The 69,752-nt window shown below is 33.7% G+C and overlaps 5 protein-coding genes across 6 annotated transcripts in view; 1 reads left to right on the forward strand and 4 right to left on the reverse strand.

Annotated features, from left to right (window-relative positions):
- The window catches only part of LOC21402413 (probable 2-oxoglutarate-dependent dioxygenase AOP1), a 2,006-nt gene extending 1,662 nt beyond the window's left edge, over positions 1 to 344 (reverse strand). Inside the window, exon 1 of the mRNA XM_010112017.1 lies at positions 1 to 344. This exon is cut by the window's left edge and continues 33 nt beyond it. Within this exon, the coding sequence (XP_010110319.1) occupies positions 1 to 344 (344 nt within the window).
- Positions 345 to 13,744: 13,400 nt separating this feature from the next.
- On the reverse strand, positions 13,745 to 15,364 carry LOC21402415 (probable 2-oxoglutarate-dependent dioxygenase AOP1). Its single transcript, XM_010112019.1, has 3 exons — positions 14,991 to 15,364; positions 14,532 to 14,853; positions 13,745 to 13,990 (listed from the first exon to the last, which is right to left on the reverse strand). Exons 1-3 carry the CDS (start codon positions 15,362 to 15,364, stop codon positions 13,745 to 13,747), a joined length of 942 nt encoding a protein of 313 aa, XP_010110321.1.
- A 2,144-nt stretch (positions 15,365 to 17,508) lies between these two features.
- On the reverse strand, positions 17,509 to 18,726 carry LOC21402416 (probable 2-oxoglutarate-dependent dioxygenase AOP1). The gene is made up of 3 exons (XM_024174710.1): positions 18,350 to 18,726; positions 17,929 to 18,250; positions 17,509 to 17,763 (listed from the first exon to the last, which is right to left on the reverse strand). Exons 1-3 carry the CDS (start codon positions 18,724 to 18,726, stop codon positions 17,509 to 17,511), a joined length of 954 nt encoding a protein of 317 aa, XP_024030478.1.
- A 14,924-nt stretch (positions 18,727 to 33,650) lies between these two features.
- On the reverse strand, positions 33,651 to 41,466 carry LOC21402417 (pleiotropic drug resistance protein 1). 2 transcript variants are annotated; one of them, XM_024174721.1, is made up of 24 exons: positions 41,135 to 41,466; positions 40,852 to 40,972; positions 40,635 to 40,723; positions 40,380 to 40,464; positions 40,112 to 40,271; positions 39,791 to 39,867; positions 39,587 to 39,640; positions 39,360 to 39,450; positions 38,957 to 39,246; positions 38,573 to 38,854; positions 38,179 to 38,495; positions 37,914 to 38,074; positions 37,704 to 37,807; positions 37,453 to 37,609; positions 37,302 to 37,364; positions 37,084 to 37,211; positions 36,643 to 36,975; positions 36,108 to 36,398; positions 35,943 to 36,026; positions 35,711 to 35,844; positions 35,396 to 35,623; positions 35,136 to 35,307; positions 34,503 to 34,757; positions 33,651 to 34,022 (listed from the first exon to the last, which is right to left on the reverse strand). In XM_024174721.1, exons 1-24 carry the CDS (start codon positions 41,464 to 41,466, stop codon positions 33,765 to 33,767), a joined length of 4,266 nt encoding a protein of 1,421 aa, XP_024030489.1. In that variant the 3' UTR covers positions 33,651 to 33,764. The 2 variants fall into 2 exon arrangements, with proteins under 2 accessions (XP_024030489.1, XP_024030490.1); XM_024174722.1 differs by having other exon boundaries at positions 37,084 to 37,202; positions 37,326 to 37,364; positions 38,957 to 39,258.
- Positions 41,467 to 48,128: 6,662 nt separating this feature from the next.
- Positions 48,129 to 57,095, forward strand: LOC21402419 (pleiotropic drug resistance protein 1). The gene is made up of 22 exons (XM_010112023.2): positions 48,129 to 48,532; positions 48,697 to 48,817; positions 48,949 to 49,037; positions 49,191 to 49,275; positions 49,399 to 49,558; positions 49,645 to 49,721; positions 49,866 to 49,919; positions 50,024 to 50,114; positions 50,199 to 50,782; positions 50,884 to 51,200; positions 51,338 to 51,498; positions 51,608 to 51,711; positions 51,807 to 51,963; positions 52,065 to 52,264; positions 53,389 to 53,721; positions 53,837 to 54,127; positions 54,230 to 54,313; positions 54,423 to 54,556; positions 54,678 to 54,905; positions 55,040 to 55,211; positions 56,027 to 56,281; positions 56,631 to 57,095. The coding sequence occupies exons 1-22, from the start codon at positions 48,183 to 48,185 to the stop codon at positions 56,892 to 56,894; spliced, it is 4,311 nt and encodes a 1,436-aa protein (XP_010110325.1). The 5' UTR covers positions 48,129 to 48,182; the 3' UTR covers positions 56,895 to 57,095.
- The last annotated feature ends 12,657 nt before the right edge of the window (positions 57,096 to 69,752 follow it).

A 69,752-nucleotide genomic window follows, 5' to 3' on the forward strand; every position in this document is an offset into this window, starting at 1 on the left:
TTAGTAAAATATTCAACTTCTTCTAGAGTTGTTGCACTATCAAGTGCGATAGACTCATAGAGAGGAAGTTCAGGAAGTCCTGCAATATAGCCAATTTTGCCAGGTCTAGTACTTGTTTTCTGCATTTTGGTTTCTTTTGGAAGATTAAAAACATCTTCAGCTGCATCAAATATTGAGTTATGAAGTTCAAAAGGAAATTGGTCACAAACAATTTCCAAACAGCCATACTCTTCGAATCCGTATCGGACTTGTTTGAGCGCCGAAATCCATGAATCAGATCCAGGCTTCAAATGTTCTTCCTTAAAATTTATAACAGGAATTTTTTGCTCTGCTAGAGATCCCATAATGATCTCAATATTAACTGCTGTTGTTATTTTCGGGTATACTTCGTAAGAATAGCTGAATCGTACTTAGATATATAGTTAATTTTATAGTTTATATTTTGCTCTAATTAGGAAAAAAAAAAAATGTTCCATGGCCGGCAAAATATATCTTGACAAAGACTGTAAACTTTATTTTGGTTTCGAGTCTGTGACAGTCACAATTACTTATACTTATATGTTTATAAAGACTAAATCAAAAGGCTCACGCTACCTGAAAGGAAAAGATCGAGAAAACGATAATTAGTAAATCCATATTATATATATTTTGTATTCAACCATTTGCACTTTTCATGTTTCCTTTTAAGTCAGGCGTTGACGACTAATTGATCACGTTTCATATGCGACAAAGGAAACTGAAAATTACAACATAAAGTTGCCCTTCATTTCCCTTGGTTAACAAATTTATGATTGAGCTAGCATAAGCTCAGGTATATATATTTGCATCCAAAAGTCTCTGTTGATTTCGTCATTATATCTCTTACTTTTATGTGTTTTGTCAATTATCGCTTGGACGATTATAATCACATTAATCACTTGAAAAAGACGTATAATCTCAATTCTCAAGTTAAATTTAAGCGGAGTTGATTTATGTATGATATTGCTCTGTATCTCCTGTCCCGCCTAAGTCATGAATGGCTTTATATATTTTAATTTATTTATTTTCCCCTGCAGTATCTAAGGAGTAAGGACAATACATTACAATCAAATGCTTTATTCAAAAATACAAAATACCAACTTCCTAAAAAATAAAAATAAAAATAAAAAACAAAACAAAACAAAAACAAAATACTAGATCAGAATGAGGTAGGAGCTTACGTTTAATCATTTATTTTTAAATTAACAACGTCAAAACGGGTTCAAACCAAATTACTTCTTTAAACTTATTGCCTTTTATGCACTGAAAGTTTGTGTATAATTCTAATTATTGCATAAGCCCGTTTGATCTTGTTGCACAGGGGTTCAGCTGGGGTGTGGCAATTTGGGAGGAATTTCTGGATTTTATCCCATCCGGCTGTCTGTATCAAAAATTTGAAATTGCAAATTATTGTGGAGTAATTGTGACCGGCACACGGTATATGACAAAATATATAAAAAGAAAAAGAGACAAATATCTCTTAAATGTATGGGTTTTAAATTTTTACTTCTTACTCTTGATTAATATCCACTACTACAATTTGGCCAATTTGCGATGACGTTTCTCATCACAAATATTTACTTATTTGCGACGAAATACATTTCGTATAATAGGAAAATATTGTCGTCGCTAAAAATTCACACGTCATCGCAAATATGTATTAGCAACGATATTTCAAAACTCTGTCGTCGCAAATATATTATTTGCATCTAGTTTTTTACGACGACTAATTTACGACGATACGTCGTTGCAAATATAATATTTCTGACTACAATATAGTTATTTGCGACGTCACGTAATCGTCTCAAATAAGCTTTCTGTTATAGTGATGTTTTAGTCAAAGAACTATATTAGTAAAAGAGTATTAATCAAAAATAAAAGATAAAAATTTCAAAATAATGCATTCAAATAGTGTGTCTATCTACCAAATTTTTCTATATAAAATTGAGAGATAATGAGGCAATTATCTAGAATAGGCCTTTTCAAAATGCACTTGGAATTAGGGCTGTTCATCAGTCATTGACCGACGATTTTTGTCGGTTCGGTCACCGATCAACATATTGGTTTCTCAAAAAAACGAAAACCGAGACCGAGCCAAATGAAAGGAGGAACCGAAACTTCGGTGGTCAGAAATCTTCAGTTCAGTCGGTCACCGATGTTGCTTTGACAAAGAAGAAGAAGAGGAGAAAAAGGAAGCCTATGGCAGTCGAGGATAGAGAACGACGATAGTGGTGGCAAAGGAGAAGACAGAAGTGGCAGCCGTCTGGTTTATTGAAGGAGAGAGAGAATAAGAAGAGAACGCCAAAAGGAGAGAAAAGCAACACAAAAAAAAAAAAGTTAGGCTAAGGCTACTATGTACGTGACTATGTGCTTTTTCAGCCTAGGTAAACTAATTGGGTTGGCCTTGTATGTATGAGGGTTGGGTTTAATTAAAGCTAGGGCTTAAAAAGGAAAGGTTAATAAGACATATGACCAAATTACACTTCTGTAATTGAAATATAGCCTACGTTTGAGAATATTTTTATACATGACCTAATTGTATATATAATGATATTTAAATAATGCATTATGCAATTACTTTTCTCACCTTTAAATGATATTAATTTCCCACTTAAATGTGATATTGCTCATTAATGAAAGTTTAAATTATTTTATTTAACAATACACTATATCCTATCAAAGAGATGATCTGTTACAGTAAATTCAAATAAAATGCTTAAGGAAAAATAATATGTACAGATAGAGGGAGAGAAATAAAAGAGAGAACAAGCGAGAGAAAAGCAATGAGAGGGAAGTTCTTGGAGCTGGTAGGACGGTGCATCGCCTGTTTGCTGGCCTCCTATCTTTGTCTGGAGGCTGTTGCTGGCCGATCTACGTTGTGCTAGGATTTGTGCCGCCAAGGGAGTGGAGCTTGGCTGGAATCAAAGAATGGATGCACAACTAGGAGAGGGATTTTCTATGCTGTCGGTCTGCTCTCGGATCGGGCTGGGTTGGATTGTGGTAGGAAAGAGCGGTCGGATGGTGCTCGGATATGCTTGGATCTGCCGCGGTTTGGGCAGTTTTGGCTGTCGTCCGTCTCGCTGTGGGGATGGCCAAGTTGGAGCCATTGATGAGTTTCGATGGGCAGGTGAACGTAGTTGGGTGGTTGAGGCTTCATGGTGGCTGGCGTTGAGGGGTCTCAGACACGTGCTTAGATGTGGTGGCCGTGCTCTGGAGTTGTATTTAGTGTTGATTTTATGTTATGTGTTTGTTTTTAGTTTTGGTGTGTTGATAATAAAAGAAGTGGTGGTTTTAACACCTCCCAGTGTCGATTATGACCCCTACCCGGTCGAGTAGATCATTGTGAGTTTGGGTTGTTTAGTCTGGTTAGGAATTTCCTTACGCTGTGTAGATGTCCCCTATACGAGGGGTTTGGTCTCACTCGAATGGGTTAATCCATCGACTGTTTTGTCTTTTTCAACGAGCATCAACCATGCTCGAATTTATCTGTCGATCGTGCATTTCTCCTTTAGGTATCAGCATTAGTATTCACCCTTGTGTTATCATTGTTTTTACTGGTGGGTCCAGTTGTTCGGGTCGAATTCCATTGTATTCGGGGTCATTTGCGATTTTATGTCGAGTTTGTATTTCATTCCTTTTAGTAATGAAATTTCCCTTTATCAAAAAAAAAAAAAAAAACACTATATCCTATCACTAAAATACATGCTCATTAAATTAATGATATTATTTTATTTAACAATACACTATATCCTATCATTAAAATACACGTTCATTAATTTAATAATACACTATATCCTATCATTAAAATACATACTCATTAAATTAATGACATAATTTTGTTTAACAATGCACCATATCATGGCATTAAAATACATCTTATTAAATTAATGACGTTATCAGGTGTTTTTTAACTGTCATTATCTATATTTGACTTTTCATTAAAAAGATTTAAAATTGTTTTTATCAGATGTTTAGCTTTTTTTAATTGAAATCCCCATAATTGTTGAGTACTAATATATTCATATATATATATATATATATATATATATACACACACACACACACATACATACACACGATATATTGGTTCCATAATCTTTGCAAAAACAGTAATAGTACTTTTTTTTATCGCAAACGCTCATTTAATACAGATACAATTTTAAATAAATCTAAATTTCAGATTCTCCTAAAGCTACTCCACCAGATCTGCATCAACAAATCACATAAAGGGTGTTTGGGAGATATATTTAAACCTCTCATTCTGATTTTATTATAATATTTTTCATCTCATAAAAAATTTAAACTCAAAAATTTATTCTCTCATAAAATTCTCACTAATAAATTAGAATCATGACTTGAACACATAAATCAAACGGGCTTATAATTATTAGTTTAACTGCTTTTAGATTTTGTATATTCAAAATTCAATATTCCTTGTAGATAATGTATGTATATAACGCTTGGTTGTCTCTAAGAATCAAAAAATAGTCAGTCAATGAATTAGTTGGATCAGTTTTTTAGCAAATTAATTAAGAAAAAAATAGGGAAGTTGGTTACAGATAAACATGCGGAGCAAAAATTTCTCCAAAAAAGAAATGTCAAACAAAATCAATTAAATGGGCGTTTCTGGGTTGCCAATAAATGTATTTCAAAAAATAAGCTATACATGTAATATTTGTAAACGTCAGCTATATTTTAATTCAACATTAAAAAAAGATTCAAATTGTGTAATTTTTACAAAAAGGAAAAGAAAAGAAACTTAAAGGTATAATGGGGCTGCAGCTGGAAAAGAAAAGGAAGGCAAGAGGATTGGCCCCGCCGGGAAAAATGCATAACTAAGGGTGGGTGTCAGTTTTCGGACATCGATTGACTTAAAAAAATGCATAATTGAGGGCCGAACCGAGATTGCATTCTCGATTCGGTTATCCGGCCAAAATTTGTTAGTGCTTACATTGTACTGAATTTTTCCGCCGGTTTCGGTCGGTGCCGTCGGTTACTGGCGGTTCTCAGTGTTTTTGTACAGCCCAACTTGGAATATTTAAATGTTTGTTGGAAAATTTTAAATTAGAAAAAAAAAATGAGTTCACAGATGTCATATAAATAAGAGTTATTATTAAACAATTTAGAACACAATTACTATTTTACTCACACAACCTAATTTTTCTAGTATAATTTAAATATAATATAATAAAGCAATAAAATAAATTTTCTTCACTCCCAGTGATACAATAAATTTCCCACCTCATAGACATAATTCTTTTTTCTAAGAAATTGGTTTTTATTTTTCATTTGCTATTTTTAAGTTACATTCAATTAAGGAGGGATGTTTTGTAATTAAAAGTCTAAATTTAAATTAATTTTTAATTTATATTAAATTTCAAATTATAGAATTGCGAACACTTGTAAAATAATTAATTAAATATCAATTTCTATTAAAAATTTAACGCATGGGGTTTTTTTATTAATATTTCACTATCTAAGGAGAACGAATGTTATTGTTTAAAGATTAGGAGATAAAATATTATAGCAAGTATAATTCAAGGGAATTTTTATAATTAATCCAAATATAAACATGACGTTTTTGGGAAAAATAAATAAATAATCATGTGGTTGATATTTCAACATCGCCGTCGTTCATGACGGATGCTATTACTAATTTATATCTTTCATATAAGTTTGAGACTTTTAGAAGCCACTGTTGTTTACACTTTAAAGATAGCTGGATTGTCGTTTGTGATAAACATTTTTATGTCATCTAGGCTCACCAAATTTATTTTCAATTAGTTGAAATATAAATAATTATAGTAAAACCCTATAAAATAATATTGTTGTATGACGACCCAAGGTAGGGTCACATGCGGTCACTAATGCTTTTTAAACTCCTGACTACATAAAGTACTGGAATTAACTATATTGAATTAGAGGAATTTTTTTAAAACCAAAAAAATGTTAAACTTAGGCCTCGTTCATTTTATCGATTTGAGTTTTCAGTTTTAAATTTTTACAGTAAAAAGTTCTTAGAAAATACCACATCTAACTTTTTCTGCTACAGTGAAAAGCTCTCAAAAAATGTCACATCACAGCTCGAATTGAAAACTCGAATCTGTGAAGTAAATGAGGTGTTAATATTTTATTATATATATATATATATAATTTTTCTCAAAAAATACAATTCAGTTCAAGTCTCATTAGCCATACTGCATTCATATAATTTTAAATTCATAACTTAACAAAACATAGTGCAAAATAAAATGAAAGTGATATCTATTTCCTAAATCTCCACACTATTCGCCTACTGCTATACACAACTTACTATTCATTTTAGATAGACTGCTTACCTACAGTATAAATACATACAAGGGATGAGTTTATAAATTATGTCTCACTAATTAAAATAGAGTACTTAGAGTATAATAGTAATGCATGTACTAATTATGCTCATTTAAGAATTTGAATTATTAATCTTATAGGTCTAAGTGTTCGTATCAATGGCACACAATTAGCGGGTAGGGAGAGTTTGCAAGGTCCCCAACTACACCGTGACTCTAATTTATTTCATCAATTTTTTTTTCTAAACATAAGCCCCCCAATCTAGGAAGGTTGGTACGACACTCAGCTTAAAACTATTATCATTTGTTTCATTAGTGAGCATGCGATATGACATGACATGACATACTATAATATAGAGCATAAACATGTATATAAGACATGTATTACATTTTACTTTAAAACTTATTCATACTGTATGCGAGATTCTTACTTACCTGCTATTTCCAAAGGTCGGGACTAGTAATACTCGCCGAGTTTACCTCTACTGTTGTATTCTGTAAAGAAAATTCACTGAGGTGTGAGTTTGACTTATTATAAGCTAATCTATTTAGCTTAGTCTATTTAGAAATTTATTCTTATACTTAGAAAATATTTTCCTTTTTAAATAAGGAACATATTATTCCTACATATTACAAGGATTATTTTGGGTAAATCTTTATAATTTAATTTTCCTTAATTGCCTTTGCTTAATCGGCCCTAGGTTGATAACTTAGCATTTTAATTAGTTATCTAAACCATAGTTTACGTCTAAGTTACCAATTCAAATTATTTCTTAGATTAGGCGCAAAATAGTATTATGGCACATTAGTCTACAACATGTTTACAACGTTCCTATATTCCTATGTATCAGACTTAGGCTCAGAATGTTGCGGGCCTAGTACGCGTGTTGAGCCCATAACTAGTGTCGTATTGCCCTTTAAAAATTTCTATCCCAACATTATTTTGGAAATTGTTAAGGAAAATTATATTTATCTTAGACTTTGCATTTTACAACTAGTCACATAAGTGGCGACCTTTAAATTAGTACCAAGGGGTAGCGGTTATTTTAAAAATTTATTGTAAAATTGTAGCTTTAGAGATAAACATATTTAAAATTCATTTACAGACCTCATTTTGTAAAATCGTGCCTAATACTTTCATTTTCTGTAAACTTAAATTCGAACGTCTTGGAAAAATTGTTTTTCGTTAAACTTAACTGTTCTTTCTTAATATGTGAACAAATATGTTTTAGAGATGGGTTCTAAAAACCTGGATTTCATGAAACCTCTTCATCTCATTGAAACATAAAAATTTCATGTTTTGAGAAAATCGAGGTTCGGCCTCGGAGTGGCCCAAATTCTTAAAAACAGTGGTTGCACAATTGTTATTTTGTGCAGTTTTTTAAAACGGCCTGAAAACACGTCCTAGAGTTAAAATTATAATTTTTTCCAATTACAGAGATTTGTCTGAAACGTCAAAAACTTTAAGTCACGTGCATTGGAAATCCTGAATTTGACCTCTAAGGGGTCCGAAAACAATGAAAACCAAAGCTGTCCAGAATTGACAATTTTAAACAATTTTTACAAAATTCTGGACAATTTTAAAAAAAAAGTCTAAAGCACATTTTAAAGGCAGAATTTATCATGTATATAATAAATGTAATATACATCTACATAGAAGCCCAATATTTAATGTAAATACATTATATATAGAATGATAATAAATATATTCATAGCATAAAATTGAAGTACATATTTTTCAAATTTAATACCTAGAAGAAATAAAAAATCCTTAATATGATGAATTCTATATGTTATTAGTTATTTATTATATTTTTTGTATTTTGATTAATTATTAATTTATATCTTTATTCGGCGCTAAAGAAAATAAAAAAAATTATTATCTTATACATTTACATAGATTATTAATTTAATACATTAACTTAAGTCGGGACTAAAAGATTTTATTATTAATCGAGGTCATTAATTTATCAAACATTTATTTATTGAGGTTTTACTATACTACAGATGATACAAATCAAATACATGATGCAAGGTAGTTTACTAGTCTGCACGGTGCTTTGATTAGAGATACTTGGTCCCTTCTTTTTAAGGTTGATTGTACTGTTAGAACTTTGGGCTGGTAGGCCGGCCCGAGGCCCGAATTTTTCAGGCTCAGCGGGCAGGCCCAAATGCCGGCCTGTCCAACTAAAATTTTTGGGCTCGGACTAGAGCAGCCGGCCCGAGGCCCGAATTTTTCAGGCTCGGCGGGCAGGCCCAAATGTCGGCCTATCCAACTAAAATTTTGGGCTCGGGCTCAAGCAGCCCAAAAATGGACACCTCGCCGAAGCCCGCCGCCGTGTTATCGCCGTCAACCGCCATCCGTCGGATTGTTTTTGAATTTTTTCGGTCAGGCCCGACCTGCCCGAAGGCCGAGCCCGACCAACGGATAAAATTTTTACCGTTGGAGCCCGACCCAACCCAAAGCCCAAAATGCCCGACCCTAACGGCTTTTTTTTAGACTGTTGCCTGATTTTCTGCCCGAACCCGACACGCAAGAAAAAAAACTAGCTGTTGGATCCGAATTTGAGGGAAAAATCAATTTGTGAACCCAAAAATTTCCCTATAAATACCCCTATCCCCCACACATTTTTCTCACTCAAACTCTCTCAATCTTTCTCAATTTCTCTCAACCTATCTCAATCTTTCAAATCTCTCTCACAATTTTTGCAAAAACTATTGCAATATCCTAAAGCTCTCTCTCTCTCAAATCGCTCTTTTTTTTATAATGGATTCATTTGGTTATAATGGTATTCCCGTTGATGCCTAACACAACATGGAAGAAGGGCAATTTCCCACTACTGAATTTGTTACGCAGGAATGTGCTAATTCGAGCCTTGGTGGACGTACTAGAGGTCGTGGTCGCAATAGTGGTGGGAGTGGAGAAGCGGCGAGTGCAAGTGCGACTGCGTCTGCAAGTGTTGCAACCTCTAGGAGAAAATAAAAGCACACCTTGATAGTTTGGGATCACTTCGACACGATTGAGGAGGTTGACAATGCAAGTAACACTAAACATATAGCTCAATGTAAATATTGTTTATCTAAATTACAATGTGACACTATTCACGACACCAAACACTTGAGAAGACACTCCAAAAAGTGTCTTCAAAAGCTTAGCCAGTCCGGCAGACCCGAACTTCGCTCAACACAATTATCTTTTGATCGCGCAACTGGTGGTTTAACCACTTAGAAATACGATCCGCAAGTAGATCGTATGGAAGTTGCGTGAATGATAGCTGCATTACATCAACCACTTAGTTTTGTAGAGCATCCAAATTAGCAATGATATATTAAAGTTGTACATAATCTTAATGCATGGTTCACTTCAAAAACTACTCTTAGGAAAGATTTATTAAAATTGTTTAAAAAAGAAAAAGAAGCGTTAATAAACCTTTTACACTCGACTAGCGGGTGAGTTACGTTAACGGTAGATATTATGTCTGCTGTTGCCAATAAAGATTATTTAGCTGTAACCGGACATTACTTTAGAAGATTAGATTTAGATAAGAAAATATTAGGTTTTAAATGTGTTTTATGATCACATAGCGCGGATTTAATATATAATACAATTTTAAATGTAATTGATGAATTTAGATTAAGAGATAAAGTAATGGCTATAACATTAGATAATGCTAGTGCAAATACTAAAGCAATTGAGTATTTTGAAAATGATTTAAGTTTATTCGGTAATGGTACTATTTTCCAACAACGTTGTGCATGCCACGTAATTAATTTAATAGTTAAATTCGGTTTAAAAGAAATGGGTACTCACATTAAAAGAATTAGAGATAGTATTGCATGGATTCAAGGTAGTAACCAAAGGCAACAAGATTGGTTTAGGTTCTTACAAGCATTAAATATACCTCCTAGAGCATTAGCCTTAGATATACCTGTAAGATGAAACTCAACTTATATTATGCTTCAATAATGCATCCCCTATGAGGATGCTATAACAAACTATATGTATGTAAAATTAAGAACAAGACATATAGACGCATATGATTGGTAAATTGTTGAAGTTTTGTATCAATTTTTAGGTAAGTTTCATGAAGTTACTTTAAAACTTAGTGAAACATATTACCCAACATCACTTTTAGCTTTAGGTGAACTTTTAAGAATTAGTATTTTATTTAGTGAATATAGGGCAGACCCAATCTTAGGAGTTCCTATTCATTCTATGGAAAAAAAATTTAAAAAAATATTGGTCTAAATTGCCTTTGTTGTATGGTTTGGGTACTATTTTTTATCCTAGATTAAAATTAGACAGTTTAGAAAGTGGTTTAGAAAACTTAGGTGAATTTATAGGCATCAATTGTTCGGATCAATTTCCAACAATAAAGGAAAAAAATATTTTCAATCTATAGTAAATATCATAATAGGTTTAGAAGCACAAACTCTGAAGTACATGAACCGCAACAACAAGATAAAAAACCCACATTCATTCTTGACATCAACAGGTGGGAGTGGATCTTCATCAATAGGTGGCAGTGGCGGCGGCGGCTTCAACGAGCTTATAGCGTATCTCAGTGAGAGCTTAGTAGTCGATGGTACTAGAGAATCTCTTGACTTAGTTCAATAGTGGAGGGCACGATCATTAACTTGGTCAATCCTAACTCAATTGGCAATGTATATATTTTTTATCTCAGTTCCCACTGTTTCATCCGAACAAGCCTTCAGTACGACAAGACGAATACATGAGGAACGCTGAAACACATTGCAAATGGACATTGTTGAAGCCTTGCTCTGTATTAAGGATTGGGATCATGCCGATCAACGTCTAGAAGATACAATTTTGCCAGCAAGTCAAGAATGCATCGATGAATTTAATAGATTAACATTTAATTTTGAAGACGATCCTTCAGCTTCAAATTAAATTGTAAATTTGTAACTTGTAAATATGTATTTACTTTTGACATTGTAATTGTATATTTAGACTTTGTAAGTTTGTAAAATTTGTAATTCGTCACAAAATGATTGCACTCTTTTTTCTTTACCAAGTTTTTATCCTAATTGGGTTTTTCTTAGTAAAGTTTTTAATGAGCCAATCATGAATTACGAATTTAAAAATTAATATATAAAATTAATTTATTAAATTGTGTTAATAATGTGTGTTAAATGTTGATTTTAGTTTTTATATAATTTTAACGTAAAATAACTTAATAATTATAAAAATTAAAAAATATATAAAAAAAATTCGGGCATTCCGGGCTGGCTCGGGCAGCCAAAGCCAGGCCCGCGGCGCGTCCACGGGCCTTCTTGGGCTTGGGCGGGCAGCCCGAAAATTTTGGGCGAGTTAGGTCAAGCATCGAGCAAAAAATTAATATTTGCAGGCAGTCACTGGTGCCCTGTCTAAAGTTTCAGCACTAACTGATTGTACTTATGTCTTTAGTCCCTCTTCTACAAATAGTTTTGCTCATAGCCTTGCTAATTTTGGCCTGAGGTCGGGATCCTTTGTTTCTTGGTTGGATTCCTTCGCCGGTCGGGATGTAATTTATTTGTATTTTCGTGATTAATGCTATCTCTGAGTTTCATTCGAAAAAAATAATAAATAAAATACATGATGCCATTATTTTTAAACTTTCTGTTTGTACTACTGGTTACTGAAGGAGATTAATTTATTATGTCATGCGCTTGCTTCAGTGGCCCTAAGTCTTAACTTCACTATGACCAGTATTTAGCCGAACAATTATTGTACTGAGTCTATTAACATTTCTAGAATAACATCAGCAAACTTATTCTAATTAATACGCATACGATCGATAATATTATATGTGATAAATTAGCGTGCCATCAATCAAATTAACTCTTTAAATATTTTAATTTTGACCTCACTCAAGCATATTATAATATCCCTAGCTAAAACTTATTTTATTTAACTGAATGATTGTTATTAATGTAACTAATAAAGACTTGCAAGGATCCCTTTTTTTCTTTTCAACATCAAAGTCTCAGGTTATTTGTCTGCTCGTCGTCTTAACGAAAAACGTAAAGGGATGTAGAAACACCATTTCAATTCAGTAGTGATGGTAATGATTTCTCTTTGTTAGATAAAAAAGAAAAAAGACCATTTCTTTCTTATGCGTGCCAATTGGCTTTACCTGTTTTCAATCATCCAATGTCAGTTGTTTCATTAAGTGCAACTGATTACAAAACTTTTTGTTTGCATCACTATAAGAAGTTTGAATTTTTACAACCCAAACTTTTTGGCTAGCAAAAAACTATTTAAGAGACTAAATTTTAGTAGCAGAATGTTGATCAATTTCTACTCTCAAATTTGATAACAAAATTGATGATTTTGCTACTAAAATTTTTTTAACTGCGAAGAACGTGGTGCCAGATGAAAATGGATTGATGTCAAAGCTATTTGGCTAACCACAAAAATTTGGTAGCAAATAGGTATGTTTTTGCTACCAAAATTTTAGTATCAAACACACATTTTCTGTTATTAAAACAATTTTGTAGCTAAAACTTTCGGATTTTAGTTACAACAAAAGTTTGGTCCACAAAATTTTGGTAGCAAAAACCTTTTGCTACAAGGGTTTTTGCTACCAATTCTTTAGTAGCGAAAAACTGAAATTCTTGTAATGCTGCGTTATGTGTTGTTCAATACAATTATGATATTGATAAGGACACAACCAACCCTAGTTGATAATTTTACGTACTATTTTTCTGAAAGATATGTATCTATAAGGCCAACAATACAAGCCTTCGTTTCAAGAAAAAAAAATAAACAATACAATACGATACATACAATATAATACAAGTCTTCACTTTCTTGCGTTCGTTAAGCATTTATTTTCTTTTCTTTTTTCTTTTTATCTAACAATCTTTCTAAACTATGTACTCCACAAAGTTAACTTTAAGATTTTTTTTTCCCTGTTATTTTTTCAACATTCACGAGCCAAATCATATTCAAGGGCAATAGTTTGGGAATTTTTAAGATTTATCCCATCAGTAATTATACATTTGCTTATACATTTATTGTTCTTTTTCTTTTTAACTTGAGGTGTAATGGATTCGAAATCTATGTTTTATGGTAGAATTAGATATAGAATTAATTACCGTTATACTATAGCTGCAATAATCAATGACTTGTTAAACAAGAAAAACAACGAAATAAATTAAATTGGAGAAGCATATGTCGTTTGTACGGGGACTAGATAGTAAATATTATTAGTGTTAACCAACAAAATAGCCATTTGTGTTTGTAAGTAGTCTAGCTTGAAAGTCTCCATCTACCGTAGAATGAAAAAAAAAAAAGATACAAAACAAAATAGCCCTGTATTTTTTATTTATTACACATGATTTAGCTAGAATACATAAACAGTAAATTCATCCATCTTGATCACAAAGAGGTATCAAACACCAGCAAAGGCCTTAATAGGACATGCCGCATATCTTACTATGTCGTTTGTAAAGAAATGAAGAAGGAAATCCAAATAATCAATTGGTTTATATGCCAAGGGATATTCCTCATCAATCATCTCTTCAGGAACATGTATCACTCCATTGACTAATGTGTAAAATCCAAGTGAGTATCTGCCCTTGTTTTCTTTGATTATTACTCGATGTTCACAAGGCCGTATCCTGTCATTACTCCATGCCTGATTCAATAAAAACAACATTTCATCATGAATCTTAATGAATATCTACAATTATATGTGTCTATATATATAGAGAGAGAGAAATTGATATCAAAGAAACGTAGAACGTTCTGAGTAAGTTAGCACCTACTAAGCAACTTGTCTTACTCTACTCTAATTTATTAATAATTAAAACCAAAAAAAAAAAAATGTTTTGATCAGAATCCAATCACAGTAGTTATAATCAAATCAAACAAGAAAATGAAAAGACAAGTAAAAGAAACAATCCTACTGGAAAGGTAAACATTCATTTCGTTGATTCGAGTTTAGAATTAGAGTTTTACTATAGTAAAAAGCTCTCACAAACAATCACATCTAATTTTTTTGTTATAGTAAAAAGCACTCACATAAAGTTACATCTCAACTCGAATTAAAAACTCAAATCAGCGAACTAAACGAGCCCAAAAGAAATCTCTAAGTATTTTTGTTGTGCTTAAAAAAAAAAGAAAAAGAAAAAAAAAAGTATACATGGTGTTACTTATGGTCATCAGTGCATACGTACCATGAGTCCCTCTCCTGCAATGCACAAAAAGGATGAGGGCTTGGCTTTTACATCAATGTACTGATCATCCTTTGTTCTTATCTGCAAACCCTCCACCTGATGTTGATGAAGAATTGTTACGAAGGTCTTATCGGTGTGATTCGGCAATCCTACATTAGATTCATTCGGCTTCGGCACCGAGTATTTGAAGAACCGGAGACGGTAAAAGGCCGACTCAATGTGAGAGCCATAGAGCCTCCCTAAGCCATAGCTATCAAACACAATTCTTATCGCCGTTCCATATAATTCCGCCGCCGGCTTTGAGAAGGAACGAACAATTTCACTAATGCATAAGAAAACTTTAACAAAATCAGATCAAGCATGTAAAATAAAACAAGCTAAAGTGTGTGTGTGTATATATATATATATATATATATATATATGTAGGATCAAACTATATATATAAATATAGGTATATACCGAAAAGTATCATTTCCTGCAGGCCACATGAATTTTGTAAAAGATTCAGCTGCTTCGAAACTTGTTGGATTATCAAGTCCCAAAGATTCATACAAAGGAACAAAGGGGTCTTGCCCAACATAGTTTGCCCCGGGCCGATCACTGGTTTTCTGCTCTTTAGTTTCAATAGGGAGATCAAACAACTCTTTAGCTGCAGAAAATATGGAGGTGTGAAGTTCTGTGGGAACTTTATCATAAACCGCTTCGAAACAGCCATACTCTTCTAACCCATAACGGATTAGTTTGCATGCCGAGACCCATGAATCCGATCCAGGCTTCAGGTTCTTGTCAGTAAAATCTATGACAGGAATTTTATGATCTGTTTGAGATCCCATAATTATTATTATTTTTTTTTTTCTTTTTTTTGCCTACTCGCACCTAGTAAATCTTGCGGGTATTTCCTTGATTATAGATTTTGTAGATTTATAGGAAGTATACTGTATTGTTGGATCATTTTGTCAAAAAAAAAAAATTATAATTACAATTTTGCCCCTGATGAGCACCTTGTTGACTCCTCATTTTCCTGCGGGGCGCTTCATGTATTTCGAAAATAGGAGCAACAATGACGGGCACAAATATTCTAACCAACAACACGTACGGCCGTTTAATTATTGTATTGCTGCGGAAAATTATGTATGGCATGCGTGCAAAAATGTCCCCCTCAAGTAAAAATTAAGTAATTACATCACATATTGCATAGCATTGAATGATTAAATTTTGTCTTGCATAACTTTCCTATACTATTATTTTTTTATAAAAAAAAAAATTATTACTTTATAGTTTCTACCAGTATATGTAGTTGTCACGTTCGTAGCATATTCCGTTAGGTTGTTGGTGTTAGTTATATGGGATGATTGATCTGTAAGTTGCATCTTAGATTTTAAATTGCAGATTATAATTAGTTTGCAGAAGGGTCTGTTTTGCTTTGAGTTTCTTAATTAAATATGAAGTTGTGTTTTCCTTTTAGCAAACCATCTTAATTTCTCTATAATGTTATGTCAATATGTACATAGAAATGTTTTCCGTATTAGACTAATTTGTCTGTGATTAATAACCTATACTACGTACGACGAGAGAAGACAGTCCAATTAATTGTAAGCTCATCCACCACAACCTTAGATTGATGGTTCGAGTCACTATGAGTGTGTGTGAGAGTTGGTCAACCTGTTTGATCCGGTTGGCATTCAGCCGATGTGAAAATTCATTTTTTTTTTTTTCCTTTTTTTGCAATTCTAATATCGTTTAAAAGTTAACCAACGTGAAAAGTCTTTTTTTCTTATTTTAGCAAAAATTTAACCGTAATACTAAAAATAAGAATATATATTAAAAAAAGAGTTCTCAATCTAAAGATTATCACATGCTAATGTCTCGAAAGTGAAATGTTTTTGTTAGATTTATGCTTTATGTCCTTGATTGGTGGATTAGTTATGTTGAGCATGTAAAAAGGGTCTCTCAGCTGGCCCATGCAAACGAGGAGGAAAATACGGACCGGGCCGTATGGACAAAAGTAGCCCGACGGTTAAAATATGGATCGGACACTAGGCCGAACAAGTGGGTCACAGGCGGGCCGATATTAACACTACTATGAGCATGTAACCATGCGAAGTTGAGAACTGTCATATTATTACACTCATGTACTGTAGTAAATAACAAATTTATAAAACTAAATTAAGTAAATAATAGATTTTAAAATTATTTCAAGTAAATAGTAGTTTATCATGTAAATGATTTATTTATAACTAGTAAGTGAAAAGATTTTTTTTCGATGTAAATTTTCTTTTTATAATTGGTAAAAAGATTTTTTTCACATAAAAAATGATTTTTTATTATGTAAATTATTTTTATCAGTCGTAAATAAAACATTTATACGGTAAATTACTATTTCTTTTAAATAATTTTAAAATTTATTATTTACTTAATTTAGTTTCATAAATATGTATTTACTACCTTCTTCGTTATGCAAGCGATGTGTTACATATACACGTGACGGGAATTGTTTTATTATTTTGTAATTGATTAATTGGTGGCTCAGGCTCTGGGTCTTTGGCTCTCTCTAGACGTCTGTTGAGTGTTGCGTGTGTTGTCGTTTCAAGCAAACTAGAAAATTTCTCAATTCATGTACCTACTATTATTATTTTTTTTTTTCCTCTAAGCTTATGTTGTTATTATTATTATTTTTTTCATGACTAACTAGGGACATGAAGAGACGCACTTACTAACCAACAAGCGAGCCTTAATATTTTCATTTACATACCAGTTGGACGATCTTACAAAAGCCATAGCATTATTCAGAGCACAAAAGATAACGCGCACTCAATACATTTACATAGTTACACAATCACAAATAAAGCATATATACAGATCCAATGTTACACAGACTCAACAGCCAGCGACACACTGCACGAAATATGGATACAGTACTACAGCTTTAACACCAGAGTGAATTTTTTTTTTTTTTTTTTTTTTTTTTTTTTTTTTTTTAAAACCCCCAGGGGGTACCACAGTAGGCTTTAATTGGACACTCCAACCTCTTGTAAGCATTTTCTGCAAAGAAACCTAGGAAGCCAAGATGATTGAATGGCTTATACTTTAAAGGGTGTTGTTCATCCACAAGCTCTTCTGGGACTTCTACCATGCCGTCCCCAAATGAAAATTGCGCAAGCGAATATCTGTCTTCATTCCCGCTTACCACAACTCGATGTTTTGGAGATACTATTCTGTCATTGCTCCAAGCCTAGAAATAACACAATCAATCAAGGAGAACTTGTTATTTTCTTTCAAAAAAATTCATGGACTTTGCCAATAAAATTACTATGATTTAAATGTGTCAATAATTGCGATACACCTCAAAAAAAAATGTGTCAATGTTTTGTACTAGATATCAAATATTAGCACCCACCATTAGGGCATCACCCGCGAAAACAACAAATGAGGAAGGCGATAGCTCGACTTTGATCCAATCTCCGTTCTTTGTTTCCACCTCCAAGGCATTGACGTGATTTTGGTGGAGTATGGTTGTGAAACTCTTGTCAGTGTGTGCAACAAAGCCAAGCTGAGGGTCATTACCTTGTGGTGCATTATGTTTCAACAGTCTAAGAAGGTAAGTGATAGACCCAATATAAGCTTCATAGTACTTCTCCAAGCTATAGCTTTCGAAAATCATTCTTGTCACGATTTGGTCTATTTCCGCGGCTAATTTTGCGAATGAGTGTGCAGATTCACTGACATTATTATAGGAGAGAAAATTACTCCACTAACATGAATAATGACATGAAAGCGGACAGGAAAAATAGACAGAAGATATTCGTTTCATTAATTACCTGAATCGGTCATTTCCCACGGGCCACAAAAGATTCGTGAAAGATTGTATTCCCTCTTTAGCCGTTGCATTGTCGATGCCTAGGCTCTCGTGGAGGGGAACTACTGGATTTTGTCCAACGTAACCATTGAGGGGCTTTTCATATTTATTTTTCATTTTGGTTTCAGTTGGGAGATCAAATAATTCCTCTAAAGCGCCAAACATTGCATTTCGAAGCTCGCAAGAAATTGCTTCGTACGTTACTAAAAAACAGCCATATTCTTCGAATGCTCGTTGAACATCTTTACGTGCCAATTCCCAGGATTTTGTGCCAGGCTTTAAAGTCTCCTTTGAGAAATCCAGGACTGGAAGCTTTGGCTCTACTACTGGAAAACCCATATTCTAATTAATTGGCTTAATTGAGGAATTATCTAACTAATTAATGGGCTTGGAGCTTCTTGAGCATCGATTAATTAAGGGTGCAGATTTATATAAAAATGAATTGTGTTGATTTACTTTCCAGAGGAATCTATTATTGGTAATCCCGGACAAATCAAGTGCTATTAATATAGATAATAAACTAAGAATAATGTCTTGGTTTGATCATGATATCGTACCATTATCGATGGTGGTTAAAAGCTTTTAAAATGGAATTCGTACAATTGGTGAATTATATTTGTTATCGAGTATTAATCATGTACCATGGGTGCAGACAATATTATATTATTTTTTTGAGCGGAACAATCTTTCAAATTATCAAACTCATGCTACGAACATATATATCATGAGTAACTGACATTGCGCAGATTAATTAATAATTAACATAGATTATTTGATGGACCACATAACTCAACTCTTGGGTGCCTGGACTACTCTAGTTCTCCTACAAGCACTACTCATTACAACCAACGACTTATTTAACGATAGAATACAATATATACACATATGTGTGTGTGTGTGTGTGTATATATATATATATACTAATTGAGTGCCACTTGTTAAAATTTGATTATTGTATTATTAATTTTTTAAAACTTATTTTCCAATAGACATTTTAGTTGGTTGGGCTAATTACCTCAACAGAAACAAATTAATGAAGCTGAAAGGATAACGTGAAAAAGCCTTTTCAAAGAATAAACATATGAGAAAAAATTTGTTGATTGGGCTAATTAGGGAACAAAAATTATAAAGAATTACTTTCATTATAATAAGGATTATATGGAAAGAGAAATAGCAGGAACACATTTGGAAAAAATATTTTAGTAAGAGTGAGTGAGAAAAAAAAGTATATAGAAAAATATGAAAAATTAAATTATAGGGGAACTTTTAGCGAAAAGGGAAAAAAAGAGGCACGTAAGTTATTTTAATAGGAGAATTATACTGTAACAAAATTAAATTTCAGATAAATCTTTAGCAAAGAAGAGGGAAAAACAAAATAAAATTAGACATTTTTTTTTAAAAAAAAAGAAAAAAGTAGAAAAGAGAAATGGAAGAAAGAACAAAAAAAAAAATTACCAAGAGACAATTAACAATAACGTAGCAAAAAAAAAAAATGCAGAAGGAAACGAACAAAACGGTGGAGGACAAAGCGTCGGAAGTGCACATGACGCTTTTAAATATGTAAGGTAAGATAAAATGTAAGAGAAAATAAGATAAGATATAAGTCATGATAAGATGTAAAATAAAGTGCGTTTAATGAAAAAAAAATGAAAAATGATTGTGACGAGAACCAACCAAATACAAATCTAATTAGGAAATACATTAGCAAAAAAAGGATTTTTAAATAGAACACATTTGTGGAAAAATTTGCGGATCAATTAGAAAAACAATGAATTTACAAAGACTATAGGTCAATTTGGTAATGATTTTCAACCAGCCAAAAGACTTTTTGAACAAGATTGGTCTGATTTTGTGTTTGGTAAAAAATTGAAAAACCAATTATGACATAATTTTTTTCACTCACGAAGCAGAAGTTAGAAGTTAGTCTGAAACAACTTCTACTTTTAGATTGTGCAGGCAGCAGTACTTACTTTTTAATGAATGTTTCGATATACTTAGTATACCATTTATTATATTTTATAATACCCAGACTATCCTTGTATACATATTATATTTTTATATATTTTATAATACCCAAAATACACTTACTTTTTTTTGGCCGAAAGAACCGGGATATATATAAATATATTTTATAAGCCTGACTTTTTTTTTCTTCTTTTTTTTCCTTTGCTAAGGGTAGAATAAAAACTTTTTGAAAAGTGTGGTTTACACCAACTATTCTACTCCCAACTTTAAAATCTCATCTCATTCTTTTTTTTTTTCTTTTTCTAAATGTTATTTTCTTTCATTCTTTTTTCCCCCTCTACTGTCGTATGTTCTTATTTATTCTTTTTTAAATGTCTATGTTCTTATAGATTTTAACATGTGCAGGTTTTTTTTTTTGACGAAATATAGCTAGAGAATATTACGTCTTAAACAATTATTTATATTAACAGTAAACTAAAAAAAATTAAAATTGTTGATAATAATAATAAAATCAAATATATATATATATATATATATACACACACATTATATTAACATTTTCCTACTATGTTCATTTTGGTAATTAAACACAAACAACAAAATCAGTCTTATAGTTTACCCAACATCATGATACTACTTTTAGAACTAACAACACTTTAAAAATTATAGTTTATTAAACACTCAATTACTTTACAAAACATCTGATTTTTGCTTCAACACAACTAAAAACAATTCTTTCAAAATCTACAGCATTAACTTGCCCATCTAACAAAAAATATTTTAAGGGATTGTCAAAAATATTGAAGTATGGACATATTTATGAAAAAAAAAATATCATAATAGGAACAAAATAAGAGAAAAATAGTTACAATGACTACATTTTGTTAAAATAATATTGAAGAACGTTAAAGAGAGTCAGTTAAGTGCAGATCATGTATTTGATAAAAATTATTAAAAATAGATATAAATTAAAAGGAAAATTATTTCAATATAATACATTTTTATAGTATAAAATTTTTAATGGGGAAAGGTAAAGAAGAAGATAAGAAAAAGAAAAACAAAGGTGAAGCACTAGAAGATAAAATAACTTCACCAAAAAATAAAGTAGTACCAAAAGGGAACTCTCGTAAAAGATATATGCATGTATTTTGAGAATGACGATTACTCAGGCATTTTGTAAATAATTATAGTAACTCTAATTCCGTCCAATTACATTCGGGTTATGTAAGCGAATATGAAATTTTGCAATTTATTCCAGAAAAAATAGTTTTTATTTTTTTATTTTTTTTTATTTTTATTTTATATTGATGTTGTTTTCGTGATCAGATTTGAAGCATATGAAATTTTGTCATTTACTCAAGCAAAAATAGTTTTTATTTTTTATTTTTTATATTGATGTTGTTTTCATGATCAGATTTGAAGCGACCCATGTGGTCCAGTGGAGAGGGTGATGATATCAATAGCAAATTAGTCAATGAGCTATAAAGATAATCCTCTTATACACACACACACAAAAAATAGATGAAGACAATCCGCTTATGTATGCTAGGATTCTGTCGGTTATAAATAATCTGATTAAACACATTAATATGTAAAAACGTCACAATTACACACAAAATTTGAACTTACCTTTGTTTGTATTTTCAGGAAAACACAGAGATAAGACAGAGAGATGAAACTTGCCGAGGTGTGCATTCATTTTAGATATCTTATTATTTCATGGGCATGCACTGGTGGTCCTAACGCATGGTGCTATCACTCCTGTACTAAAATCTATATGATTAATAGACCTGACACAAACCGTATCAACTTTTTCATTTTGTCCTTACTTAACTACCTTTTTTTTTTTTTTTTTTTAAGATTTTGAAACGTACCTAGCTAGGTATTACCTAAAGGTTATCAGAAGGATATTCAATATTAATATTTAAGAAAATTCAATACAATCATAGAACTATATGTTTGCCTGTTGCAAGTACTTTGTTTTTCGTTTCAGTCAAAAAGTATATACTATGCGTGTGTTTCGTTCACTAGTTCAGTCCAGTTGGGCTCAGTTTTTGATAAGGACATTTATTTGAATTGAATGTCCAGTTTAGCTTGAGCTAAACAGCCTAAAGGAGAGTTTAATTGCCCCGTCAATTCTACTTTTCAAACCATTCCCCTGCAGTAAAAGCACTCTCACAGCTCTAATTTTGCCCACTAAAAAAGATTCGCCCTCTGTTCGCACACGTGATCTCACTCCGTTATGATTGCTGTCGTATTGGAACCCCACTGGCTGTGATTGTTGTCGTTTTGTACTCCTTTTCTTTCTGTTTGATGTCGTAGTGGACCCTCTTACTGTATTTGCTGTCATTTTTGGGACCCCCTCCATTTATGTTTGATGTCGTTTAATGGGCTTTACTAGTTTATGTTGAAAATTTTACATGCCTAATAAGTTGTATTTCCATTCTTTTTTTATGTTGTTTTGTAACCTTTTTTTTTAAAGGAAGCTTTTTTGTACTAATTTTTTAATATATTTTTGTAAAAGAATTTTTAATGTAAAAAATTTTGTTTTCAATGTAAAACATTTTTAATTGTTATCAACTTAAACAAAATTAAGTTTTCAATTAGGGAAAACCCCCCCAGTTCAAATGAGTTGCTCTTACACGTCCAAGCGTTAATTCTGTTTAAACTATAGTTTTATGATCTCATTCAATTCAAACACTAATTCATACTTTATTTTTCTGATAAGATTAAAAATTCTACTACACATTTAAACGTCAATCGAACTACTGTTTAAACTACATTATTCAAGTTTTTTTGTTCAAATAAAAAAAGTTTAAATCAATACAATTCAAACCAGCAAATCAAATGGGTGCTATGTCGTTAATCCTACAAAGTATGCTCTTGCCCGAGCAAAAACAAAATAATCTTGTTTCTCCTATTAAAGCTTGTTCAACATATACATTGACTGTGTAGAAGTTCATTATCTCATAAATCCACTTGTGTATCGCTTCCACTTAATAGAATAAAACGACATATATAGGAGAAAAAGAATAAATGACGTGCCATAGATGACATTCCAAAAACAATGATATTGTATTCATGCACTCTAAACTTTATTGTAATTTGCATGTACTAACTTTTAATTTTGGCATTTTGGATCCTACACTTTACAATCTTTGGCAATCCAGTCCAAATCAATAACAAACGTCAATAAATTATGAATGGAAATCAGAGTCCAAAATGTTAAAATTTAAAAAGTTCAAGCCTGGCTTGTCAATCAACAAAGAGTTTAGGAGTATACATTTATGTAAAAATCTTGCGTAATTTTCGTATACTAATTGATCTCATTAGTTGTTGGACCATATTAATTATTTTAAAATTTATAGTGTTGTTTGTTAGTATTGAAAATTGGATCTAAGTTACCACACACTGAAAATTAAAGGTGCACTAATGCAATTAACTAAAAAGAGAATGAACGATCCCCTAAAAAAAGTATAAACGACATGCCATTCGAATTGAAAATTTTCTGACGTTTTATGATGATACAACGTGTGTCGTTTCCAATCAACCTTTTTCTTTTTTCTTTTTTTTTTTTAATCTAACCGACGCCAATTTCAGTTTACAATATGATAATAGTCTAAGCCAAGGAAACGACATGTTGTTGCTTTCAAGTTCTGTTGTCGTGCTAACGACATGTACGCTGTAGCCTTTACGTCAGATGGTTTACTTATTTATTCTGAATTGCGCCAAATGGTTTGTTTCCTCATATATCACAAATTTGTGTCATAACACGCAAACGACATGTTCATATATCGACATAATATCTTTATGAACCAAAAGACTCCTCGTTTTATGTTAAAATCGTTCTCGTTTAGAGCTAAAGGCATAGTGTGTCCTAGAAATTTGCATTTGTCTATCGAAAAATTTCACACACATTACACATTGCATTAGTTACTTGCATATCAAACAAACTACTTGTCGTTTTCACTGTAGAGCTTTATTGTCTATCTAAAATAAAAACATGGCGTTGAGAAATATTAATTCAATATCTGCGCCCTCCATTCATGACGAATATACGAGATATCGTTCTTCGAGCCCACTGTTGCATGCACATGATCTCTCGTTTGTCGTTAACAAATTTTGATATAATTTATATGATCCACGAAAACATCATGTCGTTTTCTTCTAAAACTATGCTGGTTTTTTTTTTTTCCCCTTCTTATGAATAAGCTGTCGTGATACGTACGTAAACTAATTTTTTTTATTGATGTAAATGTAAATAATTTAATACTAACTGACATAATGATTTTTTAAACACCCTATGAATAATTGATTAATTCCAAGTCGCAGATCATGTGAGTTGTAATGATTTTTTAAACACCCCCCATCTATAAAAGATTAATTACAACTCGTATATCATGTGAGTTTAGTATTAAAAAAATTGGATAAATATTCAGACTCTTAGGCGCATTCCTTTCTACAAATCACTTCTAGTCAGTTTTTTGAAACACAAGTTATTAAAGGTGAAAGCATAAATATGCAAACCGTCCAACTAGCACGAAAACATACCATTGAAATCGTCGGTTTTGAACCGCCAAAATCGTACGTTTGGTTTCAATCCTAACTGCTAAATTTGACGTACTCATTTGGTTTATAGGTTTTTGAACAGAAAATTTTGAAAAGAAATTTAAATTTTATGAGAAAAAATACTACAGTAAAAATAATAAGAGTTAATAACATATATGTCTATTTTATAATAGATGAGAAAAAGAATGTTCATAAGTTGTTATATTTGCACATAGGCCTATAAAATAACCCATAATGATATTTTTATTCCTAATTAACTATCTTTTAAAATCAGTTATATAAATTCACAACCACTCAGATAAAAAGGATAATATTTGGAATTATATTATATCAATATAGATAAAATGGATAGATTAACAATATTGTTAAAGTAAAGACATGTCTTGAACGTAATCATTCGTGTAAATACTTCAAACAATAATTTAAATTTATGAAATAAATGGGTTTAAGAATTTGAAACGGCAGTCCAAACCATAAATTTATGTTTAAATTGTTAAGTAATATTTCTATTTCTAATATATATTTCTTCAAAATAAAAGTGAAATAGTAAATATTTTCCCCAATTTTCCACGCTTCTTAGTCCCACTTTTTACCGTTCCTCATATTAATTTTGAGAGTGACTTGGAGCTAGTAAGCCTTTAATACATATTACTTGTTAAATTGTATCTTCATTATAATATTTGAATATATATATATATATATATATATATATATATATATCTTTCCTTGTTTTGCCGTGGGTACGTTTTATTTTCTTTTGCTATATGGTTTAAAAGATTGAAAGTTTCAACCAAATACTTACAACTACTATAAAGATTAATGAGAATACTACATATTCTAGTATTCTTTTTATATTAACTTACAGAATATGCATGCTCAATATATAAAAAAGAAGACAATAAAATCATAGATTCAAACCTTCCCGAACCTAGATGATCATTTGGTTTTAAACGGCACCAAACCATAGATTTAATGGCTTGATTTGATTTGGAATTCCCAAGCAAAAAAATGGCGATTTGGATTGAAGAATGCTTCAAAGGCATGTTTCTTTAACCCCTAGAAGTCCCATTCACATGTTGTATTAAATCTCATCGCCCTTTATCTTAAGCAATGTGACATTTGGTTGAAAATTTGCTCTTTTATTTGCTCTAAGAAAAATCTGCCTTTTATTTATTAAAGAAAGAAAACGTATTATCCTAATTTTTCCAGAAGCACTATAAGCATAAATTTTTATTCTAATATTGTTGGACCACGAATAAAAAAAAAAATGAATATTCCTAGTAGTCCGTGTAGCTTTATCACTATAAATAATGTTCTCGGTGTTAGTTTTTCTTTTGGCTAAACAAATTTTTCTTTCAATCTTTGTAATACGAAAACAATTTTTTTTTTCTCCAAATTTTTCCTTAAAACAAATATGGTCAATCAATATACGCTAAATATTTTTTTCCCCTTTTTTAGAGTTTAAAAAAAAAAATCAACCCATCGCCATCTATCTACGTGTCATCTTAACTTAACCTGATAAAACTCGTTTTATGTTGACCGACATAATTAAGATAAACTATTAATTACCTGACAAGTGGAAAGCAGTTAGTGACATCACCTATAAACTACAATATTGTTAAACCCACAATGCATTATAGTCGATTACTCGCGAGTTATGTGAGTAATGCGTTCTTTATTTTTGGGTGGTTATCATCTGTCTATGTGATTCACTTTAGAAAAATGAATTAGTAGAAATTCACACCTACACGACAGCAGCTTTTGTCTTGAGAGTAGTTTATCGTTTTACAAAAATGGCACGCCATTTGTCGTTTATGCAACAAAAACGATATATGCAAAGAACATGCGTCAAAAATAACATTCTTACTAAAAAAACAAAAATGACATGCAACTTTCCTGTCGTCTACAAGGAAATGAGAAGCAAATCCTTTTTAGTACGTTGTCTTTATAACAAAAAACGACACACGGTTTGTTGTCTCCTAAATTCAAAACAACATATCGTTCGGCACTACAAGGACTAATTATCCTTTAAGCAAATTTGGAGGGCAAAAGAAAATATTTTTATTTTATTTTATTTTAACAAAAAACGACATGTAGTTCATCATAGAAAGCCCCAGAGGCCCTGCCCTAGAACGTAGAAAGTAGAAACGATGCCTTCAACTAAAAGTCATTGGTATTTAAAATGATGTCATTTGTGGTTCAGAGTTAGCATTCTCCGCCCGTTTTACATGTCGTTTATGGTTATAATTTTTCTTTCTGTTGACAGATTGAACGATGTGTCGTCGGGTAGGTGAGAAGACGTTCAAGACCAAAAAAACGCCAAGTTGTTCATTTTCATGAAGGTCTCATTCTTTTCATCACTAAAATGTCAAGTCTTTTTTTTTTATTATTTTTATCAATATGTCGTTTTTCTTTTAATGATACATAAATAATTTTTCCTCTGTTTATTTTCTTCTAGAAAAAAAAAAAAAAAATCTCTGATAAGGCATTTGCTTGGTGATACTGATATTAACCCAGTTATTAAAATTACATTAACCCAGTGATACTGATATTTGCCCTTTCTGTAATTTTTTTTTTTCCGTGTGAATTTGCCGTGTTGTGCACTCCAGTCGGCTATTGAGTTTCTTTTCTTTTCTCCTCTCCGAAACACCTAGCTCTCTATTTTTTCTTTTTTATTTTCCGAAACACGTGGCTCTCTATTTTTTTTCTTTTTTCTTTTTCCCGTGCTGGGAACTCCAACTGGTTACTTTAGCTTTTTCCTTTTTTTTTCTTTTTTTCGTTGTTACTAATCAACACGTGCCACGTATCACACTTACTAGTATGTATATAAGGCAGGAATATGAAGTTGCATTTTTAATTTTTTTGTACTTTAACCAAATAATCCAATGGTCCACATCACCCAATTATTTCTCAACTTTAAATGTAATGATCACGATTTATACACGTGGCTTACGTATTCTTTTACAACTCACACTTTAATCTTGTTTGTTTATTAGAGAGACTTGCTATAAGGACATATGCATGGCAACCACCTTTTAATACACAAATGAGCGTTTTTTGAGTGAAAAATTTAAAAAAATACAACTTAAATTATAACTTTATTCGAGTTTATGTTTTTTTAGTTTAAACTTGAGTTTAAATTTGAGTTTGGGATTAAAATTTGAGTTCTCTTCAACTCAAGTTCAGAAACTCAAACTCAAATTAATGAACAGTGTTTTTTCTATTTTTAAAAATGCTATAACTTTTTCGTTTTAATTCTGATTGAGGTGATTTTTTTTCCATGCGTTGACAACAAAAAGATGAATAAAACCCAACTCATATACCCTATTAAAATTTTTCATCAATATTGAGTTTTTATTAAAATACTATCTAAATACAAATTCAAGTTTTGACTCACTCAAACACAAACTCAAAAAGATTCTTATCTCAAACCATAACTCAAATGTACACAACTAAACACAAATTCAAGTTATAACTTCAACTCAAATTATAACTTAAATTCAATTCAAAAATTATATTCAAGTTAAACTCTAAAAGAATAAGCCCAATGTCTTTGAAAACATACCCAAACACAATTTTAACTTTTTTCTAATACCTAAATAAGCAAATAACAGCTAAATTAAACTTTTTGAATACTTTTCACGATGTTATATTTTTTACAATCAGTATCCTTTTTTAGGAAAATAAAAAATGAATCCGTACAGATAAAAGAAGATGATCAATATTCATATTTTATACTTTAGTAAAGATAAAAATATATTTAGTAGGGGCACATATAAAATTAATTTTAATAAGCAATTAGAAAAAGTATTTATAAAGAACACATTGTAAAAAGGATATTTAAATATTTTTTTACAAAGACCACATAGAAGGAAAGATATATTAAAGATTTTGAGAAAAAATATTTGAATAAGGACAAGTAGAATAAAAAGTTATTTTCATGATACAAATTATTTCAATAAAGAGAGGGGGACTGAAAAATACAAAATAAGTACACCGAAAGTTTAAAATAGTGAATTGTGAGAGGATGAATAGTAAAATCTTTCCCAATGAATAGATTCAAAGGTATTTGAATATGAAATCATTCATTTAAAAAGTAAAAATAATTTAAAAAACTAATTAAGTCTTAGTATTTTTTATTGTTTTTTATTTGAATCATGTTTTCACATTTTATTGAAAAAATAGAGAAAAAATGTGCTAAAAATTGTTTTTTGTGGAAAAATACTTTTCCCAGTATTTTTGGACATTTCCAAAAAAATATCTTGAAATTTATAAATATTCACGATTTCACGGATATTTTTGGACATTACGGCTATTTTATGGACACGCTAGGAAGAATATCTTTCCTTCTCATTATCCATGTTGAGACTGTTAAATAATAATTTTTATCATTATTATTATTATTAGTCTTTTTTCTTTAGTATGGGTAGAATAATCTTTATATTTATTATGCAAGTCTATATATAAACCTTATTTTCTGATGTACTTTATTCAAGCAATTCATCAGTAATATGAAACCCTACTCTATTTTCTCTCTATTTTCTTCACATGATATCAGAGCCGCACAGTTTTGGGAATAATTATTTCGCTCACTCATATTTTTCTTAGTTTATTGGTAAGATAAAACCCACACGTCATGATGATCAAACACTTTCACTTAATGTGCTTAATTCAACAGATGCTCACACACGCATCACGTGATCAGAATCGTCAAAAAAACATACACCGTTTTGATTGGTCCTAAATTGTAAAAAGTTTCAAGTTGAAAGGGTCAATTGCCAGAGAAAAAGAATAAAGACCAAATTATTAAATTTAAAAAGTTCAGAGAGTGTCCGTGTAAAAAAAATCTTTTTATTATTTCATTGTCGTTTAGTAAAACTTCATGAAATGACTTTAGAAACCGTATGTTTTTGTTGAAATTTAGAATCCGTGTCTTTTAAGTGTAAGTTTGTAATCGTTAATTTATTTAAAAGACATCTCGTTTATTTTAAACCTTGCGGGCTTGAAGAAATTAAACATATGTGGTTGGCATTGCGATTTTATTGTCGTTAAATTATAAACAACATATAGTTTTAATACTGAAAGCGTGTTTTCTCCTTTTGCTCAGAAACGAGATGTTTTTGGTTGAGAAGTTAGCTTAGCCTAAGTTATAAATCAGTGACGGAGTTAGTCCTCAATCTCACTAGAGGCATAATGATACACTATTTTTTTTAAAAAATAACATGAAAAAATATAAGGATGGAGTTTCTCTGGTAAGCTTAGAAAAAATGAATTACTAATAATAATTCTCTACTTTCAATTATCAGATATGTATTAAAAATTATTTTGTTATGTATATTTTTTTTAATGTGATATGATTTATAGCATGTGTGTATAATTATTTTGCGAATTAACGTGCCGTTCGAAAAAAAATATTGGTGTGCATCGGTGGCAAAGTGCAAACCTTGTTGTCATGACTCATTACTTTTTCAAAAAAAAAAAAAAAAAAAAAGAAAAACCTTATTGTCATTTGATCTAGAATTCCTATCCGATATAAGGGGGGGAAAAAAAAGAAAGAAAAAAATTAAGCCCCCCAATCAGTGCCTACGTCCCTGATAAAAAGGTCAATCAATATACATCTACAAGCTATGTTAAATATTTTTTCCCCTTTTTTAGGGTTAAAAAAAAAAAAAAAAAAGAGTCAACCCATCGCAATCTGTCTATATGTCATCTTAACTTAACCCATCTTAACTTAACCTCATAAAATTAGTTTTATGTTAACCGTCTTAATTAAGATCAATTATTAATTATCTGACAAGTGGACAGCAGTTAGTGACCTCACTTATAAACTACAATGTTACACCCAATGTATTATAGTCCATCTACCGGCGAGTTATGTGCGTTCTTTATTTTTGTGCGTTTATCAACAAACTGTCAATGATATATTGTATTTTCATGTAGTAGACCATTGCAAAAGGAATGCAACTCAGACTACAAACCCAGTTCTAAAGAAACTTTTTTTTTTTTTTTTTTTTTGAGAATGAAAGAAATTAATCTTTAAGAAAACTTTAACAAAATTAATTACACGCCAAAAAAAGGGTGTATAATAAAAGTGATACAAGTGGTGCCAACATTGAATTTATATGTGAATAATTACGTATTATAGATTGTCATATAAGGTTAAGTCCATTTAAAGTGGTCTACTTATAAGATTTGGGTAATTTGAGCTTTAATGTATATAATAAGGTGTGAGTCTTTAATGTGTAGAGACTTAAGGATAATTTTTATTTTTATGATGGATTAAAATAAAAATACCAAAAGATAACAGGAAAGTTATCTGTATATAGTGGTTATGATCCCCAGATCACACACATTATTATTCTATTTTTTCTGACATCTCATCATCAGAGAGAGTGAGCAAAGAGAAAACTAAGGATTTTCTAAAAAAACGTGTTGATCTAGAAGATTAACTGCATGGCTCTAGAAAGTAATTTATCATCATGGATTCAGGTACGCTTCCGCTTATTGATCTGTTGATTTTTTGTGATTTAACATGAATGTTCCTGAATTTTGAGAGATGTTTTAAATCTAAGGATATTTTCTAACTGTGCTAGCTAAATATTGGTAGAGAAATCCCAGACTTAAATTTTGGGACAGTTAGCAATGTATTTAAAAAAAAAAGTTGTGATTCACTTTAGAAAAATGAATTAGTAGAAATTCACACCTATACGACAGTAGTTTTTCTCTTGAGAGTAGTTTCTCGTTTAACAAAATGGCACGCCATTTGTCGTTTATGCAACAAAAACGACATGTAAACAACATGCGTCAGAAATTACATTCTTACTAAAAAAAAACAAAAAATGACATGCAACTTTCCTGTCGTCTACAAGAAACGAGAAGCAAATCCATTTTAGAACGTTGTCTTTATACCAAAAAAACGAAACACGGTTTGTTGTCTCCGAAATTCAAAACAACATATCGTTTTGCACTACAAGGACTAATTATCCTTTAAGCAAATTTGGAGGGCAAAATATATATATTTTTATTTTATTTTATTTTAACAAAAAATGACAACGTAGTTCATCATAGAAAGCCCCAGAGGCCCCGCCTTAGAAAGTAGAAATGATGCCTTCGTCTAAAAGTCATTGTTATTTGTTAACAAATCATGTCATTTTTAGTTCAGAATTAGCATTGTCCGCCCGTTTTACATGTCGTTTGTCTGTTGACAGATTGAACGATGTGTCGTCGTGTAGATGACGATCAAGACAAAAACCGACAAGTTGTTCATATTCATGAAGGTTTCATTCTTTTCATCACTAAAATGTAAAGTATAATTTTTTTTAATTAATATGTCGTTTTTATCACTAAAATATCAAGTCTAATTTTTTTAATCAATATGTCGTTTTTCTTTCTCTTTTTTTTGAATAGGTAATTTATATTTTAAATTAAAAAATACACACACTAATACTGACCTCATATACAAAGATACTAAACCCAACAGGAGACTAGTATCATCAATACAATCTACTAACGCACAAAGGATAACAAAACATGCGCCTAGTTCCTTCAATAAAAAAACACATGGACGAACCAAATTGAATGACTCTTTTAAACGGACTCCAACAATCCACGGAGAGCTCTAATTAATCAAGAGAAGAGACCTACAACACTTAGTGCTTGTTTTTTTAGAGTTTAATTTGAGTATAATTATTGAGTTGAATTTGAATTATAACTTGAGTTGAACTTGTAACTTGAGTTTGTGTTTGGTTGTGTACATTTGAGTTATGATTTGAGATAAGAATCTTTTTGAGTTTGTATTTGAGTGAGTCAAAACTTGAATTTGTATTTAGATAGTATTTTAATAAAAACCAATGCTGATGAAAAATTTTAATAGGGTATATGGGTCGGGTTTTATTCGTCTTTTCGTTGTCAATGCATAGAAAAAAAATCATCTCAATCAGAATTAAAACGAAAAAGTTATAGCATTTTTAAGAATAGAAAAAATACTATTCATTAATTTGAGTTCGAGTTTCTGAACTCAAATTGAAGGGAAAACTTGAACTTGAATTTTAGTCCTAAACTCGAGTTTAAACTTAAAAGAATATAAACTCGAATAAAATTATAACTCGAGTTACATTTTTTTTAATTTTTCACTTAAAAGAACAGACCCTTAAAGTCAGTGACAAATACTGCAAAGAAATGAACTCTTACGGGTCACCTCATAAAATCAAACTACATAACACTGAAGCGACGAGGATCCGATCATGTTTTATTAGACAACAACAAAAAAAAAAAAAAACAAACAAACAAAGGTATCACCACAGCCCGAAAAAGATAAACCCGACCACCACCAGAGAAACTCCTTTCTACAGCGAACTGGCCTTGAACTCTGCTCACCAATTCCAACTTTCGGCAATCGTGATCGCAACCCACGTAGGCCAAGATTTGTAGACTATGCACCACCTTCACCTAGCCGATCATCATCCTCTAGTCGCAATCTCCTCTGCTGCAAAACGAAACTGTATGTCGCCCCCTCCCCTAGGCCGGATTTCAGCCAAAGGGAAGAAATGGGAGGGCGGTACAATAAGAACCTTATGAAAAACCCTAGCAGAGAGTGTATGAGAGAGAGCGGGAGAGAGAGAGAGAGTTTTTGTCGTTTTTCTTTCAGTGATACATAATTAACTTTTCCTTTGTTTCTTTTCTACTAGAAAAACTCAAAAAAAAAAAAAAAAAAAAAAAAAAATCTCTGATAAAGGCATTTGGTTGGTGATACTGATATTAACCCAGTCATTAAAATTACATGAACATATACAAAACTCTACATGCTGGTACTTATTCCATTATTCAACAAAGCTTGCTAATCCCTATCGCCTTTCAAAATTTAACACCTTAATAGAAACAGCAAATATGAAGGCGAATATCACAGCAATGAAAACATTGACAAAAGCGACAACTCCTAGAAAATCATGTCTAAACCCAAGATATCGCCTCAGAAACTCTTGCGCAGTCTCGCCCGACTCAAGAACATCCTTCACATCCCCGTACTGCGACACCACCAGTCCGTACAAGTTCCACGCAACAGGACACGCCCAGTAGTACCATCTCCACCATATCGGAGTCCTCTGTTCCATAAAATAAAATAAAAAATCATAAACAGATAAGATAAAACGACAGAAACTAAATTTCGATCAATCTTAAGGCTAAGAAATTGAAAGCGTAGGAATTTCAAGAAAATAAAAAAGAATTGAATTCCACGAAATTAAGTTCCAGAACTCCAATGAAGTGTTTGCTAGATACTATTATGCAGTCTATTTTGCTGAAAAATCAAAAGGAATTGAAAAAAAAAAAAAAGTGGGGTTATAAAAGTATCTTATGTGAAGTAAGGAATTAAATTAAAGTAATGGTACATCCTGTAAGCATGTTAATTAATTAGTTAGTTCCGATTTTTCAGGGAAAGTAGTTTTATTGTGTAGTACTTAATTTCTCATGGATTGCACGTCATTTTATTTCCAAATACGTAAGTAAACACAAGAGTTTAAAATCAGAAATTTAATTCGCTTCCCTGACAAAATTCGGATTATTAAAAGGGATATGAATCTTACACTGAGAGGGATGATGAAACCGGAGAAGAGGTTCCATAATCCATAGAAAGCCCCGGAAATGATCGAAGCAATGTGATAATTTGGAGTCACAGCAATGGCCATCATCCCGTAGAAGGTGAAGTGGGATAACGAGAAGAATATGAAAAAAAGGTACCATAAGAATTTTGTAATATTCCACTCAAAGCCGATCATTGTGTAGACTATGACGCTGTAAACCACGGCTTGCATAACAAGATATGGAATCTCAATAATAACCTGAAACCAGAGAATTGGTAATCGTTTGTGAATTTGCATATGGTCAAACTATATTACCACGTATACAATGTTACTATTGCAAGTAGTAAAAATAAATAAATAAAAGATCTATCTGTGAAAAATGTATTGTAAAGTTGTGCTCTGACCCATAGACAACATATCGACTCTTGGGATTGGATGTTCTAGTTTTCTTTATATAAAAAGACGAGTCGTTTTTGGGAGTACTACAAAAGTTAAGGAGGGGAAAACAAAAAAAAAAAATAGTCTGAGCATTACGCAATTTTTTCTTATAATGTTGCTTTTCATTATATTGAATTACTAGAGAGGCTACAAAAACATTGTATGGAGAGTGAAACGTACGAAAAATGTTGTTATTACCTGTGCAAATGTGTAGGGGAAAATCGAATACATCCTCGCGGCTCTTTCTCTATAAAAGACTGTTCTTTCAATTGCAACTACTGGTTGTACGGACGAAGCGTTTTGGACACCAATGAAGGGGGCAGCAACATACATTGTTCCCATTGCATTGATTAAATTTTCTTGCTTTTTCCTGCGGTTTGCTGTCCAAATGTTAAGAAAAAGAATAGTCTCAAGATGAATATCACTTTCTTAAACTAATTAGTTTGTGTATGACTAGCCTTTTAGACCCGAGGTCCCAGAACATCGTCCCGAAGATCAAGGCTATGAGAGTGCTGAAGAGGAATCTGACGGCAGTGTAAGTGGGGTTGCGCCAGTATGACAAGTGTTGTTTCCACAAACAAGCCATGCATTGGGTGAGGGATGATTGTGAATATTCGGTTGAGAAATGGAGATCCTTTGAGCCAGGAATAGGTGTGCTCAATTCCTTGATAAGTTCTTTGTTTCTCCTGATCAAATTAAAACAAATTTAAGCTGCGTAATCATGATAAGGCCCTTTTAGCATCTATACTTCCATGTCATTAAGTTGGACGAACCTGAAAAGTTCTGAATTCTTGTATATATCAGCAAAATTCACTCCAAGTGCTATTTCTTGTGCTGAAGTTGTAACTTCTAACATCCAAGTTGTTGGATTATAGCCATCTTTTATCTTATTGACACCTTCAATTGCCTTCATAACAAGAAATTAAGGATGTTTATATTTATAAACTTAGTGAAAGAATTCAAAACTAAATTTGGGGTTCATCTTATCCAATTAATGCATCATACCTCGAAATAATTGATTAGATGACAAGATTGGCGACCTAATGGCCCAACATAAATTTCTTGTCCTCCTCTCTTCATGAGTAATAGCTGCAACCATATGTTTTAATCATCATATTGAAATTTTTAAAGTGTTTAAAAATGAACAAAACAAAAAACAAAGTTTCTTACCTCATCAAAGGCTTCGAAGATGTCGATACTTGGCTGATGGATAGTGCACACAACTGTTCTACCGGTGTCCACCGTGTTCCTAACTGTTCTCATGACAATGGCAGCAGCTCTAGCATCTAACCCTGAAGTTGGCTCATCCATGAATATAATTGAAGGGTTTGCCACTAGCTCAACTGCAATAGTCAACCTTTTTCGCTGCTCAGTTGAGAGACCATTGATGCCAGGCAATCCTACAAGTGCTTGCCTCAATGGATTGAGTTCCACAAGCTCCATCACTTCCTCAATGAACAACTGTTACCATTTGCAATATTCAATCATCTGTACTAGCTATTACAAACTGCATATAGTTCTTTTGACAAATAGTTGGTTAATTTTGAGCTTCAATTTTGGTAAACCTTCATTAGTTTTTTCTTACGATACTAACCAAAAGCTATCAAGCCAAATTCATATGATTATGAATCTCTCATTTTGGGTTTGAAAAATTCCACTTTGAGCATGAATCCCTAGATAGAAGGCTATTACGGGCAACACCAACCTTTCTGGTTTCAGAATCAACTTCAGCTGGGAAACGAAGCCATGCTGAGTAGAGCAAGGATTCGTAAACAGTAACATGTGGTGAATGGATGTCATTCTGCTCGCAATATCCGGAAATTCGGGCAAATGTTTCTTGCTTCTTAGGGTAACCAGAAATTCTGATGTCCCCATCAATGTATCCACCGGTTTTCCTACCAGCAAGAACATCCATCAAGGTGGTTTTACCAGCACCACTAACTCCCATAAGTGCTGTCAAAACACCAGGCCTGAAGCTGCCGCTCACACCCCTCAGAAGAACCAATTTATCTTCTAAGACACCATGATTCTTCATTTCCTGCATGGTCGGTTAGAAGATTAGCACTCAAGCTGCATCTCTTGTGGATTATTTTTTGCTTTGTAATTCCACATTATGATTGGTTTCTATATTATATATCGGAATTGCCTGTGGCATGTCGACTGAGTATGTAATATCATAAAAGGAGATGGAATGTGGTTCAAAAGGAAGAATCATTCCTCTTTTCTTGTTCGAATTCTGTTCAGTAACTCTGTTCCTAATTTCATCTCCACACCCTGCATGTCGATTAAAATTCAGTCAGCACCTCAGGCTAAGAATCATATGGAAAACTGCACTTCTACACATTCCTATGAATCAAGATTTACCTTTCTGCATTTCGCTCGAGCAACTTTCCTCGTCTGATTCAACAACTTGTGGATTCACAAATGCTGAAAAGTCATTCCCATCTTGATATTAGCACAAAAAGTACTTTACTCTAATTATACAGTTGCATAGACTGAGGAAAAACAAACTCACGATTGAGGTAAGTAAGAGCTATAGTGAAACAAATGTTGAAGAGAAGGATGAATCCAATCAATGCTCCTACGCCAATCCAATACCAATACGCGTGAGGAAAGAAACCTCGGGACTTCATAACTGCAACTCCTAGGGGCTCTGTTGAGTTTGGTGCAACCTAATTTTATAAGCAATTTTAGATTTAAAATTCAGTTTGTAGTTGAGAAAGATAGCTGATAATGTACAAATGATTGGTTCCAAAGATTTATTACATGGCTCCAACTTTTCCCAGAGAACTCGTTGATTACTACCGCATTCTGGCCATACATCATAGGCGAAATCCAGTAACCCCAAATCCACCATTTCTTAATCTCATCTGTGGAATAAAAGAAAATGTATTAATTAAGATGAGCTCTCACTAATTGAAAGAAAAAAATGGTTATCTATTGATGAATCTGCTGGACATTGTCTATTGCAGTTACCTCTTGTTAGCACGAATCCACCCAATCCAAAAAGCATGAGGAATGCAAATGATCCAAATGTGCCGGCAGTAACCACGTCTCTGGCAGTAGCTGCAAGAAACCGGCACAATCCAGAGGCCATCTGGCTGATAAGTACTAGCAAAATATATTGCTTAAACATCCTGCAATACGTATCATTGGAGATCATTAAAGAAAAAAGGATACAATGCTAAAAAAGCCTTAGAAATTAGTGAATAGTAGGTTGCCAGAGTTTTCACTTGTCTACCTTTCAATAGTTGGATCAAATCCAATGGAATAGTAGGTAATCAAAACCCAAACTGCTACTTCCAGAAATGAGATCGGGATCTTGAGAATCCATGTTGGTAGGGCATAAGCCCATGCAGGGTAAAAAAGGAGGTTCCTTTGCTTGTAAAAGACTGGAAGTTTAGCAATTGTCATCGGGAGCTCTGCCGACCCGTTAAACATTGTGGCGGCGACAGAAAAGAACAAAGAACCGATGTAAATTCCACCATCCTCTACTGAGTTGTGACGCATCTCGGTCCTGAAGAATACCGTGACTGCTACCACTGCCAATATTGCATACTAATAGAAGAAAAAATAGTTAAGAATTTGACATAAAAACTTTAGTGTAAAAAAGAGTACTAAGTTGGAATCCTCACATTAGTAAGCTTGAAAATGTAGACGAAGGAGTTTCTCTTCATCAGCAAAAATTCTCTTGAGAAGCAAGCGTTGAGGATGTCCTTCTTGTTAGCACCATATATTTTGGTCGTCAAAGCAGCTCGGTGGTTCTTGCTCTTGTCAAATGGAATTGCAAGCTCATCTCTGAGTCTCGCTCCCACATGGAATGATCGAAATGCATCAGCAAATTCCTTGGCCGTTACGAAACTGTAGGGATCATCTTTTTGTGCCCAGTATTGTTCTTGATCTTTCCTTGACGTTACCTATGATTAAACGGCATAACACACGTAAACATGTATCTTTTTTTGTGTGCAATAAATTGATTGGAGGAGATGGTGAATGAGTCTAACTATATTCGCGGTTACCTCTTGGAGAAAGTCGGCAACACCTTTCCTATCGGGGCATTTAAATCCCATAGCTTCAAAAAATTCAAGCACTTGTTCACGAGGACCCTGATACACAATATGGCCATCAGAGAGGAGAATAACATCATCAAAAAGGTCATACGTTTCTGGTGCTGGCTGGAGTAGAGAGATGACAGCGGTTCCATCTAAAATGTGAACCCATTTCTGCAGCGAATTCACAATTTGATATGTCGTTGAGCTGTCCAAGCCAGTCGAAATCTCATCCATGAACAATGCATTTGCTGCTCCGACTAGCATCTCACCTGTGGTTGAATTGTTTCAAAATATCCAACTAGTTACTTCAGTAGTTAACACACAATAAAACTCCGAAAATTTTGCTTCGTATATTTTGGGTTCTATATACCGGTTGTGACACGCTTCCTTTGTCCTCCAGAGATTCCCCTTAGCATTGCATCTCCTATCATAGTATCAGCACAGGCTTCCAAACCCAGGATCTGTTCACAAAATAATTATGGGAATTATCTGATTCTCTTAAAACATCTCCTATATGTGTGTGTGTGTGTATATATATATATAGACACACACACACACACGATAAATTGCAAAAATGAGAAGGTAAGTGATGTTTACCCTTAAAACATAGTCAGTTACTACATTTGTCTCTTGGCCTTCTGTTGCTGCAGCCTACAACAGTAAGTACTAGAAGTAAATAAGTAGAACCATATAAACTGTGAACCACGTCTGAAATCTATAATTTTATAACAAAATAAAAGTCACCAAGACACCAAGTTCATGCTCTAGGGTCTCTAAAAAAATGTGCCAGAAGTCTCTTACCTTCATGTAGACATCAAGATCTAGATCAGGCTTAATGTTGGCTGCTGCCTCTCTTCTAGACAATTCTGCTAGCATGTCTACAGGGGTTGGAATGACAAAATTTTTAATCAAAGGTTGGAATGACAAAATTTTTAGTCAGAGTTTAAATATTGAACCGGCGGTTTAGTAAATGGATACAAAATTTACTTCTAAATCCTTAACATTATAAGCCAATGATTAAAAAATATTTAATGAACTTCATTCTTATTCCTTTACTTTCTTTTCAAAAACCATTATTTTCCATATTACAGTAGAAAAACCAATTCCGAGGAATGGACTTACCATAACGTGATCCGACTCCTTGGCATCTCGCAGAGAAGGCCAAGGTTTCCCTCACAGTCATTTCTCCGATATGATTGTCGTATTGACTTATGTAGGCGGCAGTTCTTTCGGGTACAAACTCCTTCATGCCATGTCCATTATAAGTCACCCTCCCGGAAAGCTAAAGCAGAGGAATGGTTTATAAAGATTAGAGAGTTTCCACACCTCATATGAAAAACAAGAGGGTATAAAGTGAATGTATGAAATTTCTTTAGTGAAAAATTTTCACCTTCAGATCCTTTTCAAGCCTTCCCGCCAAAGCCAATAAGAGTGTCGTTTTTCCAGAACTTGGAGGACCCAAAAGCAATGTCATTCTGAAAATTTATTTGGTTCACAAAAAAAAAAAAAAAAAAAAAAAAAAAAAAAAAAAGGAAAAAAAAAGAGAAAAAAAAAGGTAATGATGTGCATAGATACATGAATATTCTGTATGTGCTTTAAAAATTAAATAACATAAAATAAAGATGAGACTTTCCCTCCTTCTCACCTGCCGGGCTTTATGATTCCACTAACATCATTAAGGATAGTCAAATGTTTCTTTCTACTTGAAAGAACATGCAGACAACTCAAGAAATGCTGCAGAAAAAATTCATAAATTAAATTGGGAGAAAAATGTAAACAAATAAGAAAATATGAGTTTTTTTTTTTTTTTTTTTTTTTTTTTTTTTTTTTTTTTTTTATTTTAATGACTTTGAAAATGTTACCTCAATTATATTAGTGAAGAAGTTGAGGAATGTAGGCAAAGCTCTGCTTCCCACATAGGCTTCTCCCTCCACATTGAGATGCTCAAATCTCACCTCAATTGTTGGAAGTTTTATTCCAACTCTGGATATAATAATAATCAAATAAACATCATCAATAAAACACATCATAAAAGATGTTCAATAAAAATACAAAGGAAGCATAAAATATGCCTTTCCCTGTTATGAAGGAAATACTTCCACCATAGTTGGCAATGTTAAAAAGGATTAGGAGAAGAAAATCTACCGTTCAATACGATTCTTGAGCTTCAACAAGAACTTTTCATTACCCTCTTCTGCTTCATTAACCAACCTCTCAATCAAATCCTTCCTCTCTTTAAATCCGAGATTCAAGACGTCGATTTCCATAGCTTCGCCACGCGACGAAGAAAGTAATCCTTTCCTCAGACGGTCATAAGTCGGAAGCTTCTCTAGTGCAATCCAACGAAGAGCTTCTTCATCTTCTTCTCTACGCGAAGGCGACCTCGAAAAAATCTCCCCGCCATTGTTCCTCCACATGGAAGCATTGCCACTTTTGAAGCTATTACTAACTCTATAAACATCACCTCTGATCTCCATTTCTCAAACAAAACAAAACCCTGGAAATCTTTTTCAATAACCACGTTGTTTGGAGCGCTTAGAATTTTCAAATGTATATCTTGATATATATAAAGCAACGCAATAAGGACATTAAATAGAAGGACGATAATTACGTGCCAAAACCAATGCACATGCAGGATAAGATTCAATATTTTTTTTTTTTTTTTGAGATTCAATTTTGTTTTTATGTTATTTAAAGAAGGATTTTTATGAGCAAAGGAAATCTGGAGTAGATTCTGTTTTGAAGGCAGTATATATCCCTCTAAACATTATAAGTATCCTGTGGATTCTGTACTTTATTGTCTCTTGGCAATATGTGTGTGACATTATGTGGATGTAATCAAGGCCTTAGATTCTCAAGATCACAAATCCTTTTTTCCGGAATTGGGAAATTATTTAGAGATTACCAGGATCTTTAATTTCCATCCTCAATGAAACCTACTAAAACGTAGGGCTGATTTATAAAGTAGAGACATGAATTCTGTTGCATGGAAATGGAAAACAAAAGCTATCTCGTTAAAAGCTACTCAAAACTGTTGTCAGAAAACTATGTGCCACATTAATTCATTCTAACACGTGGCCAAAAAGCAATGCTTGGTCATGCAACAAGTTTGAAAACCCACCAAATCCCAGATACAGTTTTTTTATGGATGTAAAATGCTTCAGAGTCAAGTCGTCGTTCTTGTTGATTGTTCGTCGTTTAGTGTCGTTGGGAAGTTTCGGTATATGCGTTCCCAAGTATTTCCTTTAATTTATTATGGATTTTGGTCTCTCAAATTAGGTGAGATTAATTTGGTAATAAAAACTCAATATTCTAGAGACACCCTAGTATGAGTACCTGAAAACATTAATTATAGATATGAAATCCACAAGTTTATTGTGAAGAAAATTTGGTAATTTAGGATTCAATGAGATCTCAAGCTTATTTAATATTAGACCTCGTATAACCAAAGTTATGTTTATAATTGGATCAGAAATAAATTATCATTAGAAAATTAATGATATTCACATACAAAAATGTTATTAGAGACGTTAATAAAATTTCTTAGCTCTAATAATGAATATTATTGTCACTTTCAAAAAAAAAATAATGAATATTATTGTAAAAGGTTAAATCTCATGGTAACGGCTTATATCGGTAGGCAACCTTCAAATTTTTTATTTTTTTATTTGAAGCTCTTTTATAATGTATGCATAATCTAAGAGTGTAAATTTGATTTTATATTGGAATTAATCAAAATTAAGAGCTGATTAACTTGAACAAATAATTTTTTACAAATAATTTTTTCCAAATATATTTTTTGGATGAAGAAAATTATGCTATAAAAAAGGGACTTTGGAGTGGGGTGATTTCTTATTCAATGGGATTGGGAAGTTTCTCAATCCAATTAAACACCCCGTATTATAAATAGAACTTTTTAAGGTGTCTGCTAGGTTTAGATCTATTCTGACTTTCATTTAGGATTTCTCTGCATTCCCCTTTAGTGGTAAGGAATCCAAAGCCAAAGAGGATTAAGCCGAGAATTGGTGCCAACTCTTGAAGGTGATCAAAAGATCCTAGAAAGTTCAACGAATATCATATACTAATCGATTAAAGGAGAAGAGAATATCAAGGTTTTGAAATGCTTGATTCTCTGAACTTATTCTGCCAATATGTACAGACGGTTGGAAAAATGGCTTGATAATCCATTTTGAGGTTTGATTTTAAGTAGAACCCACTTTGTATTAGCGATGGGTCATGAATTTTCATTCTCCGTTATGAGAAGACCGAAATAATATATTCATATGCTTAAAATGGTGAACTGGTGAATAATAAATTGACCCTCAAAATACTCCCATGAAGTTGGGAAAAATAAAGAAAAAACTCCTATGAAATTTGGGAAAACTAATGAAAATTCTCTTGTACTGCATGGGAAAAAGACAAGCCATTATCTCCTATAAGCCATACAAAAAGAAACCTTTCATAGCCTTTTTCGAGTCTCATAATTTTTCTCTTGATAAAGTTTAGATAGGTTTTCAATTCGTCAGAGTAGCATCTTTATGCACCTTTACTATCATGTGATGCAAGCACTAATCGGTCTTCATGCACCTATGGTGAGGTCTCAATATTTTTTAGTTTAAACGTTTTTTTTTTTACTTTCTATAGTTTTTATTCATATCGTTGTTATTGTCACTGTATTGTATATTGTTTTGTTAGTATAGCCGTTATATTTCAGTTTCATTTGTACTTTCAGTTCCGTATTTTGCATCTTAGTAGGAAAATTACAACACATATGTCATTTTGTTAAACTATTATAGTAAATAGTAAATTTACTAACAGCAAAAATAAATAGTATATTTTAAAATTTTAATATATGATGTTCTAATTTTATCCTTATTTTTATGTGGTAAATATTGTATTTCCCGATAAATCCTTCATTTACGGGACAAACTCAAATCTTTATCAATTTACTAAAAAAAATAAGTACTGTTTACAACACTAAAACCTCTATTTGACTAGTAAATTCATCGTTTACTACATAAATTCTCTATTTACCAAATTAAACAGATCTGTTTATCGGTAAATAAAGCATTTACAAGGTAAATTTTATGTTTACCAACATCAAAGAGAGAGCTTAGAATCTTTCTCATTCTTTCTCTCTCTACTCCCTCTGTCTGCTTATATCTTTAATTACTCTCTCTACTCCCTCTGTCTGCTTATATCTTTAATTACTCTCTCTCCTCTTTCCTCATGGGGTTCTCTCTCATCCTCCCCCTCACTTCCTGTCATGACGTTGTTTCATTCTTCGTCTTTGATTCATGCCGGATTTGATGAAAATATTTGCCCTTAGTTGTACATCTGCGAAAGTCAACAAAACTCGAGTCTCATGCCGCCAGAGAAGACATTAATCCATGAAGTCACGACCTCATCGCGGTATCTCTGCCCATTGGCAACGGAGATGGACGACAGCGATGCTCGAAATTGCCGCGCATTCACACAGTTGTCGGGACTGGAGAAGAAGAGTTTGCCACCGGATAAGATAGAGCGAGGAGAGAGAGAGTGAAAGCAAAGGGAGAGAGAAACGGTGAGGGGAGAGCAGTGGGGAGGAGAGAGAGGGGGGCAGTAATGAGGGGAGAGGGAAGAGAGAGAGTAGGTAAGTGGAGAGAGAGGGGAATAGTTAGGGGAGAGATTATATTAGTGATGAATTAGGGTTTCTAAAATGAGGGCATTTTGGCATTCTCATATTGCAGTAAATTACATTTACTAGGATTAGGCTTTTTATTAATCTTTTAAAACTTTATACTATTTATCTTTATTAATATTCTAAAAATGTTGGGCTTGTTCTTTTGGAGTTTAATTTGAGTATAAATCTTGAGTTGAATTTGAGTTATAACTTGAGTTGAACTTGTAACTTGAGTTTGTATTTGGTTGTGTACATTTGAGTTATGGTTTGAGATAAGAATCTTTTTGAGTTTGTGTTTGAGTGAGTCAAAACTTAAATTTGTATTTATTTAGTATTTTAATAAAAACTCAATGTTGATGAAAAATTTTAATAGGGTATATGGGTCGGGTTTTATTCGTTTTTTCGTTGTCAACGCATAGAAAAAAAATCATCTCAATCAGAATTAAAATGAAAAAGTTATAGCATTTTTAATAATAGAAAAAATACTGTTCATTAATTTGAATTTGAGTTTCTGAACTCGAGTTGAAGGAGAAACTTGAACTCGAGTTTTAGTCCTAAACTCGAATTTGAACTCAAGTTTAAACTTAAAGAAACATAAGCTCGAATAAAATTATAACTCGAGTTGTCTTTTTTGAGTTTTTTACTCAAAAGAACAAGCCCGTTATTTCACTACTTATCCCATTAGTATATTACTCTTATTTTCAGTTATTCTATTCATCCATTTTATATTTTGCAAACACAAACAAATATTACGAATCATTATCACATATAACAACATAAGTCAAATTCGTTTTTATGAAAAAAATTTCCGCTACATTTTAATGTTTGTAGAACCAATCCACTTCATAGGCATAATTAAAGATATTTAATTGCAGTTTCGGAGCCTTATAATATGTGCTCAATATGCGCAACTTACTATATGAATTGATAATATAAATAAATAAATTTTATTTTATTTTAAAATAATATCATAAAATAAGTAAATATGCTTTCTAAGCACCTATTTTAACACAAACTATTATAAAGCAAAAAGGGAAACAATAAAACAATGTCAAATTGTAATAAAAAAATTTTTAAAAAAAAGTAAAAACAAACCATAACAAGTCAAAACGATACCAAAAATAAAAGTTGAAAAAGAAACTAATTGAGAAAAAACCCGGGCACCCGCTCTTTGATGTTGACCCCGACCCAGGAAAAGAGCCTATTAAGACCCAGAAGGGCTGAAGCTCTCCAGCCCAATTGGCCTATCTAAGAACGTGAACTTGAATAAAGTTGTAACTTGAGTTTAAATTTTTTTTTAGTTTTGTTGCAAAAGAACAACCCCTAAGTATCTTTAAACAATTATGAATTTTTGTCTCTCTTTTATTACTAAGCCCCCTTCAAATTTTTTTAATTTATGATTTGATACAAAAATGTTTAAAAATTTTCATTTACATCTTTATTTTTTTTCTTTTAACTCTACCCTATTACTTCATTTTTTATTCTTGTATCCATTTTTTTTAACTTTAAAAAATTTTATTTAAAATAAAAATTGCAATAAAATATAATGTAAAAAAAAAGTGTAAACATTACTAATTTTAGTTTTAAAATTTGAGTCAACTCAAGCTCCTCTAAAAAAAATTACTGGCTTCATCACTGTCCCAACCCCCTTATCCCAACCTCGATCATGGTCTCGATGTTGACCCCGACTCAAACCTCAATGTTGGTTAGGACAAGTTATTTATTTTTAGGACCCGTTTAGTTCGCTGATTCGAGTTTTTAATTCGAGTTGAGATGTGATTTTATGTGAGAGCTTTTTACTGTAACAAAAAAGTTAAATGTGATTATTTGTGAGAGCTTTTTACTGTAGCAAAACTCGAATTTTAAACTCGAATCAGCGAAATGAACGGGGCCTTAAAGTTTCTTTAATAGGGTTGAATCTTATTACAATCGTATAAAATGAAAAAAGAAATGTAAAATTATAATACAAATTTCTTTCCCGGAAAATTCAGCAAAAATTTCTTTCCCAGAAAAACAAAAACGCACGGGGAGTAGTGCCATAGTGGTTTCCTACTCATTCTTTCACTAGGAGTCCAAGTCGTCCATTAGTTTTTTACTAATTTCATACAAAAGAGATTTTTTGGGTTTCATAGACCACAAATTTGTCTCGTGTAGTACAAGCATGACCGACTGTCGCTTTTGTTTTACCGAGAAGAGTTTGACTAACTTATGTCCACGTTTGATTATTATGACAAATACTATTATTTTTATTATTATCATTATCATTATTATTATTTGTTATTATTTGTTTTGACGTTACTATAATTTAAAATCTTCTTTTTTTTTTTCCGAATCAATTTAACCAAGCTTTTAGGTTAAGTAGTCGTTGACTTTCCTCCAAAGACTCACTGTGACCTATGGGGCCAACTTCTAGAAGGATATTTTCTTAATAGGATAAGGACTTTGATATATATCAACTTCAATAGCGAAGCAAACATTTTTTGGACTAAAAAATATATACCTGTGTTCTCTTGGATTTATAATTGTGGTGATAGTTTGAGTCATATTACATGCTACTCAAATTTTTGTGTCGGTTTTGACCAAGGGATATTCGCGGATCTACTTGAACGTATTAGGGTTAATTTACAATTCAATTTATTACGTATTAGGGTTAATTCACAATTCAATTTATTAGTGTCAATCATAAAAATCTAAATATGTTACTAATTTGTTAGACTCCAAATCCAATTCAATCCACAATAAATTCCGCGGATTAAATTACGCAGAGTATTAATCTACATTTTAGACCTTAATTCTTGTAGTCCATCTCTTTGTTTTCAAAATTTTTCTATAAAATTAATAACAAAATTAAACACAAATATAATATAACATAAAATTAAAATAATATTGAGATTTCATACACAATTACATGTATACTTAAATAATGTATTATATAATTGAAAAAAATATATGCTACATATGTTATTTAGACATATATAATATATAGTTCGGAGTAGCGGATTATGCAGATTGAGAAATGTTCAATTTGTTACCAATTGAAAATTCATTCAATTCAATTCAATCTGCAATAACGGATTGAATTACGTAGATTAATCGGATTGACGGATTTCATAAACACTTATAGTTTTGAGTTGTTTCATTCATCATCCACTTGGTAAAAACACTACTCAAATATATACTGTTACAACTGATATAAATAAGTTGAGTGTTAATTTACTGATACATTAATCTCCACTTTATTTTGTTAATTAATGCCACAAATTTTATATTTTTCATTTTATTGGAATTAAACCTTCTACAAATTACTCTTTTAAAAAAAATGTCTGCACATGACTATATTTTCTTTAATATTATAATAAATCAAAGTTGATCCGGATTGATGTAAAGACAGGTTGTCCTGAACACGAACAGCCAGTTTACAAGTTGTATATTATATATTTATGTATAACATAACATTACGTGCCGTTAGATATTCAGACTGAGAGAATAGCAAGGCTCCAGTAAGGAAGACTTTTTTCTGGGTTTTCTGAAATGGAGCTCAGCGAGATCTATAGAGCCGGTGGCAACAGTTTAAGAGCCGGTGGTAGCAGTTTAAGAAGCCAAAGTTCTTCACTATGGAGAAACAATACTATGGAGGTTTTCTCAAAGTCTTCAAGAGATGAAGACGACGAAGAAGCTCTGAAATGGGCTGCGTTGGAAAAGCTTCCTACTTATTCTCGATTGAGGAGAGGCATACTCACAACATCTCAGGGCCGTCCGAGCGAAATCGACATCGACAACCTCGGACTTAAGGAGAGGAAGGCGTTGCTTGAGAGGTTGATCAAAACAGCCGAAGAGGACAACGAGAGATTCTTGTTGAAGCTCAGAGATCGTATTGATAGGTAATAAACCGCGTGTTTTTCTTGTTTTATAGCCGTAGCCAAAACAGGGGAAGGCTGAGTTTTTCTCGGAGAAAGTAGATAATTATCGTTGTTTATTACTTTTGATTTATGATGTTTCTGATTTTCTTTGTATTGGATATTGGTTCTGATTGAAAAATTTTCAGGGTTGGAGTTGAGCTTCCGTCAATCGAAGTGCGATACGAGCATCTTAATATTGAAGCAGAGGCTTATGTAGGAAGCAGAGCTTTGCCGTCCTTCATCAACTTCATAAGTGGCATAGTCGAGGTAAACGTCTACAAAATTAGACCGTAAGGTCAACGCCACATAAAAAGAGAGAAAATATGTTCATGTTATTAGCTTTAATGTTCTTTACAACGACTTTTGTTCTCACAATTAATCTTTTTTCATTATTCAAGATTTTCTTCGGTTTTCTGCCAATTTTCAAAAGTAAAAAGCGACAGCTGACCATCCTTCAAGATGTCAGTGGAGTCATAAAGCCAGGAAGGTTAGAAATGGCGATTTTATTTAAAAATTTTTTTTATTCATGTCATACTCGCATAATTTCTTTGTTCTAAAGATCTATTGATGTTGGATTTTTTTTTTTTTCTTTTTTTTTTTTTTTTTTTTTTTTTTAAATTTATCAAATGTAAATTTTCAGAATGACACTGCTTTTGGGTCCTCCAAGTTCAGGCAAGACCACACTCTTGTTGGCTTTGGCTGGAAAGCTTGACTCAGAGTTGAAGGTAGGAGAGTTGACTTTGACAAGTTTCATTCTTTGATGGGATTTGAATGTCTAGCTTTATCCCAAATTACTTTGATTAATTTTAATCGCTAATACATATGAAAACCAAAATCTATGATTACAGTTTTCTGGGAGAGTGACTTACAATGGGCATGACATGAACGAGTTTGTACCCAGGAGAACTGCTGCCTATATCAGTCAATATGATAATCATATTGGAGAAATGACTGTGAGGGAAACTTTGGCTTTCTCCGCCAGATGCCAAGGAGTCGGGACGCGTTATGGTCAGTTTATTTTTCGAATTGCTTTGCTAAAAACAGGGTTTTATGTAAATTAAACACATGATATATGTTTGTTTGGAAATCTGCAGACATGCTTGCAGAATTGTCTAGGAGAGAGAAAGAAGCTAATATCAAACCTGATCCGGACATTGACGTCTACATGAAGGTGAGAAGTCAATGGTGCTCTACTTTTTTTTTTTTTTGGGCAATTTCCTTTTAAACTTAAAATACAAAATTAATTTAAAAGATGGCAAATTTACAAAAGTTTGACACTTGATGTTATTCAATTTGGTATGTTCTTCTACTGCAGGCAATGGCAGCAGAAGGTCAAGAGACAAATGTGGTGACAGATTATGTCCTAAAGGTGAACAACCTTTGGTACTACTTTATATGATCGAAGGATAATTTTCAAAAGAATTAGACAATTTCTATTAGTTCTTTAGTAACAAAGATTAAAATTTATCACAGATTTTGGGATTGGAAATTTGTGCTGACATTGTTGTAGGAGACGAAATGTTGAGGGGTATCTCTGGAGGACAAAGAAAGCGTGTCACAACAGGTATAAAAACAACAATTAATGTCAATTTAAAGACTTTTTTTTTTCTTAACTATAGTAGTAAAGCACTTAACAATTCAACTATAGGTGAGATGCTTGTTGGCCCAGCTGGGGCGTTGTTCATGGATGAAATTTCAACTGGTTTGGACAGCTCAACAGCTTATCAAATTGTGAACTGCCTCAAGCAATATGTACACATCTTTAATGGAACTACTGTCATCTCCTTACTTCAGCCAGCACCAGAGACTTATGACCTTTTCGACGATATCATTCTTCTATCCGATGGCCAAATAGTGTATCAAGGTCCCCGTGAATACGTGCTTGATTTCTTCGAATATACAGGTTTTAAATGTCCTGAGAGGAAAGGTGTCGCTGACTTTCTTCAAGAGGTAACGTCGAAGAAAGATCAGGCACAATATTGGGCACGAAGAGATGAACCTTACAGGTTTATCACTGTCAAGGAATTTGTTGAGGCATTCCAATCGTTTCACGTGGGACAGAAGCTAGGAGATGAGCTTGCAACTGGATTCGACAAGAGCAAGAGTCACCCAGCTGCTTTGACAACCAAAGAATATGGTGTGACAACGAAGGAGCTCCTCAAAGCTTGCATTTCAAGAGAACTGTTACTTATGAACAGAAACTCGTTTGTCTACATCTTCAAGATTGTGCAAGTGTGTGCTTAATTCCTTTGGTTTCCTACTAAAGTTTTTTTTTTTTTTTTTTTTTTTTTGGAATATGAATTTATAACTCTTTCTTCGTCCTCTTCTTTTAGCTTTGTATTATGTCGCTGGTTTCTGCCACAATTTTCCTAAGAACCGAAATGCATCGTAGAAACACAGATGATGGTAATATTTACCTTGGCTCTTTGCTTTTCTCTGTGATAATGATAATGTTCAATGGGATGTCGGAGCTTCCGATGACTATAGCCAAGCTTCCTGTGTTCTACAAGCAACGGGACTTACACTTCTACCCCGCTTGGGCTTATGCTCTTCCAACATGGATTATCAAGATCCCTATCTCAGTCCTAGAAGCAGTGGTTTGGGTGGCCCTAACATACTACCTTACAGGATTGGATCCAAGTATCTCAAGGTAGTCAAATAAAAAACACTGCAACTTTTTTTTTTATTTTTGAACTGAAAAACACTGAATTTAATTTCATCTGTTGAAGGTCTGCTTAGTTGTTCAATACTGGTCTCACTTGTTCATTATTTGTACAAATATTACAGGTTCTTCAAGCAATTGCTTCTGCTCTTTCTGGTTAACCAAATGGCCTCTGGTTTGTTCCGCGCTACTGCAGCTACTGCTAGGAACATGATTGTAGCCAACACGTTCGGGTCATTTGTGTTGCTCTTGCTCTTTGCATTGGGAGGCTTTATTCTGTCTAAAGGTACAGTGAACTAAGTTTACAAACTCATCAAAAGGGGACCGCTTCTTTTGTCTAAATGCATTCATTCTAATCGATATTTAATTGTATTTTTATGCTTTTATGCCAACAGATGATATCAAAGGCTGGTGGATTTGGGGTTACTGGAGTTCGCCTCTGATGTACGCTCAGACTGCGGTTCTAGTCAACGAGTTCCTCGGCAAGAAATGGAGACATGTAAGTCCTTGAAGTTGTTGGTCTGTGAATTGTGATCTCTGTTACTCGTTGGGAACTATCGTCTGACATTTTGAGAGTTTTTTTTATTGTAATAGCATGGACCAAACTCAAGTATGCCTCTTGGAGTTCAAGTCTTGAAGGTCCGAGGATACTTTGCTGAGGCAAAATGGTATTGGATTGGTGTGGGGGCGTTGATTGGATTCATCTTACTTTTTAATGTCTTTTACGTTATTGCTCTCACTTTGCTTAACGGTGAGTTTCCTCTATGTTTATTCACTTTTAAGAACTTAATAGTTAGGGAAAGAAGAAGAATAAAAAGAAAAGTTATATGACACTAATATGTGAATGTGCAGTCTTTGATAAGTTACGAGCGGCAGCTAAATCTGATGATCCTCAGAGTAATGAAGCCGTTGAGATGCAACAAAGAGCAGATAGCTCAAGCCACCACAGTCAGTTTGGTAAAAATGAGAACAGGAAAAGGGGAATGATTCTTCCATTTGAACCACATTCCATCGTCTTTGATAACATCGTATACTCGGTGGACATGCCAACGGTGAGTTAAAGAAGGGGAAAAAAAAAAGAAAAAAAAAGTGAACATTAGTAAGAGTCAGTAAATTATTATTAGGACAAATTGCACTTTTCCCCCTAACTATTGGCCTTGTAATAAAATGCCCCCCAAATTTTAAAAATAATAAAATTTCCCCGTGAACAATTAGCCGTTAGCACGTGTCTCCCTTTTTCGCTCTCTCGGTTAGATTTTGAACATTAAATGACACGTGAAAGTCGCTGAAGCATTTAATTTTTATTCTATTATGAAATGATGATTTTGCCCATCCAAGCCTAGCCTAAGATCACTACGAACCTATGACGATTTCCCTCTCCCCCTCTCTCCCTCTCATTCTCGCTTCCTCTCTCTCTTTGTTCTTTCTTTGCACGTGAAAAACCAAGCCCAACTACCACTTTGAGCCGCCACTATCTGGCCTCCGGCCGTCACCAAACGCTGGCCACCCATGGAGCCGCCAACAAAAACCTTCGGAACCGGAATCTTGCCGCCGATCTTACCGCCATTCACCTACAAGTGTCGGTTAAAGTTTTGGTCCATTTTGTCTCCACACCGAATTCCAACGCCATATGACCTCCGTTTTGCCAGCAAGTTTTACTAGTATATTCCCCTCACTGAGTGGAGCAAAAACCCACATGATTACTTCCCTTATCGGTGTTAAAGGAGCTCCGATGTACCGCCTCTGTCTATTTTGAGTTTTGAGCATTTTCTGGTGAACCGGGCGTCATTTGGAGAAATCAACTCCGGATAAGTGTTCTTGACTTTGAGATCTTCGATTTGACACACATCCCGCCGACCCCCCATCCTGGTCAATGCCGGTCAACGGCGGGTTTGACCAGTCAACGGCTGGGCTTGGATGGGCAAAATCGTCATTTCATGATATAATAAAAATTAAATACCTTTGTGACTTTCACGTGTCACTTAATATTCAAAATTTAACCGAGGGGCAGAAAAGGGGGACGCGTGCTAACGGCTAATTGTTCAGGGAGAAAATTTGTTATTTTTAAAATTTAGGGGGCATTTCGTTACAAGGTCATTCATTGAAAAGTGTTCATTCATTTCTAATGTTATACAACACTCTGTTAAATGGATGAACTGAACGTCTGAACCTGCAGGAAATGAAAAGTCAAGGAATTGAAGAGGATAGATTGGTTCTTTTGAATGGCGTGAGTGGTAGCTTTAGGCCTGGTGTTTTGACAGCACTTATGGGAGTTAGTGGTGCTGGTAAAACCACCTTGATGGATGTTCTTGCTGGTAGGAAAACCGGCGGATACATTGATGGGGACATCAGAATTTCTGGTTACCCTAAGAAGCAAGAAACATTCGCCCGAATTTCTGGATATTGTGAGCAAAATGATATCCACTCTCCGCATGTTACTGTTCATGAATCCTTGATCTACTCTGCTTGGCTTCGTTTACCAGCTGAAGTTGATTCCGAAACCAGAAAGGTTTGTGGTACCCCAAATGGATTTCTGTTTAGGCTTCATTTTCAATCATATATTCCAATGCAATTGTTAACTATGAACAATATGAACTGACTTGATAATTACATGATATCAACAGATGTTCATTGTGGAAGTGATGGAGCTCGTGGAACTTACTCCATTGAGGCAAGCATTGGTGGGATTGCCTGGAGTCAACGGTCTCTCAACCGAGCAGCGTAAAAGGTTGACTATTGCAGTTGAGCTTGTGGCAAACCCTTCAATTATATTCATGGACGAGCCAACTTCAGGGTTAGATGCTAGAGCTGCTGCCATTGTCATGAGAACGGTTAGGAACACAGTGGACACTGGCAGAACAGTTGTGTGCACCATTCATCAGCCTAGCATTGACATTTTTGAAGCTTTTGATGAGGTCATTTAAAGAATTGCTTTACTATTTCATAATTCTCTGTTTTTTTTTCTTGTGTTTGACAATTGAATTTGATTACTGATAATTAAATCATGAGGTTTGCAGCTATTCCTCATGAAAAGAGGAGGACAAGAAATATATGTGGGTCCATTAGGCCGCCATTCTTGCCATCTGATAAACTATTTTGAGGTAGGATTCAATTAAGAAAACGGGAGATCAAATCCTTGTGTCTTGTTTAAGTCAAACTTACTAATATTTATCCGTAAGCTCGCTAATACATTTACATTTTGTCATGAAGTCAATTGAAGGCGTGCCTAAAATTAAAGATGGTTACAATCCTGCAACTTGGATGTTGGAAGTCACTGGTCCTGCGCAAGAATTGGCTTTGGGGGTTGATTTTACAGATCTTTACCAGAGTTCAGATCTGTACAGGTCAGATTAGCATTTTCTTGCCAACGTTCATTATGAAATACATACATAGTTTATTTCATCTGGAAGAGGAAAATGTGGAAATCTGTGGCTGATAAAAAATCAAAAAAAAAAAAAATCCCAGGAGAAACAAAGATCTCATTAAGGAATTGAGCACCCCGGCACATGGTTCAAAAGATCTCTATTTCCCTACTCAATACTCGCAATCATTCATGACGCAATGCATGGCTTGCCTTTGGAAACAACGTTGGTCTTACTGGCGGAACCCGCCTTACACGGCCGTGAGATTTTTGTTCACCACTTTCATAGCATTGATGTTCGGTACTATGTTCTGGGACGTCGCATCAGATACGTAAGTCTCAAGTAAAGTGACACATAAAATATTTACTTTGGAACTCTACTAGTTAGCATGTTTCCTTAATCTGCAATTTTTCATGTGCACAATATCTGAACTTGAAAAAAAAAATTTTAAAATTAAAAATGCAGGAAGAAGGTACAAGATGTGAACAACGCGTTTGGGTCCATGTATGCCGCTGTTTTCTTCGTCGGAGTCCAAAATGCCATGTCTGTGCAACCAGTCGTTTCCATAGAGAGGGCAGTCTTCTATAGAGAAAGAGCAGCCGGCATGTATGCAGCATTTCCGTACACATTTGGACAGGTAACACAAATTTCTTACATATTATCTTCTTTAGAATGAAACCGTGATGAATGTCCCTTTTCAACAAATTTTTCAAAAAAAAAAAAATTTATTGTTTAGTTTTCTTTCTATTTTTTAAGTGCATCAATAATTCATTACGTTTCCATTATTGATTTACTTAATAGCTGACATGAATTTAAAAAAAAAAATGCATTTTCTGAAAATAGAGTCCAAAATTATCATGTTAAAAGTACAATTTACAGAGCTAACATGTGAATTTAGAGATCTAGGGCTTGTTCGGTTGCATTTTTTAGTTATGGTGATTTGAGTGTAGATCTTGAGTTGAATTTGAGTTGTAATTTGAATTGAAGTTGTAACTTGAGTTTGTGTTTGGATGTGCACATTTGAGTAATGATTTGAATTGAGAATCTCTATGAGTTTGTGTTTGAGTGGGTCAAAATTTGAATTTGTATTTAGATAGTATTTTAATAAAAACTCAATGGTGATGAAAAATTTTAATAGGGTATATAGATGGAGTTTTATTCGTCTTTTCATTGTGAATGCATAGAAAAAAAATCATCTCAATAAGAATTAAAACAAAAAAGTAATATCGTTTTTAAGAATAGAAAAAACATTGTTCGTTAACTTGAGTTTGAGTTTAAGAACTTACCCAAACTCAAGTTTAAATGCAAATTTTATAAATGAACATAAACTTGAATAAAGTTGTAACTTGAGTTTAAACTTTTTTTGAGTTTTACTCGAAAAGAACGAGCCCTAACTCTTTCTCTACGTAGTCATCAATCAACTCCATAACACCTAGACTTTGTTGTGGGCAGGTTATGGTTGAGATTCCATACCTTTTATGTCAGGCTGTAGTTTATTGCCTCCTAGTGTACTCAATGATCGGCTTCGACTGGACCGTCGCAAAGTTCCTCTGGTACCTCTTCTTCACCTTCTTCGCCTTGATGTACTTCACATATTACGGCATGATGACTGTAGCCCTCACTCCAAACGTCAACATTGCTCAAATTGTGTCGGCTGCCTTCTACGGCCTATGGAACCTCTTCGCTGGATTCATTGTTCCTCGCACGGTGAGATTAAAGTATCCCTTTGGTTCGTAGGTTTTAACAGAAAATCAATTTTTTTTCTACAGAAATTAAAGCAAAAAGATTTAAAAATTAAAATATGATCCAAATCTATGAACCAAACATGCTAAACGCTTACTCGTGATCTACAGTCCTTTGAGCACCTTCTTCAACACACCATACTAATGTTAAAAGCATTTAAGCTAAATAGATTCTCCGAAAAAAATTATGCTAACACCGCAAATATGTTACTTACCATAAATATTTTAAAATATGTTATTTACTGGAAATACTTTTAAAATGGCCTATCTCGTATAATTTACTAGTTTGTTGTTTTTTATTTGGTTCACGGCAGAGGATTCCAATATGGTGGCGATGGTACTATTGGGCATGCCCCGTGTCGTGGACTTTGTACGGACTTGTGGTGTCGCAATACGGAGAAATGAACACAGAGATTAACAATGTGACAGGCGAGACGGTGAAACAGTTTGCCAAACGATATTTTGGATATGACTATGATTTTCTAAAAGTTGTTGCTATCGTCAATGTGTCTTTTGCTTTTCTTTTTGCCATCATCTTTGCCTTTGCTATCATGGCCTTCAATTTCCAAAGGCGATAGAGACTTTCCCAGCTAATGTTTACTCTATGTCACTCTGTGTATACTTGGAACAAAATCTTTCGTTTCTTTTCTTGATTCTGAAAAATATATACTTCAACTTCCTGGCAATGGAAACAATGTATTGTGTAGTATTTAAATTAGCGTCCTATACTTTGTTTAAACTTTAGCCAATAAAGTGTGTATTTCTCTTATATTTAATAAACATTTGTCTAAAAACCTTTCCTGATTAATTAAGGCTTTACCTTTTTTTTTTCCCTTTCAGAGTTTGTCCATGTTAAGCAGTCTTAGTTATGTTAGATAAAGGTTACACGTGTAATGTTTTCATTGGGTTAGCTTGTTAGAGTTTGTTATCTACACTAACTTATGTATAAGTAAGTGGTTATAATAGAATTAGAGTAATGAGAATTCAAATTTTCTTTGTCACTCATCAATTCCACTTTCTCTCTCTAGAAACCGTCTGAGCTTGTTTCCTCACATGGTATCTGAGCTTTCTCGCCGATGACGGAGTTTCTTTTTCCGACGATCGCCATGGAAGATGTTGCGCCGACTAATTCTTCTTCTTCTCGATTTGTACCAGTTACTTTCTCACATCCTGTTGCGTCGAAGCTAGACAAAAATAAATTTTTGGTTTGGTGGGGACAGCTTCTCGCAACTGTTCGTGGTCATCGCCTCCAAGATTTTCTTTCAGATTCTGCACAGTCTCCTCCACAATTTCTTTCTCCAGCGGATGAGCTTCTTCGTGTGGTTAATTTAGCTTATGTAGAATGGGAGCAACAAGATCAGTTGCTCATGTCTTGGATGCTAGCTTCGATGTCCGATTCGGTTCTTGCTCGCATGGTTAATTGTGAAACAGCAGCTCAAGTCTGGCGTACAATTGAGGTATACTTCAGCTCTCAAATTAGGGCTAAAAAGTCTCAATTTAAAACTCAATTATAGAATACTCGTAAAGATTCTTTGTCTGTTAATGAGTATCTGCTTCGGATTAGGCATTTTGTTGATATGCTTGCTTTGGTTGGCCATGAAATTTCTACTAAGGATCACATAGATGTGATCTTCAATGGTTTACCTCCCAAATATGATATCTTAGAGATTAGTGTGAACTCTAGTTTTAATGACTATTCTGTTGAAGAGGTTGAGTCTCTCATTCTAGCTCAAGAAGTCTGAATTGAGAGAGTTGTTAAGCAGAGTGACAGTTTTAATCCTTCCCCGGGGCCTTCTCTGGCTAATCTTGCTATGACTAGTGCTTGACCTAATTCAAATTCACGATTCAATAGTTCTAATTTTGGTCATTTTCCTCATGGTTCCAATTATGTTTTCCCTGGGCATTCCTCTAGTGGTTTTCCTTCTAGACCTGGTCATTTTTCTGGTAATCACAACAGTAAGGCCAGAGGTTGTTTTGGTCACGATAGAGGATAGTCATGGAATAGCAACAAAATACAATGTCAGCTTTGTGGAAAACAATGTCATATTGTTGTACAGTGCTATTATAGGTTTGACAGGTCTTTCACTAGTCCATCTCAGTTCAATCATTATGTTCAAGGCAATTTAGCTCAATGTCCAAATCCAAATTCAGCTACTGACTCTACTCATATGGGTGCTTTGCTTGCTACTCCTGAAGCAGTTCTTGATTCAGCCTGGTACACTGATGATTCCTCTGACATGGAATGGTTTCCTAATTCAGGTGCTACTAACCATTTGACTGCAGATCAATCTAACCTCATGAACAGTGCTGAATTCTATGGTTCAAATCAGGTGCATATGGGAAATAGTAAGGGATTGACTATTAAACATATTGGTTCTTCCACTTTTTCTAGTCCTTTTGTCTCGTCTAAATCCCTCACTCTCAAACACTTGTTGCATGTTCCTAGAATTCGTAAAAATCTTTTAAGTGTCTCCAAGTTTGCAGCTGATAACAAAGTGTTTTTTCAATTTCACCGCACTTCTTGTTTTGTCAAGGATCTTATTTCCAAGATGGTTCTGCTTGAGAGTCATCTTAAAGATGGCCTCTATGTGTTTGACAAATCCCAGATCAACCTCAAGTCCACCGTTCCAGTAAACTTTCAAAATGTTTCTTAGTCTTGCACTTCTTTTCATAATTCTGCCAAGCCATCTATTTCATTGATTTCTGGTGTTCAAGCTTAAACTAGTATTGTTGTTAAGCCTTTTTGTTTTGAGCTGTGGCACAACAGATTAGGACTCCCTACAAATAAGATTGTAAAATTGGTATTGAATAGTTATAATCTCTCTGACATAAATAAAACTTCAACTGTTTCTGTGTGCAAGTCTTGTTGTTTGGGCAAAATTCATAAACTGTCATTTTCTCTCTCTCAAACTGTTTACACTAGTCCTTTACAACTTCTATATTAAGATTTGTGGGGTCCTTTACCTGCTTTATCTTCTAGAGGATATAGATACTACATTCATTTCATTGATGCTTACTCTCGTTTTACGTGGTTATATCTTCTAAGAACCAAATCTGAAGCCTTACAAGCTTTTGTGAATTTCAAAACACTAGTGAAAAAACAAATTGGTTTACTTATCAAATGCATCCAAACTGACTGAGGAGGAGAGTTTCGAGCCTTTACATACCTTTTAGTTCAACATGGAGTAGAATATAGGCATCCTTCTCTACATACACATGAACAAAATGGGGTGGCTGAGCGTAAACATAGACATATTGTTGAAAGAGGTTTAACCCTTCTTGCTCAAGCTTCTATGCCATTCAAATATTGGGATGAAGCTTTTTGAACTTATGTTTTTCTTATAAACAGATTACCAACACCAAATCTCCACAATAAAACACCCTTAGAAATCCTTTTTTGTACTAAGCCTGTTTACTTTCAACTGAGTTTTTGGTTGCACATGTTATCCTAACATTAGACCTTATAACAAAAAGAAAATACAGTTTAGGTCAATTCCATGTACTTTCTTGGCTATAGTATCAAACATAAGGGTTATAAGTGTTTAGATCCATCTGGAAGAATATATATCTCTCGGGATCTCATTTTTTATGAAACTTCCTTTCCTTTTATCAAAACTGTACATCCTATTCAACCGTGCTCTATTGAGTCCCATCAGTCTCTTCTCTCAGCACCACTCAGTGTTCTACCCTCTTTGTCCTCTTCTTCTTCTCATGGATCATCTTCCTCACACCTTGATTCAATCCATTCCTCCACTGTTATACCCAGTCCTCTTCCTACTGTGGCAGAACCTATTTATTTAACAACAATCTCGAATTAGGACTTGTGTGTGCAGGATCAAGATCACAGAACAACACATGTATCAACCTTACAGCCTTCTCATTCAATGATGACATGCTCCAAACGAGGCATTTTTAAACCCAAAGTGTACATGGCAACAAGAGAGCATCATACAGTTGAAGAAGCTTTGGAAGCAACACACTGGAAACAAGCTATGACATATAAGTTTCTTGCTCTTCAAAGAAACAACACATGGAGCCTTGTCTCATTACCTCATGGCAGGAAAGCCATAGGTTGCAAGTGGGTGTTTAGAGTAAAAGAGAATCCAGATGGCAGCATAAATAAGTACAAGGCGTGACTTGTAGCTAAGGGGTTTCATCATGTGGCAATATTTGATTTCACTGAGACATTCAGTCCAGTGGTAAAACCTACCACCATTCGTGTGATTCTCACTCTCACACTAAGCAGGCGGTGGTGTGTGAGACAACTTGATGTGAATAATGCCTTTTTAAATAGGGATTTACAAAAGTAAGTGTTCATAGAACAGCCTGCAGGCTTCGTTGATCAACAACATCCAACATTAGTTTGCAAACTTCACAAGTCACTCTATGGCTTGAAACAAGCTCCTCTGTGGCTTGAAACAAGCTCTAAGAGCTTGGTCTGAAAAGCTTCATCATGCACTGCTTCAACTTGGTTTTCACTCAACCAAGTCTGATCAGTTTCTCTTCATTCAAGTCACGTCAAAGTGGACTATATACATCCTTGTTTATGTGGATTATATACTAATAACAAGAAGCAATGAATCAACAATCTAGGAATTGTCCACTAAGCTCAATACTACTTTTGCCCTCAAAGATTTAGGAGAGATTAATTATTATCTTGGTATACAAGTTGCAAAAACAACTCAAGGCTTATTTTTATCTCAAAGGAAGTATGTGACTCATTTGTTATGTAGAACAAAGATGCAGTTTGCAAAAGGTGCTTCAGATCCCATGACCACAGGACAAAAACTTACTTCTTTTGGCAGTGATCAAGTAAGTAATGTCCAATTATATAGAAGTGTGGTGGGTGCATTGCAATATATGACAATCACAAGGCCATAAATCTCCTACAATGTTAATAAGGTTTTCTAATTCATGCAAACACCTCTAGAAGCTCATTGGAAGGCTGTAAAGAGAATTATGAGCTATCTAGTCGACACAATGGATTATGGTCTTCATTTGAGAGAACGTCCTACAGAAAGACTGGATTTGGTCAGCTTCTGTGATGCAGATTGGGTATCAGATGTTGATGACCGAATATCAACATCATGTTGGTTACCGAATCGAATTCAGATGCGGAATCGTGGAGGTGGCGAATCAAGTATAATAAAAATTTTCACAAAACTTTTGAGATACTCTATAGATTATATTAATTTATGCACGAATAAATTAATCATATTAATTTATATATTAAGAACTCAATTAGAAAAAATACCTAGAGGCCGACTCGGTTGATAACTTAAGTTCTTTGACCTCGAACGATCCTTGCTCCAAAGCCTTGGGTTTAGAAAACCAAAGTCTTCCACGTCAATTCCTTGAATCTACTAGACATATGTGTGGGCACACTCGAGACAAAATCGGGTTGGAACAAACACTCGAATTTCCACAAACACCAACGCATGCACGATGTGGAATTTTTGGGAGAAAAATTTTTCCTTCTCTCTTTTCTTGGGAATTTCGGCCAGCCCCAAAAATTAGGTCAAAAAATTGTCACGTGCAATTTTTATCATATCTTATTTATAGAGTAGAAGTCAAACTTCTATAAGGAATCAAATCTCTCTCTCCTATTTGAATTTGGAATAAAAATTCTCCTCTACCTTATATCCTTATGGCCGGCCAACTCTAGGGTTTCTATCCCTGTGTGTGGCGCCAATTCCAGATAGGGAAGGAAGAGAAAATCATTCTTTATCATGTAGTCCAATTTTAAATCAAATTCAAATTCGAATTTAAGTCAAACTTAAATTAATTTGAATTCTAAATTGAACAACTTATCAAATAAGTTTAAAAGGATAAATTTAAATTATGTTCATGATTCAAATTCAAATTTAAATAATCACATTATTTAAATAATAATTAATTCTCAATTAATTATTTTTTGAGCATTTAATTTTAGAATTTCATAATTCTAAAATTTTCATTTTGCCCTTTATGTCTGGTAGAATTACAAGGACGACGCGGAGACTAATGGACCTATAATCCCAAGCTCCAATAAAATTAATAATCAATTAAACACTTTAATTAATTAATTAATTTTATTAATTCCAATAGTTACTATACTATAAACTTGGAATTGCACTCTCGAAATTATAGACATTAATTACTTCTAAACTATGAAGTGTCAATTTGATATAGCCATTGCATATATTTCAATCCTCCATAAATAATTCATAATTAGAGCCAGGTAGAATCCGTTAACCTCTCTAATTATATCTTCATCCTTAAGTATCATTGATTCTCTAATGGATAATGATTCATGAAATACATTCATGAACCAGAGCACTCTTACTAATCCAAGTACCGAATCAACACTCAAGAGAATTATTTATCTACTTCTTTCTCAAGAAGGAATGGATTCCATCTCGTATAATAACATTCCCGGCTACCTATTTTATCATGTCTCCAAAATACAAGGAATAGGATTCAAAGTCTCAGAATCCGTACCGAGTAAATCAAAAGACACAAATCCATAAATAGGAGTTTGTTAAGAACTCAGGATTAAGATCATTCTATATATGACCATCGGTAGACTCAATTAGAATTTCTATGCTTAACGAAAATTATTAGAAATTCATATTGTGTCTGTGTCCCTATTTCACATAATCTCATTATGTGAAATACACTCATTCAATATCTCACCTATTAACAGTGCGGATAGCACCGTTCCATTCTAAATGGGAATGACATGTATTAATAATGTTTTAATTTAAAGATTCCGAACTTTAATTAAATTCATTATGAACAACATTTTATTATTATTATCCTCAAACATTATCCTCTTGTATATAACACTTATATACAATGTTTAAGGTTACATAAATAATCACGGAATTTTCATTTTGATATTCATAAAATATTCATAAATATATGCACATAAAATGATGAATAAACTCTTTTATTAAATAAATAATAAATATCCTATTACATCTCATGCTTCTATGACACCATTCCCAACAATCTCCCACTTGTCCTAAAGCGGGTGTGTCATGTCTCTAATCCCAAATCCATCTATGTGCCGATCAAATACATTTAATTGCAATATCTTGGTGAACAGGTCAGCAAGGTTGTTCTCTGACGCAATCTTCAGAACTGCTACATCGCCTCTATCCACAATGTTCCTGATCAGGTGATATTTCATTTCTATATGTTTCGCACTCTTATGGCTTCTAGGTTCCTTTGAATTAGCCACTGTTCCACTGTTGTCACAGTAGAGATTAATTGGCTTATCCATATCTGGAACAACTTTCAGATCAGTTAAGAACTTCCTGAGCCATGTAGCTTCCTTTGCGGCTTTACAAGCTGTAACATATTCAGCTTCCATGGTAGAGTCAGCAACACACTTTTGCTTTACACTTCTCCATACCACGACTCCTCCATTAAGAGTGAACACAGATCCAGATGTCGACCGTCGACTATCTCTATCCGATTGGAAATCAGAATCCGTGTATCCAGTGAGAGACAAATCTTCTTCGGAATATACCAACATATAGTTTCTCGTTCTCCTAAGATACTTGAGAATACACTTTACTGCAACCCAATGATCTAATCCTGGCTTGGACTGGTAGCGACTGACCACTCCCACTGCATAGCAGATATCTAGTCTTGTACACAACATGGCATACATAAGGCTTCCCACAATCGAAGCATAGGGATACCGTCTCATATCTTCTTCCTGTTGTGGAGTCTTTGGACATTGCTCCTTAGAAAGATGAATACCATGCCTAGAAGGTAAATTCTCTTTCTTGGAGTTCTCCATCGAGTACCTAGACAACACTTTGTCTATATAAGATGCATATGATAACACCAAAAGCTTTTTCTTGCGATCTCAAATAATCTTAATCCCAAGAACATAGCTTGCATCTCCTAAATCTTTCATTTGGAATTGGTTAGCTAACCACTCCTTTACATCTGTCATAAGTCACACATCATTTCCAATGAGTAAGATGTCATCGACGTAAAGAACTAAGAATACCACTTTCTCTTCTTTCTTGTACTTGTAGACGCATGGTTCATCAATATTTTGATCAAATCCATAAGACTTTATAGCCTCATCAAACCTGATGTTCCATGACCTAGAAGTCTGCTTCAATCCATAAATGGACCTCTGCAGCTTGCAGACTTTCTGCTCTTGACCTTCCTCTATGTAACCCTCTGGCTGATCCATATAGATGGTTTTCTCAAGATAGCCACTCAAAAAAGCTATCTTGACACCCATCTGCCATATCTCATAGTCAAAATATGCTGCAATGGCCAGGAGTAGCCGGATGGACTTAAGCATAGCTACTGGTGAGAAAGTTTCCTCATAGTCAACTCCCTCCTTTTGGGTATAACCCTTAGCCACTAGCCTTGCTTTATAAGTCTATACTTTTCCATCCGTTCCTCTCTTTCTCTTGAAGATCCACTTGCATCCAATGGGTTTTACCCCTTCGGGTAGATCTACAAGTTGCCAGACTGAGTTAGAGTGCATAGACTCCATCTCGAGTTTCATAGCTTCTTGTCATTCTTCCTTATCAGAATCATCCATCGCATCCTTAAAGGTCAATGGATCCTCCTTACCGTCATCAGCAGTAACGATTTGGGCTTCCTCGGTATACCAGTCGGGTAACCTGCTTACCCTCCCACTACGACGAGGTGCCATAGGAGTCTGATCAGGAACTGTGGTCTTTTCTCTTAGTGATCCGACAACTCTTGCCGGCTGTGGTCCGATCTCATCGAAAAGTAACTCTTCCAAAACTATTTTGCTTCTGGGCTTAAAATCTATCATATAGTCATGCTCCAGAAACGTGGCATTTGTCGATACAAACACCTTTTGATCTTCAGGACTATAAAAGAAACCTCCCTTCATCCCATCAGGATATCCTACAAACATACACACTTCTGACTTGAGTTCCAACTTCCCAGTCTTTCCTTTTAGCACATGTGCCAGACACCTCCATATGCGTACGTGTCTCAAACTAGGTTTTCGACCACACCACAACTCTAAAGGTGTTTTAGGAACAGACTTAGATGGTACTCTATTCAGAATGTAGGCAGCTATTCTTAGGGCATCACCCCAGAACGAAGTAGGCAATGAAGAATAACTCAACATTGATCTTATTATGTCGAGCAAAGTCTGATTTCTCCTTTCGGCTACACCATTCTGCTGTGGTGTACCGGGTGTAGTCAATTAGGATACCACACCTTCTTCAATCAAGAAATCCTAGAACTCTTGGTCCAGGTACTCACCCCCTCGATCTGATCGAAGTGTCTTGATCGGTTTACCTAATTGTTTTTCAACTTCTGCTCGGAATTCTCTAAACTTTCCAAAAGTTTCAGATTTCCGTTGCATTAGGTAAACATAATCATATCTCGAATAGTCATCAATGAAGGTGACGTAATATTTGTAACCTCCTCTAGCTTGGACTTTTAATGGTCCACATACATCTGAATGTATCAGCTGAAGGGGTTTTGTAGCTCTTTCTCCTTTCGCTGTAAAAGGCCTCCTGGTCATTTTACCTTCCAGACAAGATTCACAGACTGGAAGCTCGCCAACTGTTAGCTCGCGCAAAGGACCATCATTTACCAGTCTTTCAATCCTATTTAGGTTAATATGACCAAGTCTAAAATGCCACAGATGTGTTATTTTCGTGAGAAATCTTTTGCTTTTTATTCTTAGGTTCGGCAACTCTGAACATTTCAGTATTAAGCAGTGAGTTAGGTATTGGCTTTATACAATATAAACCATCATCCAGACGTCCAGAACAAATATTTAAACCATTTCGAGAAATATTAACAAATTCATTATCAAAATAAACTTTAAATAATTGTTCGAATAACTTAGCCACAAAAATCAAATTTTTACGAATGTCTGGAATAAAATAAACATTGTTCAAAACTAAAAATTTATTTTTCCTAAAACAAAGTCTAACTTCTCCTACTGCTTTTGCCGAAACTCTTGCGCCATTGTCCTCTTTCATTGTGTAGTCCCCATCAGCTAGCTCTGTGTAAGAGCTAAGACTCTGCAAAGAAAAACAAACATGATTAGTTGCTCTCGAATCAATTATCCAGGCTAAGGTATCACCCTCTACTAAACATGTTTCAAGGACTAGTAAATCTGATTTACCTTGTTCTTTTTTCTTTTTCAGCTCCTCGAGATACTTGTTACAGTTTCTCTTCCAGTGCCCTTCGCTATTGCAGTGGAAACATTTTTCCTTGGGTTTCTGGATGGGGCCTTTAGTCTTCTTAGGTTTCTTGTTCTTTCCTTTCTTCCCTTTCCCTTGGTTCCGGTCCTTTCTTCTGTTTTTACCAGAGCCTCCTGCAACAACAACATTTGCTTCTCCTCCCCTTCTCTTGTTGGTGGATTCAAAGTTTTGCAGGTCATTCAAGAGTTCAGTGATGTTGGACTTTTTCTTGTTCATAACAAAGTTGTTCAAGAACTCATGAAAATCAGGGGATAAGCTTTCCAAGATGATGCCAACTTGGGTGGCTTCATCAATTTTGGCACCATTGAGCTCCACATCATGGAGGTGATCAATCATGTTCAAAACATGTGCCTTGACCGAAGAGCCTTTCTTCATCTTGTCATTCATGAAAGCCCTTCCAGCACTAAACGAGCCTTCTCTAATAGAGCGCCAAACATGGCTTCTAGAGACTCCATTATCTCATAAGCAGTCTCCATCTCCTCATGCTTCTTGCGAAGCACATCGCTCATGCTGGCCAACATAAAGCACTTTGCTTTATTGTTGGCCTTGATCCAGCGATCATAAGGCTCCCTTGCGGTTTTAGATGCATTAGTCGCGGGTTCTTGAGGACATTCCTCTACTAGGATAAATTTGTAGTCTTTGCATACCAATAGTATGTTCATGTTACTTTTCCACTTAGTGTAGTTATCACCGTTTAGTTTTTCAGTCGCAAGTAGTGTGATTATAAGATTCGACATGTTGCTGGAAATAAGTAGAATATTTATCTAATTAATTTATGTGCATGAATATCAAAAGCATATGAATTTAGGCACAATTAAATATGATGCATGATGCACATGAAAAATACATAAATCATGTTTTAATTTTAGGTGCCAACGATAATCTAATTTTCCACGTATAAAGTGTACCTTTAGGTAGTCAAGTTATATGCCAATTAGACCGACACTCTTCTCAGTTAATAAAAATATAGTCAAAATATCTCATATTTTCATATTTATTAACTACCGTTATTTTGGTCAAAATATAATCAACAAATTCAATTATATTTTATGAGTGTAACCCACCATTTCAGATCCCATAGATTTAACTTCGGATTGCTACCTTTGGGTAGTCAATTCAGAAATACATCCTGAAATCCTATCTCTAGGAAGTCAACCTTGTTATTGATCCGGTAAGAACACTCTCCTTTAGGAGGGCGATTCAATGTCGCTGCAAAGCCCCTCTCCGGATCTCACGGTGTTGCACTAACGGTGGAGACCAGTGGGTCGTATTGTCATACAACCCTCTCCCACTCATTATTTTGTAAATATGTATTTTGTTTGAAAAACATCTCATGGTTTTCAAATCGAAAAATAAACAATTTATTTTTCAAATATGTGAAATTTCAAAATTTAACTCTTAAATTCAATTTCACATGTAACATTATTTTACAAATCAATTTTACAACTTAAATCAATTTAATCATATTAAATCAATTTTAGCGCATGGTTCTTATTTTATTTTATTTTTCTAAAACCCTTTGATAATAAATAAAATAAATAATAATAAATGCGCGTGTATGCATGGCATGTTATAAAACATATGAGTAGGCACAGTATATCTATATGGCATGTTATATGCATGGACATATAATATATAATTATCAACATAAAATATAAATATATGCAATCGGCTATTGAGATGGATTTGACCAGGTCCCATGGAAAAATAAATTACAACCCAATCGAATAAATAAATAATTACAATAATTATTTTCTTCCGTTACATCAACGGGTCTTCGATTCTTGAATTCTTTATTCTTCGGCTTCATTCTTTGTCTTCGGGTCAGATTTCACCTTCTTTAGGGTCTGAAACTTTTCTGGGTCCTTCGGCACGCATTACGAGGGTTTCAGAAACCCTCGGGCCCGTTCGGGTCCATTTGATCGCATCTGGGCCCATAGCCGCATGCCTAGGTGCGCGCGTGGGCAGTCTGACCGCGCGGACTATCCGCACACTGGGCGCGCGCTGGCCTGGTTTCTGGGCGAATTCTGGGAACTTTTCTGGGCAGATAGGAAGAACTTCATACTTGATCTTCTAGGCCTCCTTTTGATTCAAAATCAAAATACCCTAATTCTACCCAAATCCTAAAATTATAATAATTCTAATCCCGAATTAAAATACAAATTATTTATAATGAATGAATATAACCGATCCATGGAACCATATAATTAACGACCAAATCCATCATCCATACATTCATCAACATGAATTAAATATAAACATCCATAAATGCAAGTGCCTACCCATCACATACATACATAATTAAATACCACATATTTAATATATTAATTTTGATTATCAAATAATCAAAGCATAAATTAATATCGTCTATAAACCGCTCTGATACCAATTGTTGGTTACCGAATCGAATTCGGATGCGGAAGCATGGGGGAGGCGGATCAAGTATAATAAAAATTTTCACAAAACTTGTGAGATACTCTATAGATTATATTAATTTATGCACGAATAAATTAATCATATTAATTTATATATTAAGAACTCAATTAGGAAAAATACCTAGAGGCCGACTCGGTTGATAACTTGAGTTCTTTGACCTCGAATGACCCTTGCTCCAAAGCCTTGTGTTTAGAAAACTAAAGTCATCCACGTCAATTCCTTGAATCTACTAGACATGTGTGTGGGCACACTTGAGACAAAATCAGGTTGGAACAAACACTCGAATTTCCACAAACACCAACGCATGCACGATGTGGAATTTTTGGGAGAAAAATTTTTCCTTCTCTCTTTTCTTGGGAATTTGGCCAGCCCCAAAAATTAGGTCAAAAAATTGTCACGCGTAATTTTTATCATATCTTATTTATAGAGTAGAAGTCAAACTTCTATAAGGAATCAAATCTCTCTCTCCTATTTGAATTTGGAACAAAAATTCTCCTCTACCTTATATCCTTGTGGCCGGCCAACTCCAGGGTTTCTATCCCTATGTGTGGCGCCAATTCCAGATAGGGAAGGAAGAGAAAATCATTCTTTATCCTGTAGTCCAATTTTAAATCAAATTCAAATTCGAATTTAAGTCAAACTTAAATTAATTTGAATTCTAAATTGAACAACTTATCAAATAAGTTTAAAAGGATAAATTTAAATTATGTTCATGATTCAAATTCAAATTTAAATAATCACATTATTTAAATAATAATTAATTATTCTTAATTAATTATTTTT

Source organism: Morus notabilis, unplaced genomic scaffold, assembly GCF_000414095.1.
Source record: "Morus notabilis unplaced genomic scaffold, ASM41409v2 Scaffold151, whole genome shotgun sequence".
NCBI classification, from domain to species: domain Eukaryota; kingdom Viridiplantae; phylum Streptophyta; class Magnoliopsida; order Rosales; family Moraceae; genus Morus; species Morus notabilis.

Excerpts from the sequence above, each read along its gene's own strand:
- LOC21402416 (XM_024174710.1), bottom strand. The coding sequence starts at position 18,726 with ATGGGTTTTCCAGTAGTAGAGCCAAAGCTTCCAGTCCTGGATTTCTCA. Across the intron at positions 18,251-18,349 it reads GTGGGAAATGACCGATTCAG|TGAATCTGCACACTCATTCG; the intron begins GTAATTAATGAA and ends TAATAATGTCAG. Across the intron at positions 17,764-17,928 it reads TCGCGGGTGATGCCCTAATG|GCTTGGAGCAATGACAGAAT; the intron begins GTGGGTGCTAAT and ends TGTTATTTCTAG.
- LOC21402415 (XM_010112019.1), bottom strand. The coding sequence starts at position 15,364 with ATGGGATCTCAAACAGATCATAAAATTCCTGTCATAGATTTTACTGAC. Across the intron at positions 14,854-14,990 it reads GCAGGAAATGATACTTTTCG|TGAAATTGTTCGTTCCTTCT; the intron begins GTATATACCTAT and ends CTTATGCATTAG. Across the intron at positions 13,991-14,531 it reads TTGCAGGAGAGGGACTCATG|GCATGGAGTAATGACAGGAT; the intron begins GTACGTATGCAC and ends TTATTGAATCAG.
- LOC21402417 (XM_024174721.1), bottom strand. The coding sequence starts at position 41,466 with ATGGAGATCAGAGGTGATGTTTATAGAGTTAGTAATAGCTTCAAAAGT. Across the intron at positions 34,758-35,135 it reads TCCCCTACACATTTGCACAG|GTTATTATTGAGATTCCATA; the intron begins GTAATAACAACA and ends CTCTGGTTTCAG. Across the intron at positions 34,023-34,502 it reads GTTTCATCATCCCTCTCAGT|AGGACTCCGATATGGTGGAG; the intron begins GTAAGATTCATA and ends TTTATGGAACAG.
- LOC21402419 (XM_010112023.2), top strand. The coding sequence starts at position 48,183 with ATGGAGCTCAGCGAGATCTATAGAGCCGGTGGCAACAGTTTAAGAGCC. Across the intron at positions 48,533-48,696 it reads CTCAGAGATCGTATTGATAG|GGTTGGAGTTGAGCTTCCGT; the intron begins GTAATAAACCGC and ends AAAAATTTTCAG. Across the intron at positions 50,115-50,198 it reads AAGAAAGCGTGTCACAACAG|GTGAGATGCTTGTTGGCCCA; the intron begins GTATAAAAACAA and ends ATTCAACTATAG.